At 38.1% G+C, this 72089-nt stretch overlaps 1 protein-coding gene across 2 annotated transcripts; it reads left to right on the top strand.

Annotated features, from left to right (window-relative positions):
- The first annotated feature begins 17933 nt into the window (after positions 1–17933).
- Positions 17934–57188, top strand: GRXCR1 (glutaredoxin and cysteine rich domain containing 1). Of its 2 annotated transcripts, XM_058024617.1 has the most exons (5): positions 17934–18537; positions 35591–35611; positions 46959–47180; positions 54566–54631; positions 56954–57188. In XM_058024617.1, exons 1-5 carry the CDS (start codon positions 18091–18093, stop codon positions 57131–57133), a joined length of 936 nt encoding a protein of 311 aa, XP_057880600.1. In that variant the 5' UTR covers positions 17934–18090; the 3' UTR covers positions 57134–57188. The 2 variants fall into 2 exon arrangements, with proteins under 2 accessions (XP_057880600.1, XP_057880599.1); XM_058024616.1 differs by lacking the exon at positions 35591–35611 and having other exon boundaries at positions 46941–47180.
- The last annotated feature ends 14901 nt before the right edge of the window (positions 57189–72089 follow it).

Raw genomic sequence — 72089 nt, 5'->3', positions numbered from 1 at the left:
CTATTTTCTGGATTAAGCCCAGTAATTTGGGTGTTCTTGAAAAGTATCCAACCTGTTTTTAGGACATTAATATGTGTTTGGCTTTGGTTTCCCATATTTCATGGTGTCTGACTGGAGCTGAGCACAAAATTGTTGTGTCTAAGTAACATGACAATGGACCTGGTTAGAGATCCGTGTGCTAGATTTGAGAAAGCTGGCCCATGCTCACTCTGTAGGGTGGCCTTATGCTGGAGTACAAGCACAGATTCTGGAAGCAATTGAGGAAGAGATGACACATGGAAATAACCCTTGTCTTTCATCTGGGCACGTTTGCACTGTGCTGCTGTAGTTGTATGACTTCCCACTGCTAGCCTGACAAGCAAACACTGGCTAAGGCCATGGCCAGGGTTGCACCATGGCCACATTTTTCTGCCTGAGTATTTCCTCCAATCATGAATAATTTCTTTCACTTGTCTGTATTGGAAACAAGCACACAATGCATACAAGCATGCGCCAGAATGTTGTTAACTATATTCTAATGCCAGGTTTATTGCTACTGGATCCACTAGCCTTCTCTTCCCAAAAATCTAGATGAATTTCTGAATCTAGTGTTACTCAGAGATATTTTTCAGAGTCACTACTTTTCTGATCCATATGTTTTGGCTGAATAGGTTGTATTTGTTGTTTCTAAATGTAAAATACTACTTTTGCAAAGCTGAACTGTGATTTTGAAGTTTGGCTTCCACACAAACCCTGTCATACCCCCTTGCCCATTTGTTAGCGCTTTCTTGATCTTTTTAATATGCACCTTATTGATACTCTGTTATACTAATTTCTAGTCATATTTTCTCATGTTGCAGTACGTCAAATGCCTTATAGAGCAGTGTGGATTATATCTGCTTATTTATTTTTAATCATCATAGCTTAGGCTCTTAAGAAATGCAATTAGATTTGTTTGACAAAGCTGATGTATTTCCCATATACTATGTTGACTGACTGACTGATTCCTGCAATTCTTAATCAATTAAGTCATGTACCATTTCCTCCTTGAATTTATCTAGGAGTGAGGTCATGCAAAATTATGCTCTTTTTGAATCCTTTTTCTGTTTTGCAAACACTTTTTACCAAGAAAGCCATGATGTTCAGGACATTTGTATACAGCAGCTGGGCAGTTGAAAATGCATTAATTAGTATATTATAGCAGTAACACTTATTATTTATTATGCTATCATCAGAGAACACAATTAAGTTATTGTAGAGTTGCTATGGTTTCCAGAGGAGATACAGTGCAGACTAATTACCTCAAGATGCCAGATGGTGCTGAATAATTCCTGAGCAAATGCCTCATCACCTCTGCCTCTCCATGTTTGTATAGTAAACAAAACATGAATAAAATGGAGGCTGAGAATGTAGTGATTTCCCTTTATAGGTCTCCACAGGTTTGTGTTTGCCCTGAGCATATTTACATTCTTCAGACTTTATTGGTTAAATTTCTCCCATCTGTGCATATATCCTAATGAATGAACTGCAAAAAAAACATGTAAGAAAACTCTGCTGCTGGACATCTTGACTCAAAATGTTCCATCTGTACTATACCTGCACTTTCAGTATAATAGGTCACATCTATCCCAAGAATAGGTCAGGTAGAAAGATACTTTGTCCTGTCCACAGGGCAAGTAAGCTCTAAGAGACACTTTAAGCACAGTCTATACCCAGGGTTTCCATTTAGCCTAAAAACTTTGCAGACCATGAGGACATCCTGCACTGCAGCAATGCAGATGAGCATCATTTGGACTGCAAGCCTGTAGGGTGCTCCACATAGCAGTGTACATGCAGTCATTGGGAATCAAAAACATTACAAAGCTTAAGGGTATTGGTGTTTAGGGCCACTCTATCTTACAGACAAGATTTTTTGTAGGCCTGTGCCTGATCTCATGATGGCTTTCTTTTGTCTTTCAGTGGTCACAGTTTAATTTGGTATCTGCAAAACCTCCCATTATACAACCTGAGAAGCAGATAACTAGTTTAGCTCCAGGCCTGCGCATGTAGTTAGTATCAAACTATAACTTTGCCATGAGGGGATGCAACAGAATATAAGGCCACAAAGAAAAGTCTTTGGGATAGTGTGTCAGAGAGACACATGCCATAGTCCAAAATTTCTGGCTGTCCATAGTGTCAGTGTGTATAACCTGAAGCATCAGGTCAATACAATGAATAGCTCAGGCTCTGGGCAAAGGCTTTTGTGCCCTACTTCTGCTACCAGTATCATAGGATTGCCAACACATGGCCAAAAGAAACAGCCTTTTAGTTTAGTATATTTAGTATATATTCAGAGTTTAAATTCAGATTTACATTGTGGTTGCTCTAGGAAAACAGCCAAAGAAGAACATAACAGCATGTTTGCCCTCCAAATTCAGAGCTTACCTACACAGAGATTGCTTTGGCTTTTCCAGATACTTTCAGTTATCTAACTGATATTTCACTTCTACAAAGCTTCATGGGGCTTGGTTTTCTCTGAGTTGGTCCAAGTTGTTGGGTCTCTGTGTTCCTTTAGCTACTCTGCAGGGTTTCAGTGATTCCTGCTGTGGGGACTCTCATGAGCACAGCTGACAGGGGCAGCTGCAGATGTGGCAGTTCTGCTCAGGGAGCTTCTGGGAACAAGATCCAGGATCAGTGATAATGGCTGTGAAACTGCTCACCTGTGAAACTTAAGGGTGCCTGCTGCTCTCAGGTGAGGATGAGGTAAAAGGAGATAAAAGGGTGCACAGTGTCCACACCTAGTCCTAAAGTAAATGCAACCACTGGAGAAGTAAAAGGATGGAAGGTGGTGACTTCTAGCACCAAGAGGAAGGATTCTACACTGTCTGGGAAATTACAAGTACCAGATAGGTCCACTACACTCAAAGGTGAAGAAGAGCCAGTTACGCCTTCAAGCAAAATTCTGGTCCACATCTGGCTCTTAAGGAAGAGTTTGGTCAAAGGAAAGGAGATGCAAGAATGGCAAAAAAGTGGTTCTGGAAATGGAATAAATTGGAATAAGGAGTGATATCAGGTAAGGAACACAGGAGGGGGTCAACCTTCTGATGCCAGGAGCAAAGATATCTACAAGCAGTGGGGCTGACTTGTAGACTGAGATCTTGGTCCATCTTTTGGGGTGCTGGAGGGAACTCTCCTAGAAAACCCACAGAGTTTCCATCATGTCTATGTCTGAAAGCCTTGGTATGGGGTATGCTAAAGATAGATGGACTTGCAGCCATACTTGAGTGATGATAGCTTTACAATAGTCTGCAATAATTATTCAAAATTATGCAGCTAAATCAGTACTAGTGATATGCCTATTATTTAATTATATTATTAGACAATTATTTACTTAGCAATGTGTTGCTAAGTAGAAGATTCTTAATCATTATTTCAATATTATATATTTCAATCCTGCAATTTAGAGAGTGTGAGTTAGACTCATAAAGCAACAGTGTCCAAAGGAAAACATATGTAAACAAGCAAAGATGTAATTGTCAACTCTTACTTTGTAGTGTTGGACTTCAAGTACAAAATTACTCTCTGCCTTGTCAGATTGTTTGAATATTTAAACAAGAAATTAGTTTAATCAATGGCATTGCAATCATTGCCTCAGCTCAATCTACTTTTGTAAATGTAATTTAATTTCTTATTCCTGCATAAATTTTGTTTTGTTCTTGATTTCAGCAAAGGAAACAATAATTGAAATACTCAGATCAAATGAAATATTACACTTTCCCCCTTAAAATACTAGGTTTCTAGGAACACTGAAGACAGATAACTTTCTCAGGTCAAACTCTAAAAAAAAGCACAGTTAAAGTATCAGCCAATTCAATAGGAATTTGTATGTTTCCCAAGATAGCACATGAAGCTCTACAGTTAGTTTGAGGATAATACATATAATTCTGGTGTAATAAAACTATTTTATTACAGGACCCAGAGAGGTATGAAATCACTTTTTGCATTACACCATCTATTGATCATGAAATAGCAAATTGCATAGTTTGAAAATTTGGTGGGAAATGACTTGGCTGTGATCTATCTTGTTCCAGTTAGAGGAACTATGCATTTCTTTTTTATAGCTTATAAATCAGGATTTCTGAAAATTAATACGTATATTGCTGGAAGTTTACAAGCTAGACATTCTAAATAATAATTTTATTTTACTGCAAAGAGTAGAGATTCCAAGGAAAGATCAACAAAAGAGATCAGAAAGAAGCAGGCAAAGAAGCAGGCCTTGAGTGGTGGGGAGGCAGATGAGCAGGGGATCAGAGCAGTGGAGAAAAAGAAGGACTGTGAAAACTTTGCTTAATATGCAAATGTTTCTGCTTTGACCACTCAATTTGCCAGGATTTTTGCATTTGATTAAAAGGCTTTCAGAGAATTTGCCATAATAAAATATTTGCTTCTAATGAAATCATTGTTTATGAAACAAATGGAAATGATTATACCAATTAATATCTTTCTCACTCTGCTTTATTTTTTTGTTAACAGTGCCTGCAAGTCAGAGAAAAATATTTCAAGATGAGGGAAGTTTAGACAGAGGAAGGAAGATAGAAGTATCAAATTCAAATTTGACACTGAAACACAGATGCAAATAGTTTGTTGTATTGAACAATACATGGCAAAGAGGTTGTGATACACATGTGAAATCCATCAATATGTGTTTGTTAAAAATGAAAGGACATCAGCATTATTAATTTACTGTAAGGTGAAGTGAGACTCTTGGCTCTAGCTGATGGCACCAAATTCAATTACTGTGCACCAAGGAAACCTATTAGCTCTTGAAACCCATCATATGTGCTGGCTAGTGTAGTCTTATGAATTGAGGGCATCAACAGAGAGGAAACAATCTTAGAAGGAAAATAGAAATAGAAAAAAACAATCTTAGGAAAATAACAAGGCACATTAATCCATTTCATTCCAGTAAGTGTGCATGTGTGTACATCTACTCCAGCCAGTCACATAAAACCAAAACTGGGATTTAAACTTCATTTTTATTCAAATCAATTATTTATCAGTATAAATGAGCATTTTACAGGACATATGTCTTTTCAGTAATACAATAACGGTATTATTGTAAGTAATATTATCACACTATATGCTGACTTTTATCCCAGAATGAACATTTTTTCAGGCCTATGAATGATATCAAATGATAGAGTAATAAACCCTAAGAAACATAAATCTGTGTAGCCAAAAGTGTACAAATTTCTAAGGTGTTCAGATACAGTGTTTGATTAAAACATTCCTTGTATAATTGGGGGCATAATGTGTATAAAAATTGACATCCTTGTCTATCAGGAAAGAAGTCCATATTACATGAACAAATAATGGTGATACAGAGCTCGTAAAAGCATGAAAGGCATTCTGTGAGAAATTTTTTTTCCCTTCCAGATTTGACAAATAGTATTTTTTTAAAAGCAGTATTAAAAAAAACCAAAAACCTTTAGGCAAATACATTGTTTAAACTGTAGCTGAGATTCTAAAAATGAAGAACCATGCCCTTAGTTCCCATCAGTGTTTCTGACAGGAACTGTATCCCATTTGCTCATGCAAATTATAACTTGCTTCCCTGCTGTACTCTGTGCTGCCCTCCAGTGTCACGCTGCTGAAGGGAGAGGCACAAAAAGCCCCCTCTTCAGCCTCTTGACCCTCTCTTGACTCAGTGAGGCTTTAACCCTGTGCCTTACTGAGTGCCTGTGACATTTTTAAAGGGAAGAGAGACTGAAACAACAACAATAAAATTTGACAGGTGGTCTAGAGTTCAACTTTTTCATCAAGAAAGACTGGTCCAGCCATCTGAACACTAATAGTGGGCTGGTGCAGGTAAATGCCATACAGTACCACAGATACTGTGTATTCTTTGAGCTGCTCAGAAACTCCATCTCCTATTATGAGATTTAGGTCTGTCCAGGAGGACTGAAGTGCCTGAGTATCACTGAGGGCCTGGGAAATGGCACAGAGTCTATATTTACTTCAAAGATCAGAGTGCTTCTTCCATTAGCTGCTGGCATGCCTGCTGTGTTCACACAACCTTCACAAGTCTCCCTCACCCTTGTAGGAGGCAGTCAGAGCATCCCTCTGAGAAAGGTCTATGTTAATATTAAAATATTAAAACACTGGCACTAAAATAGGACAATAAAAGACATGTGAACTATAGATAGTTCTGTATCCAGCTTCTGTAAAGAACTTCACCCCTGAGGTCCCTCCACACATGGAGTCCTCCCGTAGCAAGGGCTGGCAACTTGCTATCCAGCTGTTCCCTGATTTAACAATGTGGATAGCTGATGAATGCTTCTGCATGTTGTGAAGATATTCTAAAATAAGGTTAGGTGCTTATCCACTGTGATAATGTGAACCTGGCAAGAACTGACTGTAGAAATCCATGTCAGCAAGTGGCTGATGGATTGGATGTCAGGTGTTGAGATCTCACAGGACAGAATAACTTTTGCTGTGTGAGTTACTGGCTGTATCTTCTGCTGGCCTATCCTTACACAATTCACTATACAAAAGAGGTTCAAGAGAGATGCAAGGTGCTGTATGCACCCTTTTGCAACTCACTGTAAGATACCAACGTCGGCAATTCTTGCAATTTTGTTATATCACAATGACTGGTGACCTTCAGCACAAGATTGAAAAATGTGATTACTCAAAACCTGACTGGAGATGGTCATGGGCAACTGTATAACTGCTGAAGTAAAAGGACTGCATGGAGATCTTAGCTTGTCTGAAAAAATGTGATGGTTCTCTGTATGTTTGCAAGGAAAGGTCTGAAAATAACAAAAGAGTTCAAGATCAAAGAGAACAGAAATATGCGCATTTTAAAATTGCATATCTACCCAGTCTTCAGGTTTTAGGGGACATGACTCAGTAGTTTTGAACATTTAGAAAGTGCCATTGATAACTAAGATTAATTTGTGTCAGTCACTGGGTTATCCTTAAATCTGATCTCTGCACTAGAGATCAACCACCAAAATGTTTCACTATTTGAAAAGGAGTGTTCGCCTGCCCAGATTTAGCTTTCATCTGGGTTGTTTTTGTTGAAAATAAACAAAGCCTGCTGCAGGAAAATGAGAAACTCTCCCTCAAAGAGTAAGATACAGAAAGATTTGTGAGGGTAAATCTCACAAATTACTTGGCCTGGAATTGAAGTCCCAGTGAAAGGAGATTTTTGGATGCAATAAATGCCTTTGGAGATCACAGTAAAGGCATTTTAGTGACAGAGCATGTCCATGAAAATTCACTGCAGTATCAGACATCTCAGGTGCCTATTTTATCAGGAATCATTATGCTGCTCAGTGTTCCAGGGACAGTTCTGGACAATGAAATAGCTTTTGCATTCAGAGAGGTGACATTTAGTCACCAGGCATTTAACTGCCAGGCATAAAGGCCACTGCCTGTGAACAGGGTTTGTTTGAGGCATGTGTGGTTAACTGGGGACTAAGGGTAAACTTTAAAATTAAATGTGCTGCAGCTCAGTCAATATCTTGAGCTCAACACCATTGATGGAGGGGTGAGGAGGCAGTTAGAGTTCCTGCTAAGCTTACTTAGAATTAGGACTGCCACAAATCCTCCCCAAAATTTGGTTTGAAATTGTGTACCTTTGAGAATACTTCAAATGTAAAAACCCAAGAAAATTATAGTGTGCATTTGAAATTGTCTCTGATGAATACACATGACAAAAGAAATAGTCATTTTTATATGTGTGTTCTGCTGAAGGCTGCATACTTTGGGAACTGATATAATTCAGCTCCATGGAGCAAAGAAATTGGAAATAGCAAGTTAACAGTTAAACTAATAAAACCAAAACAATTCAATACAAAACAAAAAGCCCCTCCAAAAAGGTATTCTAATCAGAAAGCCACTGATAAATGAAGGAATCTCACACTCACTGAAAGAACCTCATAACTAAATGGTGGAATAGCATTGTGATCAGAATAATGCTGTGGGGGGCTGGCTACATTGAAAAAGCTGTACAGGCTCAGGATACAGCCCTCAGACAGGCTTCAGGAAACAGTGTTGAATGCTGTCACTGTCTCTCAGCAGTGACAAATCAAGAAAGAGCTAGAAATACAAAGATTCAGAGAGAAAAAAATAATTCTTTAGTTTTGAAACTGCTTTAAGATAAATCAGAAAAAAAAAAAAAAAAGAGATTCAGCGTACAAACCTTTCGGCAAGTCAGTCATTATTTGTAAAGATTTGACCAGGAAGCATATAAAGAAAATGACATGCAACTTAGTATTTAGTGGAGGAAAAAGAATTACAATTTTCTTTCCATTTCTTTGCCACTTTTTTTTCCTGTTAGATCCTGTTTTGGGTTGCAAGTATAAGAAATCAGACTGATGCTGCACCTGAAGCTCCTGAGATTTTAAGACCCAGAGACCATTCTGATATTGAGAATTCATGTGGAGATACACTGACTTCCCCTTCCATTTGCAGTCTGGTTAATGAGCCTGTAAATTGAATTAACTCAGCTGGAGTATCCAAAATCCTAGTTGCAATGAAAAGAAAGGATAAGAATGGAGTATGGTGGCTATTCTTGGTAAGTAAGACCGAAATGATAATACTCTTAGTAACAATAATAATAACAGCAACAAAAGAATATATGACTGAAGAGATATGATTAATTCTATTGTACAAAGCAACCCATTAAACAGTGTTCAAACATCAGAGTGCTGGGTACTCAGTCAGTGCATCAGTGTTTCCCACTTCCAAAGAACAGTCTCTAAAGGGATTAGGAGTAGCTAAGGGGGAAGGCATCATATTGTAATTTTTTCCCTGGTGCTATGGTATGTGTATATACTTTGGGACAATGTTTGTCATCTCCTTTTTTAAATAGCAGATGAATGGCCCAGGGAAATGACTGCAAATTGGAGTCATAAATAACTAGATTTGTGATAGCAAGAGTGCGCTCAAGTGTGGTGGAAAAGCTGCCTCTCATTGCATCATTTGTTCCCAATGGTTTTGAAACAATCAGTGCCAGAAGAAAAAAAAACCCATAATCTGTCCTTCCAAGCTTTTCCTTCCTCTGGATCAAAAAGTACCTGTTTCTCCATTGGCAGACAGAGAAGGAAGCCTCCCTCCTGTGCTGCTGGTGCCTCTGCAGCCTCCTGCACCTGCCTGGGCTGCAGCGTGCCAGCGTCACCCAGAGCCTGGCTCTGACAGAGCCTGACATCCTGCGCCAGTGGGTGAATCACTGCCCGGGCTGCTCATCTGCACTGACTGTGCTCTCAGTTTCCCTTGGTATAAGGCAGAGATTTCACCCAGCTTCAGAGTGGTTTCATCAGTCAGTCCAGACAAGCATTTGCTGACATTGTTTCCCTGCTCACAGTAAGCGTTTCTCTGATTCACATGAGTGAGGTGATTCCCCATTTGTTTGCTGAGAAAACACAGCTAAGTGACCTAATGATTCATCCCTCTTGCAATTACCTCAGCCATTAAACAGGCCAATACCCTCTATCTGGTCTTCCTCTGTTTGCCTCTAGGCTCTGTTATGGTTCACTTTCAGGGGGAAAAGTCAAACCAGTCTCACCTTTCCTGTGTCCATGAATGGTTCTCCTGCCTCCAGACGACATAATGATTTACCTTTGGGAATTCATGGCTATTAAACTCTCCCCAGAGGAACATAAGAGAAGGCTGATATGTTTCTGATATCCTGAAGGCTGTATGAAACACCATCTAGGATTGAACATATTTGTATATAGAGAAATATTTCTGTCACAAAAATTCATATCCACCTTAAATTAAAAACAGCATAGCAATTCAGGGATTGGATGACATTTCTTATCAGCTGATGGCTCTATGGGGAATCACGCTGTATGCAAATCATCTTCTTTATATAGGAGGCATTGTGATGTCATGTTCAACAGCATTTGGAAAAAACCCAACTTCACAAAATTTTTCTTGTCTTAGCTGAAAAATCTGAAGACATGGAGAACAAACATACAGAGATTCATCAAGTTTTGAATGAAAGAAACCTGCAGCAAGAATAATAGAGATGACATCAGCTAGTAACAATAAAACTAAATGAAAGTCCTTTATCTTATTTTCATCACTTATATTTCTGGGTGTGAAATGAGACCTAAACTACACTGTTATATATTATTATTGCTAGAGTATCTACTGTCTATTATCACAATAATGATTTGGTCTTCCGGGGAGAAGAAAATGATAAGAAGAAAGCACTGAATATATTTTTTTCTCCCATGAAAGCCATAAATGACTAGTAGTCATGTTTTTGGCTCAAAAATAAATGTCAGAAGTGGTACATAGTGGAATGCTTGAGGGAGGCATGCAAGATATGTGCTTCAAGTCAGATCGAGGGTTATGGTAGATATTTGCATGCTCAGCAGCAGAATTTTCCACCTTGTTAAGAGCCAGTTATTAAAATTATTAGAGATGTCTCTACTCAAATTAAGGTGCAAATGAGACCATGTACCAAAGTCAATAGCATGGATTTTAATTTAACAGTAAATGTGAGGTAAAGAGGGAGAAGGAGAAAGAAATAGGAAAAGAAAGACACTGTGAATCCTGTGAATCCTATTTATCCCCTTCTTCTGGTCTTAGTGGGAGCGTCCCAGTATTGCCAAAACACTGGTCTCTGTCTTGAGGGAGTGGGGCAAGCTGAATTCAATGATCTACTTGGAGTTTGTCCAAAATGCTAAAAGCAACATGCAGGCCTAACATACCTACTTTATAAAAAGAGCTACAAGGATTTTGTGCCTGAAATGTGCACATATTTATGAGTCAAAAGAGGACAGAAGTTTGACAGAATTTGAAATTTTATTTAGATGATACTACTTGGACAAGCTATCCATAAACATGGACAACCTGAAAAGCGTACTTGTGGTACTTTAAATGGGTATGAATCACATGAGAAAGAGCAGCACTAAACTGAATTTCACTAGTGTTAGTTCTTTTCAATGTAACAGAATGCCAGGTCCTTTTATTCCTGATACTTATCTTATTTATATTTTTCAACCAGCCAAACACAGAAAGATGGCCTCTATCTCTAGTGGGAGCTAGGAGAAATAGATGTATGAGGAATTTCAGGACAGGGTTCAGGAATCTCTGCTGCTGCTGAAACTGTTTCATGTGGAGCTCTGAGAATGGAAATGTCTCTCTGAAGCTTTCATGCTGACTTTTTCATCTTTGTTTGCAATGAAGGACTGATTACAATACTTGAAAACAAACCTTGAAAACTGTCATTAGTAATTTTTCTTTACAAGGAAAGAGTGTATCTCTTTTTAAAGTTCCTGGCTCTTCCTTAGTCACTAAAACAATGATAAATGCATTATGGATACAGGAGGAGATATTCTTCCTAGTGAATCAGAGCTTTCTGTAGTAGGTTCTTCTTCCAAAGCTTTGGTATTTGGATTGGGACATGTGATGGAGAAGTGGTATCAGATTTTAGGTCAGATTTCAAACAAAAAAAATATGGGAAGACATTTTCACATTTGGGAAATTTAAGGAGAACTTAAAAGGACTGTTTACAAATATTTTGCTCTGCTATTATCTTCTAATCTCAATTTTTTTCTTTCTCAACACAGGCCTACCTATAGTTTCCAGCGTAAATGAAAGCGAATCCAAGCTCAGTAGAGCTTGGGCAGAGCCATTGGAATCATCAGACAGAAAACAACATTTTTCTGGGTTTTTTTTTCTTTTTTTTTAGTGGTTGCTCCAAAGCCTAGCAAACCTTTAGCTGACCCTCAGATGTGTTCTGTGCTGGATTCTGGCACCCAGATCTCCTTCCCTGGGACTTGCCTGTCAGTAATGAGGTGGGTTGGTGGGGAGGTACACTCTCTGTACTTAATCCTACCCCAAGTAGGAAGTCTTGACTGTGTATGTGGCCCCAGAAACTCGTGGTGTTACTTGGGTGGGTGGAACTAAATGTCTGTTTTAATATCTGGCCCATGCATCACATGAAGGAACATTCTAGCTGAGTCCATCTTATTACATGCTTTTTTTTATTCTCTGCTGAATTGAAGATTTTTTTCCCCCTGATGCTTCTTATTTACACAACATTTTTTTCACAACAAAGTTTTTCTTTCCTCTACAAATTGCTGCTCTAATGGAAATATTTTTCTGTCACTATTTTTTCCTGTTCAAATAGAACTCAGGAGAAGATATAGTAGAGGTCTTAATGGAGCTTAATGGAACATAGGAATTCAGTTCTAATCTAAACTGTAAAATTTGTGCCCACCAAAAACTTTGGGATGTAGCTACAGGCTAGAACTTCTGGAGAAACAGCTAACATTTACACATCTGGTATGGTGACCACTTACATGACTAGAAAAAGAAAGAGCTACAAACAATGAATTTTTATACCAGTTTGGTAAGAGAAGTAACAAAAAATAGTGCTGGTTATCAGCTATCTGGCATGGATCAAAATTTCTAGCCACTGTTCTTACTACTGCAGTCAGTAGGCTATAAGTGTTTTCCAGGCCTTCCTGCAGGAAAACTGGTCTTTGCTTTGCATGACTCAGATAAAATGTAACATATTTAATAGCTGACCTTTTACTTTGTCCAGAGTAAATAAACAAATTAAGTCTGGAAGTGCCATGTAATGACAGAAGCTTTTCATGTACTGCTGCTTCTGTGTTTAGTTCAGCAGCTTGACTTTTATGAAAACCTACTGTGGGAAAAATAGAAATGAATGAACTCTTGAAATGGCTGTGAATTTCAAGTTCAGGATACTAATTGGTTGCATTTCCAAATGCAATGTAGAGCAATCCTCTCTAAAAATTTTGGAAATGGATGCTTTCTGCTCACCCTAGCAAAAAGGATAGCAGAAAGTTTCCCTGTGTCTCTGTCGGTCCTTGTGCACTTGGGTGCTTGGCCTAGACACAGGTCTTGATTTCCACATTCATTTAATTCCTTCATTATATAAATGGAACAAAAATTGCACCCAATTCACTACTGTAAACAGAAATAAAGGCACAAAACCCTTGACATTCTGTCTAACAATTGTTTAACAGAACTTAAATGAAATCTACAAATAAAATGACAGTGTAAAGCACTTACCATATGAATAAATAGGCATTACAATAGCAACAGTATGCTTGGTTTGTTCTTGTCTGTATTATTTCCATTTAGCAGCTGCTAAACCTGACAAACAATTGCCAGATGCAAGAGTTCTCTGATGGGGACATGAACATGCTCTGAGTGTCCTCGTGAACTTTACTACAGTCAAAAAGTGATTCTTGACCTGCAGAAAAGTAGACAGATGTTTTGCTGACTTAGCAAATGGAATATTCCTTCTCTGAACATGTGGGAAATGCACTAAATCTGTCTCAGATAGAAACAGTTTGGTTAGCATTCACTATTCAGTTTATTTGATTTTGTAATCTCTATAGTGTAGAGCATATTGTTCACAAACTTATTTGTAGCAAAATGAACAAATTCAGCTTACCACACATGCTTTTATAAACCTGCTCCCCAACAACAAGAGGGAAATCCAGGTCTTTTGAATATCTGTGTCCCGATTACTACTCTGCTAATTTTGTATTAAGAATTAGAGATTACAGAATGTGCTTTTCATAACTGCCAGCGTAATAGAGTTGGAGACAGTTGCAAACAGTCCTTTGTAGAGTGAAAAAAAAAGTTAGTATCATAAGACATGTCACTGTGAATTCATACCATCTGTCTAATGATGCATGACACCAGTGTGGTTGGTATCAAGTCAGCTACAGGCTGGTTATATATACTTAGTAACCTGCAAATACATCACACAAAATGGCCCTGCACACGCTGTGCATCAAAGCAGAGCGTATAATGCTTTGTCACAGGGTAAACTGGTCTATTAAAATGGACACATGTTCAGAAATGAAGAAGGTAGTTGCTGATTTCAGCCCATTTTGTTCTTTGTTTTTTACATATTCTCTCCTGAAGTCTCATTTCATGATTCAGGTTCCATTTTGCTGCTATTTGAATGCCAGAAATTTTATTCTTTTTTTATACCTTTTTTTCTCTGATCCATGGGAATGTCATGAGGTACATTTTTAACAATAATTTCAAACAGCATACTCTACACTTCTTCAGCAAAGTGCAAACAATCTTTGCTTCTTAATACATGTCTAGATTACTGTACCCTTTCAAACATTTTGCTACAATTTAATGTTATTGATTTGTGGTTCTTTCCAGAGTCGAAGCAGGTAGTGCTCCAAACTTAGTGAAATGGAACACCTAGGGGAGATTTGCTACCTGTGTAAGGTGTAGAAATTGAAGTATGTATATGTATGATGAACTCTGACAGCAAGATTTACCTATATATTAAAGAAAATACATCAGAATTATAAATGAGATCAGAGTTTCCTTCTATTCTCTTCTGGGTTTTTTTTTCCTTCCTGTTACAGCTATAAGGGTCTCACTTGGCATAATGTTATTGCTACTTTAGCTTCATTTTTCATTATAAAAGTATTAAAGGCTTTGCCTCACTTGACCTAATATGAGCGATTTAAAAGGTAAATATTGAGACTAAGTTTATTATCTAGACTTCTCTACTTTGTCATGGATGAAAGATGTAATGAATTGCCTCTGCAGGTACCTTCTTTCACGGAGCCTGAATTCTCAGATGTCAGTCTCAGAGTAATGTTTGTCTTTCAGTTTTCCACGGGCAGCATCTGTCTCCTCGTCTTCATCTAGTACTGGAATCTTAGTTCTATGTCAAGCAGAAGCAGCAGAAGTCAACAATTAGCAGAAGCATCATCTTCTTTGTTTCTTTCAACTTAGTGATATATTAAACATGATATATCTGTGGATTTTATTGGCAGCCATATTATTTATCACAGCATCAGGATAATGTGTTGCTCCAGTTCCTAGTGAAATGAAACAGCCACATAAAAAGGAATGGATTAAATAGCTTATTTACAAGTGTTTGCTCTTTTTTTTACAGAATGTTTCTCTATCCAAGCGAGATCTCTCTAGAGACACTTTATTTCCTGTGTGCTTTGACTTTATGGTTGCTGGAACCCCTGTCCTTGAATTAATCAGTGGCAGAGCATTAGAACCAAACTAAGCAGAAACAAGAACTTACAATTGCCAAATGATTCAGGAAGAGTTAAAATTATGGACAAGAAATATCTCACTACTGTAAAACTCCTGAGTTTTTAACAGATACTGCTCATTAAATGAGATAAGCCTTTGAATGAGCAGAAGTGTGTGTAGGAAAGCTGAAAATGATAAACAGAAATAAAAGAGTTGGCAGGGTACAGCATCAAACTGTACAAATGGAGTGAGTTTAGACATTTAATACAGTTTTAGTCTACAGGAGGAACAGAGATGCTCAGTCAAATTTTATCTTTTCTGTTGTGCTGGGATGCGACAGGCAGATGGTACAAATATATGCATCTCAGGTTTTTGAACTCTCAAATGTCTTATGTCACATATACAACCTGTTTAGAGTCTTAATCTGTTTACTACTGGATATGTGCACTTAGACCCAAAATCACTAATTTGCTCACAGAAGGTCCACAGCTGGAACACCAGGATGGAATCTTATGCATGTAAATGCTTCTGTCAAGACGCACTCTCCACTTTGCTTAATTATTTTCTTTTGCAGAGAAAACTATGCATACAGTTTCTTATTTGTCATAAGCAGAACATAAAAATATTTCCCAGTGAATAATGGAATTGCCATGAAACTAAACAATGAGCTAATTTCCAACTAACAGAGTACAAGATGTGAACAGTATTTGGAGTGTTTTTAAAATGTGGTACTGATTAATTCTGCATTTATTCAATGCTAAATTAACTTTCTAAGTCACTCAGGTATCATCAAGTTATTTGTGCTCCAGACAATACAAGCTTACTCATTGCCTGCAACAGCAGTAAAATGGTTTCTGTTAAAGGACATATAGTGCCAATTGGAGTCAAAATTTTTGTGCAAAATATGTATGTTTTAGAGGATCTGATGTTTTAAATGTGTGGCAATTAATTGAAAGACAGTTGGTTTGTATTGTTTAAATAAAAATCAATATGAACAAAGTAAGTTACTTCAGGTTTCCAAGCCACTCAGATAGTCATGGAAATACTATGATATAATTAACTTCAGCATAGGTAGCAGGCTGAGTAATTTCTCCAGGTGTCTTGCAGCCCTGTTTGGATGACTCCATGAAAGATACTTTGAACTATTCATTCTTCTACAGAATGTTCTTTGTTCTGAGTCACATTTTAGTACTAATGAAATATATTTCTTGTCAAAACTCCTGTGGGCAAGTGGCTATGACAATCAGTGTGATTCAGCATCCTCCTCCTCAAATGAATTTCACAAATATTCTTATAACTGTATTCAATATTAGTACAGACTTGGATACTAGATGTTTCTCTTTGAAAGATAAGTAACAATGTATTTTAACTCTTGTAACTTATTATTTTTACCTATTTTTTCTTCATTAGTTATAGTTGTTAATAATACAGTGAATCATCTTATGTAGAAAGAAGTGTGGCAAACACGAGTGCTATGAAATGCCACTAATCATTGTGTTTCCATTTTGTGGATGGGAGAGAAGTAATTTTAGATTTCAGCCTTGAAAAATCATGATTTTATTTGGGCTGAAGAACAATATTTTCATGCCTCTTGTTCTAAATAAAGTCAAAGTAACCCCCACATAATTATTGAAAGATTTGAGCCTGCATTTTTAACATCTTGACCAGAAAGTCTCAGATGCTTGAAGCTCTGCAGCTGCTTGTGCGTGCAGGTGTTACCATTTGGGCTGGCTGAGCATCTAGGGACTCATTTCATGCCTACACCTGTTGTGGGGTCACAGCCTTCAGGAAGAAATTCAGTATTCATGAGTCTAGAGGGAAAATTAAGCTGTGGAGAGTGTCTAGGGAATGTTTGTCAGGAAAGTGAGAAGGGGATTAAGGTCTTTATGCTGCATTTTTCTTTAAATGAAGAAAACAGAGAAATAGCACTGTAAGTAGGAATCATCATGCAAACTCAGAAGCAGCTTGGAGGTTTAAGGTGCTACTACATGATATTGAGTAGACAGCTAGAAACCTCAAGTGTGGTTTGGTTATTTTTACATCTAGAGCTGGGTGCTGAACACTGTGGCACCCCTTACTTGTGATTTGCTAGGATAGGACAATGTGATTTCCTGTGGATGAATCTATGTTACCCCGCTTCTTATTGTTGATCCTTGTTGCCTCAATTAATTAGCTTTCTCCTACTCCTTGTTCAGATTCCTCTGCCCAGTCCCTGACAAAGCAGAACATACGCTGTGGTTGCTGTGTGGTGCTAGCTACAACTCAGTTTTATTTACTAACATTGTGTTATTAAATAAATGTGCAACAAATTCTGACTCATTGTTTCTCCACTGCTCTGCCAGTCTGTGAAAAGGTCAGCACTGAAAACCATCAAGTAGCAGCTCCTTGCTGAATCTCCAAAAGGTTGTGTAAAAAGCAGACTTTGGTGAATGAAGTTGGACTGGTAGGGGAGTTAAATGTTTTGATGAAAGAAATGCACTTATCATTGATTCAGGTGCTGAAGTTTTTCATGATTCCCCCAGATGCAATGAATATAAACACTTTTGACTTTGTAGGTCTCATGAAAAACTCTTCCTCTTTGCCATTTTTAGCAAATCAAACTGCCTTCATATACACTTGTGTAATTGCTATTATTTTGTTTATTACAGAATCACAGAATCAGAGAATATAATGAGTTCAAAGGGACCTATAAGGGTCACCAAAGTACAGCTCCTGCCCCTATGCAGAACACCCCAAAGGTCACATTGTGGGCCTGGGAGCATTGTCCAAATGCTTTTTGAACCCTTGCCTTGCCTTGCCTTGCCTTGCCTTGCCTTGCCTTGCCTTCCCTTCCTTTCCCTTCCCCTTATTTTAATCAATGAATATAATTTCTCCCTTTCTTGCTTTCTTCCTTAGTGCTAAAAAGTACACAATGTCCTTTTAATATTTAATTAACGAGATCACTTTACAGGTTTTAGTTTAAAGGTAACCATAGCACAAATGCATCCATTATTAACTGCAGAAGGCAGCGGCTTCTTGGGAACCCTCTTTAGTTTAATATGAGAACCCCTGTCAGCAGAAAACAGCGCTGATATTGTTGTTAAGTGTGACAGACTGGCGAGTGCAATGGGCACCACGCTGGAACAATGCAAGCTGCTGATTTCCATGGAGGAGGCGATGTTCAAGGGCGAGGCCAAGGCGGACGGCGAGCGGCTGCTGAGGAAGGTTCGGTTCCGCGTGGCGTCCTCGCACAGCGGGCGGGTGCTGAAGGAGGTGTACGCCGACGGCGAGGCCGCCGACTCGCTGGACTCCGAGTACGCCAGCAGCTCCGAGACCGACCAGACCAGCCGGCTGAGCGAGGTGGACGGGCAGCACAACGGGCACGCGGGGTCGGAGTGCGATGAGAATGACAACGAGCAGGACGACTTGCTCATTCTGGTCAGAGCCACTAAAGAGAAGGGGTTTGGTACAAAGCGAGTCAACATCCTCAGCAAAAATGGCACAGTCAGGGGAGTCAAGCATAAAGTCAGCGCTGGTCAAGCCCTTTTTGACAATTTGGCAAAAGTATTTCAGGTAGGTGGTGCAGATCTGCTGGCTGTCTCTCTGTCCCTTTTAACTCCACACATTATTATTCCCATTGTTCAGACTGCTGTCATTTAAGATTTCTCAATATTCTGTCTCGTTCCCATTGCTATCTACTTGCACAAGAGGGGCTCATTGGTCCTTCTAGTATCAAACAGCTCCACACTCCATATTGGCTGTGAACTTTGCTTTTCAAAATTGATCTTATATTTGCTGAGTATAAATATGTATGTTGTAATTCCCATGTCTGGATGAGGAAAGAAATGTGCCAAAGGATTCAACTGGGGCTCTGCTGGAGATCTGTACAGGTCTCCCGTACAGGGACGTGTCATGTTTCCTCTCCTATTATATTAATTCTAATGAGGTTACGATGTTATCTGCTGTCCCCTACATGTAAATATGTATACTTGTAAATTCCATTCTGTTTAATCTGCAGAGTAGATCAAAGTAGGTGCAGGGTGGCAGCAATGACAGTTTTCCCACATGAAAATTTCAGGGGAATGAAATCTTAGTAAGAGGTCTCTTTTATTAATGTCTGTTTTCTATCTATTTTGTAGAAGGAGCGGAATATCTGCATTTGAAACAGTATATGCCACACTAATGCCTTAGTCAGAGAAACACAGGCCTTCAGAAAAATCAAGTAAAAGTTCTAAAATATTTATCTCATATATATAATTTATCTGTATATGCTATTCAAGCCTTTCAATCATTAATATTCACACAGACAGCAACAAATGTGCAACCAGACTCTTTCTGAAGTTCTTAAAACCCAGAATGATGCTTTTCAATTAAATTATCCTGTGATGGTTTCAGGGCATTACTTTGAAACTTTTTATGCAGTTTTAAATCATGGGGAATTTGATTTTAATAATTATTCTTTTTGCATTTTGAAATTACTTTGAAATGAGGTAATTTCATATTACATACATAAATGACAATAGATTAACATTCTCTTGCTTCTGGATAGGAATTTATCCTCTATGTCGTAGCTAAATGAACAGTCTTTCTGTCAATATGAATGTTCCTGAAGAAGTTGATGTTTCAGAGAAGAATTTCCTGTTCATTTTCATTCTTTACATCACATGACATAGCACTCAAGTAGTTTGCCTTCTTTCAAGCTACTCTTGGAAGAGTTTGTCTTTAATTCCTTATTCTGATAAAATTTGTAACAAACTGACTTTTTTAAAGTAGATTTGAATTAGTAAGTATTAACTGAGGCATGTTTGGGTTCTTCTCCAACTTCAATTCCATTGTTCCGTGCTATTTCACTACACAGAGTACCCAATTTCACCCCACTAGTCTCATTTCCTTCTAAAAGCTCTCTTCTACTACATCAGTAGCACTAAGCTAAGAAATTTGAATAAGCAAAATAAAGAGACCCATTTGAAGACATATGTACCTTAATTAGTGTCCCTGCCTTATTGCTTTTTCTATCCCCAGTTTTAGGTTGGAAGTTCTTCAGGAAAGGCCCATGGACTGAGATCAATGTACTTTGATTGTAAGGCTTCTTGTATTCCTAGCAGAGTTAATGGTAGGGCCACTGCTATTTCCATGAAGTGTTTTGCCAGAAGAAAGCATTTTCTTGAAAGGAGGCATATGCATCTTATATATAACTTCAGAAAAGTAGATGTTTCCAAGTCTGCCACAGAATTCCTTAAGTAAAACCTGTAAAATAATGACTGGTTTAAAAGGTGGTAAAGATTTTTTAATTGACAATATCATACTGTGGAAGAAAGGGGAAAAATTAAATAATCAGATGAGAACAGTTTTTCATACGGCATGTAACTCCAATGAAGAACTCTGCTACAGGCATTGCAAAGTCCAAAAGAAGAGGCAGGTTTTCAAAGTGGATGAGGAAAATATATGTGGAACTGAGAAACTTCTTCCTAGGCAAATCTAGATGAGTGATGTTCAGAAAAAACTGTATATACTTACATTAAGACATATATTCAGCAATACAGAGAATAGAATGATTTGAGGTTTCTACACAAATTCAGATTTCCCCAGAGGTAAAGCCCTAAGTTAAGTGAAAAATAATGATGGTTTGCAAATCTTTTATGTCATACTCTGAGCCAATTTTGTATGCCACATGCTGAGCACAGAGGAGAGCAAAACACAAAGGTTAGCTTTGAGATGGATTTGAAACTGCTTGATCATAATGAGAAGTATGATTGAAATCCATTCAATTACAAATGAAATAATGGCCTTTAGAATGAGATTAGAGGATGATTTCTAGCTTTCTGTAAGCACGTTCCAGACAATTAATTGAGCTGTAATACCAGTTAGAGAACAACAAGAGTTCTTCTTTCGAAGGCTAAGTAAGATAGAAAGATGTCTTTGTTAGCAGGTACAGCACAAAATCTCTCGATCTGGGCATTTTTCCAAGTTACCCTCTTGATTATGTAAGGTCATCTCCAGTTACATGTTTCTCTTAGATAAGCAGCAGCAAATGAATAACAACAGTTAAGAGAGTGCTCCTCCCTGAGGAGAGTCCATCTCTGCCCCTTGGATGATTCAACAGGAGGAACTCTATGACATGAATACATTGTACATTTCTCAGTGTTAGTGTCAAGTCAGTATTTTTAATCTCAGAGTATGCACATGAACTCTTGACCATCCTGTATTCTAAGTACTGATGTATTCTTGTATGCAAAGGCTTCTTATTTAGTATTTATTATATCACTGTCTTACTAAAATGTGCATTTAAGAAGCCAAATATTGAGTGTGTGTGAGTGTCCTGAGATCCTGAAACTAGGGGGTGGCTTTTTTCTGCAATATCAGCATTCTGATTCTTCAGATTATCTGCAAACTCCTTTAATATACAATTTCCCCAAATCTCCTAGAGGCTCCCTCTGATAGAGGAGAGATCCTTTAAAGGAAATCACTTTGTTCAGATGTTCTAGGGATAAGCAGGGATTCATTAACTGGGCTTCATTATGTTGTGCAGTCAAGACCTTTCATTTTCTCTGTTCAAATACCTGTGCTAAAAGCGCTTGTGTATTTTAATGTTCTATGGAAATATTTGGATTTGTGAATATTTTTTTCACACTTTCTTACTACAGCCTTTCTACAGAATTGGTTCAGACACTTTCTTCCCACAACAAACTTATCGGAAAGAAATCACACCTTCTGGAGCTTTTTTAAATTTTAAGAGAGTGATGTAAGGCAGGAAGTATTTTTAGATTAAAAGGTCTTTTTGGTCGTTGTTGCTGTATGATTCGAGCCTGGTCTGAGAATGTATATCTAGATGTGTGTCCCCTGCTACATCTTCCCACAGTCAGTCACCCAGCACTTCCCTCACCCGTTCAATCTGTGACCTCTCATTTCCACTGTTCTCTGAGAAGCTGAGTCCTTCACATTACTCTGTCTGAGGACTGTGACCCCAGATGAGAGCTGCTCCAGTGCTGTGACAGTGAAAGGTCTCCCTCTAGGCCACCCTTGCACACCACCTCATCCCCAGGTGAAGCTGCTGCCAGGTGAGTGGGGGCCAGCACAGCCATGGGGAAGGAATGTGGGATGGAGCAGGACACATCCAGGGGTTTCCTCAGCTTCAAGGCAGAACATTCCGGGGAGGAAAGGTGGGGAAGAGACCAGCTCTATTGATGCTTCAGGACAGCATGGTTTCCATGGCAACACCTCCAGCCTTTTCTTCCCTGGGGTGGATGCCACAAACAGGCTGTTGACATGGCAACCACATCCTGGCAGGGTGAGGGAGCGGTGGCTGGGTGGTGATGGCTGTTAACATAACAACCACTCGGGTCGGGAAGGGGGGAGGGAGGTCACTGTGGTCATCTGTGGCAGGCAGGGACAGTCACATGTGTCACCCAGCCTCCACCAGCACCTAACCTGGGCCTGGGGATAGCCTCCCACAGGGCTGGAAATGCAGGCGGCAGACAGCTGGGAACGGTTTATTTGTGAGAAACACACACTGCTGAGAATCCTGAAAAGCAGGAGGGAGCTGGAGCTCCCACTCTCTCTGTTCATGCACCTCCTTGGTATAAATTTTCTCCTGCTGAGACTCTAAAGCTGACAGCATCGGCAGCTGTGAAGCTGGGGACATGACTTGCCAATTGTGTCAGAAGCATAAGCCCCTTCTCTGCATATCTAAAGTAATTGTGGTTTTATGTCAGTATACTACCAAAAATTCCGTATTCTAATATTTTAATATTGTTTAAATGCAAATGGTTATGAATAGTTCCTGTAACTTTCTGTAAAAAGCAGTAGAGAAAGTTATTTTTTCCTTGAAATAAATATAATTCTCTTCATAACTAATATTTATGACTAAGCCATTCCTATGGCTATGGCCAAGTCTCATAGAGCAAAAATCCTTGGGTTATCTCATATATTACTATATGTTATATAATCATATATTTTTAGGTAGTGCAATGATCATTTTATGCCAAACTGGCATCCCAATGTGCAATGGAGCTTAGCCAAAGGTTTTACACAGGTCTCTCCTCATTTTCCGTGTTTCAGCATGGGTATTTTTCCTCCAATCCCATACTTACACACTCCAGTGGCCTTCCAGCCTCCTCTGAAAGGTCAGGTTCTGCTAAATTAGCCACAGAACTCATTCTCAGGCAGAGCTTCCTGATGTCTCTTGCAAAAGGGCAGGTCTGGTTAACAAACCTGATGAATGCCTTGGTGAGCATTGCATCAGAGAGGACATGGGTGAGGAGTCACACATAACACACACAGTCTTTGCAAAATTCCCAAGCACAGCTCCTCAGGTAGAGCTCACATGTAAGGTTGTCACATGCAAGTCACTATTCAGCCTGATGAAGAATGAGCTTATTAATGTTTAGAGAGAAAGGTGGGAAAGAATAAAGAATCACGTGGAATTTTGTTAAGAGGAGAGCTTTTGGGGTGGTTAAGAGCACTTTCATCTTTCTTTACTTGCAGGTGACCTGGAAAAGTGAATATACAGCAGGACATGCAGAGCTTACAAACTGATAAGGCTAGCTAATGTCACAGACAAAATAAAGTGAAGTACAGCAAAAAAACCAACCATCTTCCAAAGAAGTCAGAGGCTGCAAAGTGATGTTAAGGAAAGGTTCTTGTGTAGTAGTACAAACAAAGGTTTTTAGGGTCGGTGGCATGTTGTATACCACTGTTGTATATCTCTGGAGCATATATCACTTCAATCCCCAAAAGTCTGGGGAGACAAGAAAGAGAGATCTGCACTTTCATTGGAGAAGTCTTGATAAGACTTGAAGAGTCTTCTCTTGATAAAGAGTATTCACTTTCTTGCTGATCAGCTGATGATCAGTGCTGAGACTCCAGAAATCACTGAATTACTTGAATTCAAAATCCTCTTCTAGGACTGGGCAAAGATTGTAAAAACTCTCCTGATCTTTGCCTTCATATTCTCCTCCATACACACTGCTCTGACTCCCAAAAGGATATAGCTTACAAAAGAAAGGAATGGATTGCTTGTAAAGAGCATTTGATGTAGTAATATCCCTTATATGGATAGAGATAAATACCAGTGAGAAGCAGTATCTGAGCTACAAACTTCCATTGTATTTTCCTAGTGTTATTAAGTCTGGAAAACTAATTATTGATCAGTGTTGCACTGAAATCCACTGGAGAACAGGAAAAATTGTAATAACATGGAGGATCAAGTGACTATGAAAAGCAGGTTTTTGCATTTTACAGAAAATTCAGAGTTAGAAGGAAAACTAGATCACTACTGGAATGGGCATAGAGTTGCTTCACCACTTGCTTTGTAGCCTCAGAAGGGCTTTGATCTGTGCCCACACTGCATTGGACAGTGACTCTGCTGATGCTGTTAATCATGTTCTAGTGGTTTCCAGAGTGGATGTCTGAACAGACACACTGAATCAAAAACAGAGATGGTCAGGTCTGTGAGCTTTTAACTGGAACCTGGATTTGGTCAGTACTTAAGATATTGATTTTATTATTCACATGTTGGAGAAATCAGTTGTAAAGCACTGAGGTCAGACAGGTCTATTACTAGACTAATCAGGACATTTTAGGATTTGGTCCTGTTGGACTTGAAATACATATTTGACATATACTTGATAGGATCTGTAAATAGATTTTTAACTATCTAAACCTCTGAAAGTGATATATAAGTTTTGAATTAAAAAAGACTCGGCAGTCTCATTTTCAGAAAGCGTAGATATGGGATGTCTTAGCTTCTCAATACACTGAACATTGGGTGGCTTACTAACAAAACTGTGGTTATAGATATCACTTTTTAAAGACTGAATCAATAATTGAATAAAAAAAAATTATAGGCTTTACTGCTGGCAGTCTGACCAGCATGTACTGGACATATGTCTAACGCTCCAGTGCACTGCATGGCCTCAAAATTACTCTTACCCTGATTAGTCTTGATCCTTGTAAAGGATCCATAAATGCTGGCCTTGTCCCTCGCATGGGAAAGAGCATAGCAAAGAAGGAGTGGTGTTACTGCAGTAAATATGTATATGCAGAATATGTAGTACTAGAATTAATCACGACTTTAGGTATAGATTCAAAAAACTCACAGGCCTCTGAGGAAGGACTTAGACATCAAGCTCAAAAATTAAGATTCTCCAAATCTCATTTGGTGCCACCAAGCCTCAGGGGCACCAAGAGCCTTCCTTCCTTCCTTCCTTCCTTCCTTCCTTCCTTCCTTCCTTCCTTCCTTCCTTCCTTCCTTCCTTCCTTCCTTCCTTCCTTCCTTCCTTCCTTCCTTCCTTCCTTCCTTCCTTCCTTCCTTCCTTCCTTCCTTCCTTCCTTCCTTCCTTCCTTCCTTCCTTCCTTCCTTCCTTCCTTCCTTCCTTCCTTCCTTCCTTCCTTCCTTCCTTCCTTCCTTCCTTCCTTCCTTCCTTCCTTCCTTCCTTCCTTCCTTCCTTCCTTCCTTCCTTCCTTCCTTCCTTCCTTCCTTCCTTCCTTCCTTCCTTCCTTCCTTCCTTCCTTCCTTCCTTCCTTCCTTCCTTCCTTCCTTCCTTCCTTCCTTCCTTCCTTCCTTCCTTCCTTCCTTCCTTCCTTCCTTCCTTCCTTCCTTCCTTCCTTCCTTCCTTCCTTCCTTCCTTCCTTCCTTCCTTCCTTCCTTCCTTCCTTCCTTCCTTCCTTCCTTCCTTCCTTCCTTCCTTCCTTCCTTCCTTCCTTCCTTCCTTCCTTCCTTCCTTCCTTCCTTCCTTCCTTCCTCCCTCCCTCCCTCCCTCCCTCCCTCCCTCCCTCCCTCCCTCCCTCCCTCCCTCCCTCCCTCCCTCCCTCCCTCTCTTAAGCACAATAGTGCTCACAGTGTTCCAGAAATGACATATCCTAGAAAAACTTGTAGCTTGTGACTTGCTTGTTAGGAAAAAGAGATAGAGAGGAGATAGAGGACAGCATCACTATTCAAGCCATGACAGATTGCAAATAATCATGTTCTGCTGGCTTGTTTCATGCTGTCTCTTTAAATCTAAAAATAGATTTGCTTTCTTTTTGAAAGAATGAATGCAACTGCCAAATGGAAGAAAAGGCTTCCTGGTTGTACTAAATGGGATTCCTAAGTCATATTGGCCTCAGGAAATTTTCTGAGCTGAAAATAGTCATAAAAGGAAACAGTATTAGTAGGAAATGCCATATATGATTTCCAGACTCCTACTTTTAATTATCAGTCTGGTAGATGACCTGGAGTACCAGACGAGCACTGGGTCTGATCTTATGTACTGCTCTGGGACTCTTGCATAATGTCCCTTTGTGGGACGGCTCAATAAGGTGCTCAGCCTTTGAATTAACATGGAAAATACTTCATCTTACTTCAAACTAACTTGAAAAAGGGTCATGTTACACAAGCAGCCTATCAAAAATATCTTAGGTTCTAGCACAGAAATTTTTTCTACTTATTCTAAGAGTAGGTTTTTTTTTTTCCTGAATTGGCCTCTTACAACAGAGATGAAAAAGATTAACTGATTAGTCTTAATCATTAATTAGTAGCAATAACTCTTGTCTTTTGCTATCTGTGAAGCTCAGCTTTATAGCTCAGCAGGAAAATAAGGAGAAAATGTGTTTTGAAGTATTCCTATAACTAAGACTGTTAAGAAAATTTGGGGTTATTCGCTTTTCTTTGACATGGTACAACAGGCTGCCTGCTAGTTCATTGACCCTGAACCTTTGCATGCCTTCAACACAGCAAATACATTTTGTAGAACACATAAAGATTAAATAAATTACCTATGTGCTTATTTCCTAGCCTCATACTTGGTCATTAACCCTTAATTTGGTGTACAAATAAATTAATCTGCAACCAAATATTTTGGAGTTCTCACACTTAAGTGTCTTAGGTTAAGGTAATCTTTTACTTATAACTTTACAAACATGGAAGCAAATATTTGGCTACATTGGGCCAATTTGTAATCAAAGTGCACTGCTGTGCAATTGCAAATATATGGTAATAATGAAAATAAAAACCAATAATGAAGATAAAATCCCTTTATTAAAACTTTAAAAAAATTCTAGCAAGTTAAGTGCATTAAAATCCCATTATTTAGTTTACAGATCTCAAAACTATTTCAGTTGTGAACTAGGATTTGCAAATACACTAAGCTAGAAAATATAAATGTATATGTGCCACAGGTAATTTGTTGCTAGACTATTCCAGTCTGTCTACAGCTTGCTGTGATATTCATCTGCTCAGGTTGGATATTTATCTACAGTTTATTACATACTGCACCAAAACAAGGTACATGATTAACAGCTTGACAGAAAGAAATGGTCAAAAAGACAATTTTTTTTCTTGGCTGGAACTTTAGCCTGTAACTAATGTTTTGTGGCATCATAATTTTGTAGCTGAAATATAATAAAACATTCTTTAGAATGGAATTTGCAACCAGAGGGAAAAGGGTATGGCTTTCATGCATGAAAATCTTTCTGATTGCTGCAACATCCATTGCAAGGTAGTACAGAACATTTAAATGAAACCTCAATAAATTTTTCCAAAGCTTGTAAGAGGAATAATAGATAGGACAGCATCCCCAGCCTGTTGATTTTGAAAAGAAGGTGTAAAGTTGCATATCCCCATCCAAACAGGCAATCTTGTGGTTTTGCTTGATGCAGTGGTTGTATTGTGGAAAAGCTGCCACAGCATGACTCTTTATAGCCTCCATCAGAGAAAGCAACAGAAATGGTCACAGATGAGCACCGGAGTCACTGAGGTAGAGACTCATTTCACGCATGGCAAGAAAGAAGACAGAAAAACCATCATTCATTGCTAGTACAGATTGTGGAAAGCATTTTAACAACCTTAGTTCCATTTTGCTTTGGAACTTTGTCTAGGGACATCATCCATCAATGTCAGACGAGCATGTCTTCTGTACTGTAGTAAAACCACAAGGACTCATTCTACCTCCATTTCTCAAAAAGAAATATAAAAAGTCCTTCTGGCCAATATTTGCACACATTTATAACACCATGCAGTGTTATGAACAGCACTGACAAATCAGCCAATGCTGCTACAAAGGCAAAGAACAATTGCTTTGGAATTCACCCTTGTTCTGAATACTACTGATTGCTAATTGCCTAACAAGCTTTAAAACTATTAGAAATTTTAAGGGGACATACATTGTTATTTAAGATAATTTCTCCTTGAAAATTCTGTAACACAGAAGGAACATTGTCTCTAAAGAACTTACTGCTTTTTAAAGAAAATGCAATATTTTCCTGCCCAGCTGCTCATGTCTTGCTGTTTGTTTAGTAGCTCCAAATGCAAAGCACTTTCGCTCTGATCCCTGCAGGCAACTCTGAAACATTGTTGTTCAAGTGGAGAATGTCCTAAGAGGCAGACTGATAGACACAGTGAAAAATGAGAGCAGAATTTTTGTTAAGCATTATTCCTTAAATTCTTTAAGCATTATTGCTTCCTTCCACCTGTCACATTATACCTTGAGAGCTTTTCTTTCCAGGTGTTGGCTGATGAGGTCTCTGGCGAGAGCCCTCCTGCAGTGCTGCATGCAGCTTGGGGATCCTCAGCTCAGGAGGGAAATTGACCTGTTAGAGCAAGTCCAGAGGAGGGCAACCAAGTTGATCAGACTCTCTTATGAGGAAAGGTCGAGAGAATTGACTATGTTCAGCCCAGAAAAGAGATGGCTTTGGAGTAATCTAATTGTGGACTTCCTGTACCTGAAGGGAGCTTAGAGAAAAGATGGGGAAGACTCGTAACAGGAGCACGTAGTGACAGACAAGGGGGAATGGAATTCTTCAAATTCAAAGACAGTAGGTTTAGATATGTTAGGAAAAGATTATTTACTATAGGAGTAGTGAGGCATTAGAGCAGCTTGCCCAGGGAAGTTGTGGATGCCTGTCCCCTGGAAGTGTTCAAGGCCAGGTTGGATGAGTCTCTGAGTTACCTGGTCTAATTGAAAGTATCCTGCCAATGGACTCCATGATTCTATGATGCTTTCAATCAGATTCACTCATGCAGTCGGTAAATCTGGTTGTTCTTTCAAATCCCACAATGATTCAAAAATATAAGCACTTACTCAGACCCTTCAAGTTCAAACTGTCATAAAGATTTCAAAAGCTCCATTTCTAAAAGGCTTGTTCAGGAAATAGATTATTTTAATCTAACTGGAAGATATTGCCATGACAGCTGTTGTTCTATCTGCTGGGTGGTCAAGCCTTTTGCAAACCTGTCTGCTTGGTGGGTGATATAATTTTGCATCCTCTTGTGGAAGATTGTGGGGTGGAAGGACACTTCCACTGGCCAATATTTACAGCTGAATGCAGATAATTTATGCTACAGTTTGGTTGTTTTTTTTTTTTTTGGCTGCTCCTGACTGAGTCAGGTGGTTTCATCATCAGCTACTCCAGCAGCTCTTGGGAACACACAAAAAGTGAGGGCTAGAGGTTTCAAAACAGGAGAGCAGTCTAGTGAAATTTCTGACCTGTTGTTTTGTGCAGTCTCAACTGTCATTTTGGAAGAAGGTTATTCAGCTGGCAGAAATGCAATCAAGTATGGAGTTTCATGTTTGAAGACATGATATGAAATTAGAATAAATGTTATTGATTTTTCTTGCTGCACGGTATTAAATGATTACCTGTGCAAAGAAGCTATTGTAATGTTATTCCAAAAGAAAAGCAGACAGATGATTCAATAATCTCAGCTTCTTCATTTGTAGTCTTATTCCTGGAACAGAGCACATTTAACTCTATGACATGATACAGATTCTAGCCCCACTGTAAGAACATTATTATATGAAAAGTATTATTCTATGAATATTTTATTTAAAAAATAAACACCTCTGAGCAAAATCCTGAATCAGACTAGAACATAAAGCTGCTTACATTGGCCTTGGTAAAAGATTAGTCCAGCTGCAGATGTGATATATACAGAATAACTAACTTGGTAGTTCTTTACCCAACAGGTTTAGGAGCTGGTATAAAGCATGCAACCTAGTGCACTCTGATTTTCAGACATTATACCTATATGGTTAAAAACCAAAAGAAAACAAAAGATTACACCTTAGAGTCTTTCCAGCAATGAATTCTATAATTCTGCTTCATGAAGTTGTCTTGTATTTTGCTTATTAAGAACTGGTGGATGAGTCATCTGTCCCCTTTCATACATCAGGCCAGCAGCCACAGTACAGGCTATTCTAGGGCAGAGCTGGTTTATGTACGCTGTCGAGGAGTTGTATCTGCATAAAAATCTTGAGCATTCTACCTTTTTTGAAAATCTATTGCTTAAAAAAGGAAATGAAGCACTTAAAGTGTGCAATGTAGACAGATCTTTAATTTTAAAAATGGATATTGAGTATATAAGTAATAATTAACTACTCAGGGTTTGAAGATGAAGGTACCACATTTCTAGGTATTATTAAGTAATGAGATAGCTGAGAGCATAGTTCCAATTAGTTAAGTAATATAGTGGGGAAACAAGGTCGTTCATCACTCAGTGCTGGTGCAGGACAAAGGAGTGCTATAACTGCAATACACCCCAATCTCAGTGATTGGGCTCTCTGAGAGCTAAGGATTGAATCAGCACTTTGGTGCACTAATCACACCATAACTTTGATCTCTGCCTCCTTCAAAGACCTGTGCAGAATTCATTACCAGTTGCAGAGGGCTTTGTGACCCCAGGTGAGACAATGCTCCATGTCCAACTGAGAAATGGGTGTTCTTTTCCTTAACATTAGTGCAGTGCAAATGACAGCTCCAACCTTTATACAACAGCCTTTTTTAATCTCCACCCACACGGGTAATATTTTCAGCTAGATTTCAAGTTGTATAAAGTGTCAGGAAAGAAAAAGTACATAATATGTCAGGTGTTTGGAACTGAAAACTGAGAGGGAGAGTGGTTTCCCTGATTTGCTCACCATTCCCTGGGAGTTTCAGGATTTTAGTGCATCTCATTTCACCTTCTGTTTATAGGAATACAGCAAAAGGTATAATAAATTTTGACAGAAACTTTGTTGTCTGCTGAACATGAAAACTCCAGGGTGTATCCCAAATCAAAACCAGGATTTGTTTAACCCTTTCCACTTATTTTATTCCTTAGGAAAGTGAATTGTGATGAATGATAGCAATTTCTGAATTTTCTCTGCTGATGATTGCAATTGAGAATTGCAATCACTTTATTTCATTTATGCTATTACCTTCTTCAGTTGTTTTTGAGTGAACAGTTCTGTTATATATGACAGATTGAATCCAGGCTGTAATTAATCCATGAAAATCTGAAACATTTTTCAATTAAAATGCAGTATATTTTTGACTGAGCTAAGTGTGACTGATTAGGGCTTTCCTGAATACCAGTTTTTACTTGCTGATTCTCTCTAGGACTAGGAAAATCACCAATTGCAACAGTGCTGCAAATGTAAAGAAGTAATGGACTATTGTCTTGTTTCCTAAGATAGTCTGATATACTGAAAATAAATATTGGGGAAACAGACCCACTTACCACACAAAGCATAGCTGATCCAAAAAGGCAGAGCCATGTAATATCATGAGCAGGATCTTACCAGCTAACTGTTTCATTCTCTACTCAGAAATATGATGAATGGCATTGGTAAGAAGCTCAACAGACTAGAATACAGTTTTCATAGATCTCCAATGCCTGTTAATTAACCAAACGAACTGAAATTTGGGAATTATAAAGGAGATCACCACATGCATTAACTGCACCTGGCAATGTTTGAATGTAGAATGAGTCAGAGATCCCTGTGTGCATGTGCTACTATTATGTTATTATTAGCATTTATCAGTTTCTACAGCAGTCTAAGTCTGTTTTAGAAAGAATGAGTAAGGAATTAGTGAAAGAGAGGAGCAAAGAGAAAGAGGGAAGGGATAGAAATCATCTTGTTTTTAAACTTCATCTGCCTGCCAGAAAACACTGTACAGGGTATTCCAAAGCTACTTCCAAGTTAAAAATAAATGGGCCAGAGCAGACATTGCATTTTTCCTGACAGCTATTTGCTGCTGATGACACAAGTCTGTTTCTCTGCAGTATGAAATGTTCTACTGAGCGAAGCAGCAGTGCTTACAGCCAGATGGGTCAGGGCTCACAAACCAGGAGTCACTCAGAGCCATGCTGTTTGCTGACTTTTCCACGTGATCTGAGATACCAAACACTTTCATTTTTATCTGTCTATCCTCAACAAGTCCTGTTCTAGTTCACTTCTGACTAAAGCTATCCTTACTTACAGAATGTTCTCAAAGAGGACATGACGTGGCCAGTGATTGTCCCCAAATACACAACATTGGTTCAAACACCTAGAACAATGTGATAAATAACAGGAAAATGAAAAGCTGCTCATGACAGGAGAAAATAGGATTTGAGCTCTACAACTGCTGTTTCAGGCAAATGTATTGTGTTTCTTTTTTTAACAATTCAGGATGTCATCTTGGGAAAAGGTACATAAGTAAACAGCAGAATTACCACCAAAGTCTGACTATGTAGTAGGATTAAACATTCCCTCCCAAGAGAAATAAACATATTTGAAAGACTTACTCATATTGTTAGAGAGAAATCCCCAGAGTAACTTAAAATGTCAACTGACAGAATGGAAAATAACTATGCCACAAAAATAACTAGCCATTTATTCAAATATTTCATACATACATCCAAATATAAGAAAGTCTATAGGCATTAAAAGGTCCTTTTTGGTCAAGCGACCAAATTCTAAGTACCAAACAGAGCAATTTCAAGTGGACCTACATGTTCCCTCCTGTTTCCAACACCTCTTGTTTTGAGTAGAACCAGAAAACAGAAAGGCTCAGAAGAAAAAAAAGGCAAAAATTGAACAATGTTTTTTAAACTGGAGAAAAAGTTCCATTTTATCAAAGTTCAATTTTCATTTCACTCTGTATTTATTCCTGTTGCTAGTGATAAAAGATAGAAGTTAAATAAACACTGATCAGCTGCTGAATAATAATTATTTTCATACTCCTACACATAACTGTTATCACCAGGTGGTAACTCATAACTGTTAAGTAGTAGGAAATTAAATTATGTAATCTAGGACAAATCTTCAAAGAGCAGGGACTTATTCTCAGATTTCTGGGACTGTGGTTTTTTCAGGATTGTGTAATTAATACTAACATTCTTCTCATGACCCATCTGGGATGCATTGTTTCAGTTCTCTTGTCCTCCCCACTATTTACAGGCACAGCTTCAGGTAGGCAGATGTGATGCAGCTCAAGGCATACATTTTTAATTTACTGATAGCAGCATTTCCTTAGGTGACATGCTGTAGACTTTTTTCCCCCTCTTTTACATTAATTAGTTTCTGTTTGCAAGGTACAGTGAAATAACAATGACCTTCCCGTTTGCCTGTTCTCTAACTATGTGTTGTCTGTTAGTAGACACAGAAAACATATAGGAATGATAAATTGTGAATGATTTTCGCTTTCACATTTAGTTTGACATCCCAATTTTCAGCCATTTTAAAATGCCTGTATCTTACTCATGTCTGAGGCACATTGCATAAACTGTTATGCTGCTGTTCTGTGAGCAAAGTCTTCAGTAAACTGTCTCCAGATAAACAGCTGAAAATAGTCAAAGTGGAAATTCAGCTCTTTCCTTGTCCTTTCTCATTGATGTAAAAAGTCATAAACCCTCCCTGGGATAATTTAAAAGCTGGATTCCCTTAGTTTTTCATGGATCAGACAGGTTACTATAGCCAAAATGAGTCCAATATGTAATGCAAATTCAAGCCAAAATTTAATCCTAAATTAACATATCTCCAAATGCTCTTAGGATTCATGCAACAACATAATGTTTGTGTAGACATCAAAACTGTGTGCAATCCTCTCACAACATTAGCCTTATCTACCAGAAATAATGTTCTTCTTGCAGAAGAGGGAATTTTCAGTTTGACCACTGATATGCAATGTTTCACAGCAGGTTTCTTTGGACTGGGCTTGAATCTTATTGCAAATTATTTACACATAATCATGTACTTCACAACTTTTGTGAATTTTGATGATTTTTAAAGGAATTAACTTACATCAAGCAGTACAGGAGATGAGATAGAAAATGATGATGAGTGGATATTGGGATTTAATGGGTAAAACACCATAGGTTATTGCTGGTGGAAGCAAAGATCATCCCCGCCCCTCCCCTTGTTATTCTGTAGATATACTGAAAAGATAAAGCTAACCAAGAGCCAGAACTAGTAGAAACCAAGGTCAGGGCAAATGATGCTGGCTGGGTTGTAGCTACTGAGTTAAAGTAATTAATTTTCAGAAAATCTCAAGTGGTAATTACACAAGGTCTGTGACTGTGAATACAGGGAATTGGCTGGAGGGAAATAAAATGGGAACACTGATATTGTAGAGGGAATTCAGGAGATAAATGCTTGTGGAGAAAACTGCATTGCCTGTGAGATGCAGGAGAAAGCTCTCTGGTGTCCGCATTCATAGACATATCTTGGAGGGAAATGGAAGAGCTGTGATTCCAGGTTTAGAAATATTGTTTTGGAGCCTGAAAATCTGATGTATTGGCTGTGGAGAGACTAAAATAATTTTAAGTGCTTTGTATTCTCATTTTTATGATGATTAGGTACATGTGTTCAATTGGATTCAGAGAATTCCTCAACAAACCTACCAGAGAGGGAAGCCATACTTTGAATTCAACACATTTCAGAGATAAACTGCAACTAACTCAATGTGCCAGAAGGGCAGAGTTCATCTGAAAAGTTGGCATTGTACATGCTCCATGGCAATGCACAGTGATGATCTTCATACAAAAGGGCAAGGTATTTGTGACACTTTCAGTGAGTATAGCTGTCCAGAAACCAGGAAAGTGTGCTCACCATAAATGCCCCAGGTTCCATCTGGGGACATCTTTCTGCTCAGTGGTGTGAGACCTCTGCTGGGCTTCTGTCCCATTTTGGTTGACTCATTACATGCTCAGCCCTACTGAAACATTGCAAGGAGGTACCATCGGCTTCTGAGCTGGCACCTTGGAAAGCAGCTCCCAGCCACCCCTGCAGCCCACCTGAGCACAGGTTTGTAATTTTGACCTCATGTAAATCTCATTAAAAGGTAAAGGCCTCGCTTAAATCAGTTCTTTAATAGCTGTCTGAAACCTCAATTGTGGCAGTGAAGTATTCTGTGTTGAGAGAATGAAGACAAAAGTGAGAGGCAGCAGAAAAAGGGGTTTCGCATGCTGGCAGTGTAAGAGGAAATAAAATCACTCCTGGAGTCCTGGCAAAATTGAGTGTTCATTTAAAAACTTATTTTAAAATTAAGCACTTTGACATGGAAGAGAGATGAAGAGCAATCAGGCTTTCTGGGGGAAAGGAAGCTTACTCTGCAACCTGGTCAGATCTTTCAAGTAAAGAAAGAAAAAGGGATGAGGGAAACATGAGTTTTCAATTACAACTTGAATTCAGAAGTTTTGGCAAAGACAGATGAATGGGAGTACATAAGAGGTTATTTTAACGCTGTACTTCAACCACACTTGCTGGTGACCCACACTGAGTTTAAGTCTTTTGTTCATTCTTTTGATTACAGCTTCAAAATACCTATATTTTAACTGCATCTTATGGTGAATTATCTTTGTAACATTTTTTAGCTAAAAGAACAAACCTTAGTGTAATTTCACCAGAAATTCAGTTCTGATCTCAAGGTAATTTGAATTTTTGCCAAATTTGTGCTGTTTTTACCATTTAATATTACTGAATTTCACTTTTTATCTGTACCTGACTGGCACAGTCTAGTTCTTAAGAGGTGGTAATAACATTTAATACGCACTTCCAATCAGCATTTATTTTATGCAGTCAAAGACCCAAGAAGCAAATCAGAAAGGTGATATATCCTATAACACTGTTACACAATTGTGCAGAAGTATGGGTTTCAATTTCCTGATCCAATGATTACATCAAACAAAGAAAAAATGTTTATATTGCCACACAGATTGCTCAGCTGAAAGCCATTTATCAAACATAGCAGATAATCAAACATCAGGAACACTAGCATATAAATCTCCTACTAGCACTGCACCTGGGGAAAACAAATGTTCCCGTGGTTGGATGCCAGGTTACAGAACACTACAATCAGCATTGTAGTATAGAGTAGGCACAGAGGTGAAATGTGGCATAAGCCAACGCCAAAGAAAGTTCATTTTTAGGGCAGGTGTTGACTGGAGTTTACAAAATGTGGAATCACAGAATCATAGAATGGTTTGCATTGGCAGTGACCTTAAAGATTATCTAGTTCCAACTCCCTTGCCATGGGCAGGGATGCCACTTGCTGGACAAGGTTGCCCTGAGTCCCATATTGACCACTCCTCTGGGCAATGTCATGTTTTATATAGGTCAAGGTAGATATTAAGCACATTATATATACAACCATGACAAGCAAAAAGTACTTATCAGAAACAGCAGCATTTTCCCACTGAAAAACTGAGCTTGTTTTGCTGGAAATAAAAAGTTTTAGAGTCTAGTGTTGTTTCCTGTCTCAAAGGAGCCATTTTGAAAATATTGTATTTATAAGTAAAGTAATCCCAGCACCTTGTCTCTTGTATAGCAAATCATGTTGCTCCTAAATAAACTGATGAGGAAAGCAGAAGGCAATATAAGAACAGGTTGTTTGATTAACAGCATCAGAGCAACAAGTAACTTTACTCTCTCCTTTCCTGATGAGTTTGTTTCAGAGATGACAAAATTTCAGTTACTAAACTAACAGGTGAAAAAATAAGGCCAGAATGTGTCTTGGCCCTCTCACTGAAGGCTGAGAAACACTCAAGCTCTCAGTGAAAATGAAGATCAATGTCAGAAAAAGCAAGTGTACTTCTCATGTGGCCTGAGCCCATTTTGCTCACCTGACAAGAAACCACTGTATTTGGTAAAATGCATCCACTAACCCCCATGGAACTTTATCCAGGTGAATAGTCACTAATGTGTACTCAAAGAATTGTGCTTCAAGAGATAGAAACTAATTTTATGAAGTATGCCTCCAGTCAACCCTCTTAATGACAAATACATTCTTTTTGCCTAGTGCATTCCAGGAAATGCTGCTGTTTCACTCACTTTATTTAGTGAATGCCTTGTGAAAGACAGAGCATTCTCTCTGTCACATTTACAAGGCTGAATCTTGTTTATCAATTACAACTGGTTAAAGGCCTTGAAATGTATTGTTGTGTATTGTTAGCCAAACAAATAGATATAAAATAATCATCCCAGAGTAATTCTTTCCATAGCTTGCAATGATTGATAAACTCAAAGGAACCAAAGAAATGGGACAACACCCAATTCTTGATTTGAAGTGCAACTTATTCGAGGAAATATTTGGCTACAGAGACGTATTTTGTAGGAGAAATCATAATGAGGCTGAAAGGTTGTGTATGAGGTTTCAGTTGTCTATTTTGGTGTGAGATCCCACAGCACACTTTGAAAATTAAATGAAACGTTATCATATGCCTTGCTGAAACTTGGCTTAGATATTTTCTGACTGCTGCCTTAATGTTGCACTGGGAGGTTCCTGCTGTAAATGGCAAGGAATTCAACCTGTCTGTCCTCAGAAAATGATTGTACATTATTTTAGCATGGCGATTGTGATGGTTGATGGAAATTTTCTGAAATAACTTTCTTGTGTTAAAGCTGTTAAGAAAATTGTACTATGCTGGATTTTGTGTTGAATTTTTATGATGTGAAAGTCATAAAGATGTAGTGGTAGGATTATGGGGAATAACTTCCAACAGAAGGAGAGCAGATCTGGATTAGATATTAGGAAGAAATTCTTACTTTTGGCGGTGGTGAAAAGATTGCCCACAAAAGTTGTGGCTGCCCCATCCCTGGAAATGTTCAAGGCCAGGCTGGGTGCAGCCTTGAGGGACCTGGTTCAGTGGAAGGTGTCCCTGCCCATAATATGGGGGTAGACTTTGAGGTCTACTTCCAACCCAAACCATTTTATGATTCTGTGATTTTCTTTGGTAGTGGAAATTTCAAGGTTATTGGCAGTCCATCTTTTTACAGGCAAAAAGACTACGTGTTGGACCATGTGGCTGGCACTGATATTGTATGAATACTTGTTTGGCGCTCATAGTGTTGTGTTTTGCTTGGTGCCTTTATAAGGCTAATGTGAGGGGAAGAGGACCCTAGTAAATTGAATCAAGCATCTCTCTGCAACAATTAAGGGATATTCAAATAATGGTACCAGCTCAGCTATTACTTCTCTTAGCCTGTTCCCTACGCAGGAGGCTCTACCTGAAGGGGCTTCATACAAATGTCACAGGACAGTCTGGGTGCACCTTGTCTGGCTTCTGCTGAGTACAGGAATGCTTCAAAGAACTGCACAATGGGAAAGGAGATTGTTGGACCCTCCTTGTTTTGGTTTCTAATGTCTCATGTAAACTGCTGAGAACTAAACTATTTTCAGTTCCTGCCTCTTCCCCTTCAGTCTCCATAAGGAGTGTCCTTGCAGAGCAAAGAAATGCTTCTTCTCTCTTACCAGCCAGAGGAACATTCCAAGGGTCTTCCCAGAGGCTCTCTCTTTTTATTACTTGCAAAGAATTTCTTGTAGATGTCAAATTGGCAAATATGAGGTGAGAGAGAAATAAGGACTGAGCAAGCAAAAGGGAAACATGCATTGTATTACAGCATTTCTTCCCAGGAGAAGTGCAGACTAGTTTAGAGTTAATCACAGATTTGCTTCTGCTTTTCAAATATTTCATTTTGTCCTATCATATGCTGAATGGCATAAGTACATTAACAAGAAAATACTGATAGAACTTTCAGCACTTGATAAATAAAATATGATTAGACATGGACAGATAGTGATCTTCTTTCAACTAACTTGAACATATTTTTCATTTATTTGAAATAATTTTTGCCCTGGCTGACTTCACAGCATTGCTGCACCCTGCTGAGCAGGAGCTGCTCTAACCCCAGAGTCAGAGCTAGATGTGCATCACACAGAGTGACTCTGGAGGCTGCAGGGCAGAGGCAGCAGGGTCTAGCAGAGCCCATGAGCCCTGGGGAGGTAACCTGCTCCCTTATCAGAGCTCAGGTCACCTGGGAGCAGGCTGTAACCTGGCTGTGAGGGTGTGCTGGCTGAGCAGCAGGAAGGACACTGAGGGTGAGCTCAGCTGTGGTTTCTGCACCTTCTGAGCCTGCCCACAGCTGGAGCACTACAAAGAGCAGGGAGGGGCCAGGTCATGCCCTGTACTCCTTTGCTGTGGTATTGCAAGTATTTTTTCTGCTTTGAAATGAAAACACTTTGTTATCCCTTGAAAAGAAGCCTGTACTGAAGATGTGTGGCAAAGCCTGCAGCAGCAGGAAAAGGGAAATTATGTCATATTGTACTATTTGAGGAATAGGAAAGGTAACAGCACACATCCACATGATGTCAGAGGATGGAAAGACTTGGTTTTTCATATTTTAGTATACTACCAAGTGATTTTAGGATAAAAGGAACAGTATAAATACCTTCCTCTGACATCCCTAACATTGATGTACAGTCTGAAAAGTACAAATGAATTACAAACATATATATGCTATACCAATATCTGAGGTATAATTGCATTCTGAATCTATTTTACACTACAGTTGAACAATTTTGAGGATGTCAACCTTCAGGAGGTAAAACTGTGCTATTTTACAATCAGCAGAATATGTTGGGTTTGTAGATAAGAGAGACAAGAATAGCCCAGGCGTCAGAAGATCAAAGAATTAAAGTTGTTGCTGTATCACAGCTCTTCCCTGTAACTATGCCCAGCTCCTCAGAGTCATCTAGCCCTATGAAATGCAAGCAGGAACAAAAGAGATGTTTCTAGTCCTGTTTTACAACAGGCAGAGGAGCCTGGGCTCCTGCACAGCTTTTGGAAACTGATATATTTCTGGGGCTGGTGTTTGTGTGTGAGGCGAGTTACAGCACACAGCCCAGCAAAAGCTACACAAGTATTTGTGTTATTTTAAAAGCTGAGAAAAGCAGTGACCTGGGCCCCTTTTTTTGAGAAAGCAAAGCTAGGATCTGTTTGGGAATGTCCCAGACACTTTAGCTACCTTGTTTCGGAGTGCAGACCTTGATGGCCTCACCTGTAAATTGGTCTCCATGGACCTTCCCATGAGTCATGAGGATGGATACTGGTGATATCATTCCACTGCCCTGAGGGGTGAGAGGTGGCAAGTCCTACAGTTTATAGTCCCCTTAACTGCCAAAACTGCATAAGGAAAAGTACAGTGTTACTTTAAGAAAAGGCCAGTACATGCTTTCACTTGAGTGCTTGAGTGCTGTGTTGCAGAAATCAGACTTCATTCTATCACACTTTTGTAATATGATGAATGTAATAAAGTTCTGAATTTTACCAAATACGGATGCAGTGCTGGGTCCTTGAAGGCAATGTAAACAAGACTGCAGTCTTAAAGCATTAAAGTACTTAAGAGATAGTGTAGATTCAAATTTACATGTGCACTCTGCTTTGCTGTGTGAGAGCCCATAAAGGGTTGGACTGCAAACCGTGAAGTGGAAGGGAGTGTGGTTTCATATGAAGAATTCACACCTTGGCTGGGGACTGCTTGCAACAGCTTCAGGATGTGCAAACAGATCTTGCCAAAGAAAAACATTTTACTTTGGCAGATGAAGTCTGTGTGTTGGAAGAGGTCGTCTGACCAGCAAATCAATTTTTCCAGAAAAAATGGCATTAAAACTTTAATTTGAACTAGGAAACCAACAAACAGAATGGGCAGATTCACAACGCCATTAGCATTGTTCTGTGTGGTTATGATGGCAAATATTGTGGTTTTTGCTTGAACGTAGACCTTCAATCTTCAGCTATCTCATTCAAATATTGCATGTTTTCATATAAGCAATGACTTGATGAAAAGTATGTTTTTCATAAAATGCTGTACATTTTTGAAAACATGTATGTTCTCACAGATTATCATGTAGAAAAAAACTGAAACATTTTGCTCATAGCTTTTGACTTTCAAATTATCTTTCAGAATAACTACTAACTACTTTTAGTATATATTTTAGAAGTCTTTTAAACTGCAAAAGCTAGTAAAAGCTTTTAAATATTGCAGAAATTAAATGCTTAAATTTTGGTGCTTTTTTCCTGCAGAACTTCTTCAACAAGAAACTCATAGCTCATTTTCTTCCCTTCTTTTTCTGAGTGTAAAATAAAACCAGAAAGTTCAAACCAGATTGTGATCAGTTTATTGTTGAATCACAATTCTTCTTGACACTCTGTTATTGATACAAATTCAAGCTATAAATGATGTAATGCCAATTATGAAGTAAGCAGCTTAATTCAAAGTTTTTAGATATGCAACCATACATACAAAATATGCATGTGTGTATATTTATGTATAACTAGTTTTCTTCTGCTCAACATTTTTGTTGGCTCATGAGTGTTGCATTTACTCACTGAAGCATCTCTGGCACAGGGTTTGTAATGTGCTCTAGATTCCTGCCTCAGCCTACTTAGTGAAGCAGATCCTTCTGCCAGTCTGATAGTATCTAATTACAGAGCCAAGGGGTGCATAATTCAGCAGAACTCTCTGAGATGTTGAAAGATGATATTGTGAGACAGAGAAGGGTATATCAGCCCTTGATTTAGGTCACACAAGCAATTCAGTACTGCATAAATAACATGTTGAGTTATACCTGAACATAGTAAAAACCTTTAAAAATGTCATATATGATAAAGCATTTCAACTTGTATTGAGTACAAAGTACTATAATTTTTTTTTCATTTATTATTTTGTTTTTTAAAAGAATCAAATGTAAATTTGTGGGTGATGCTTCTATTGAAATTAATGATCTATGTATGTAGCTATTCTTTTCAACCGATGGGGTTAAAACACATTTATATTTTCTTTGTAGAGAGAGGATTAAAAAAAATGGAATGATTACTTGGGTAGTGTTGTTCTCATGGCTTTCATTTGCAACCAAATAAAAATGAGGCTAACATCACGAGTACAGTATTCTTCTCACTGATGGACTTGCCTCTTTAGTTGTTTACAGACATGGTCATATACAAAGGTTTTCAAAAAGCAAATTTCACCACTGTTCTAGGAGCAATCACTTTATGCCCCTAGGGATACAGTGGTTCTTACACTGCAAGCAGAAAAGCCTTGGCTTGGACCACTAATAGCTATTAGTCATGCTGCAAAAATATCCATGTTAAGGGTTTTGGTCCAAAGATAAAAAGCCACCCAAAGTCACCAAACAGACAAAAATGCTGTAAAATATATTAAACAAAATCTGCAGTATTTAGAGAGTGAGTCATTGCAAATATGCTGAAGAATTAATTTGGTATTGTTATTCAATTGTTAGTTTAATAAATTCCACTCATAAAGAGAAGAGAAATATCTGCTCAGACTGGCAGGACTGGCCAAGGTAACTGTGAGACCAACAGAAAAACATGGACACATCTCCTGCTGCTTCAGTTGCAGCTGAACCCCCAAATCAGGGATCAGATATAATGGGGAAAGTCTGAACCCCAAAATATTAATGAGATTAATGGTATTTATTTGGCTTTCAGAAGCACCATGGAAACACCTGACTATTGTACTGTTTTTTCAAAGCTACTGAGAAGTCTGTTATTATTGCTGAGGCAACTTTATAGGAAAAAGGTAAATTCTCAAAGACAAGTTTTAGGAGTATGATTCTGAAATATTTCATATTTCTGAAGCCCTATTAACACAAACCATTTTTATAAGGAGCACTCCAAAATTTTCAAACAACTTGAAGATTCACATATTCTGTAATGTATTTGTTGTCCAGTTACATTGACTACTGGGATTTCTTTTAAAAAAGGTTCAGGATTTCAGTGACCTTTAAAAAAGGTTCAGGATCTCAGTTTTATCATTTACTTTGTTTTGCAACTTTGTTATCATTTACTTTGTTTGTTTTATTGCCTTTTTTTTGGGTCATATTTTTAATATTTTTATTTCTACATTTAGTGTCTACTACTCTTGCTCTCTCAGTGTCCTGACATTTTAGGTTTTGGTTTATCATGTGGTTTCCGTTCTGTATTTTCAGCCCTTTTCCAGTCCTCAAAATCCGTTCATTTTGTTCCTCATCTGCTTGCTCTATTAAGCCTTCTCTTTTTCATAATGAATTTCTTCCTTTCTTTCGTGGTGCCATTTGATAATGAGCTCACAGATTTAGCCTCATGGATGACATACCTCAAGATTTTCCCAGTTAGGATTATATTGAGTCAACCATGTCAGATGGGTGCCAGAGGGATGGCAGAGGGATAGGTTTCCCCCAGTTATACATCCGGACAGGGCTTTGAACAAACTGCTCTAGTGGGAGGTGTGCCTGCTCCTGGCAGAGCTGTTGGAAGCAGGGGATCCTTAAAGTCCCTTACAACCCAAACCATTCAATGATGCTATGGTTCTATGATTTGCAAAAGCCCTGACTGACCTGGTAAAGAAGTCTGGGAAAAGACTGAGTCAGGAACAAAGTAAGTGACATTGTGGATTTTTCATGTTCAATCATGAACAGGATTGAACTGTTGAAGCAATTACTTCTTCTCTCTAGACAGAAGAAAAGGGCAGCTGTTTCTTAGGCTGGAAGTGGCAGCTCTGCTGTGAAGTGATGCAGGAAATGCTGCTGCTGTCTCTGGCTGCTTGATTCTCCCAAGGAAACTGCAAGCTCTTCGGGCTGAGGCAGTAAAGCAGAATGTGCCCTTAGACTATTGAGGAGATGGTAACATTGGGCTGCTAAACTAAGAGTTGTAAATGATGTAGAGGACTACTACTAAAGCAACTTTATTTCCTCCTGAAAACTTAAATTTCTTCCTTGGCAATCTTTCCATGCAGGCACTTTCTCTGAAGCATAACCCTGGCCCATGTGCACAGGGTTTCCCTGAATATGACACAGTGTTTGCCACCTTAGGTCAAATGGTATCCATAAGTGTTGCTTATAATCAAAAGAGAAAAAAGCCTTGCAACAATATTAGCATATTAGTAAAGTAAAAAGCAGACCTTTATTTGGAAGCCTCCAGGTGTCCCAGTGGTGATGGGCACACCTGGCTGGATTTCTACAATTTTTACAAGGTTGATTAATTAGGATATCTAATGGATATGCCGATTATTCAGTTGCCCCAGTAACCCAACCCTGGGTCAACCCCTTGGAGTTGGTCCAAGGACTTCTTTGCCCCACTTCTTGTTATGATGTCTCAGATTCTGCTTGGAAAGCAAAATGTTCTTCTTGTAGGCCATCTTCCTGACAATAAGACTAAACAGTATTTCAGGAATGTATTACAACGTTAGCTTATTGTTCTAATATCTAGGGGGAAAAGGGTAGGAAAAGTACTGGAGCTACAGCCATGCATTAGCTATTTGAAAAGCTACAAATACATGAAAAATATATAGAAAGCTTAAGGATCATAAGCTTCTTGCTTCAATGAGAATTCCACCTACAAGAAGTGCAAATAAGAGGTTAATATAAATTCCTCCAAATCTTTTGATATATTAATCTGTTCAACTTCCACAGCTATATTAAAGTTTTGTCATACCCATTAACCAGAGAATAGCCTTCTGTTTAATTTCACCTAGAGTTTTATGTGCATTTGTGAGTTACATGAGGTGATTTGAATTTCAAATTTGCAAAGCAATATTGTAAAACTTCATTTTCAAAAGTGTCTTTCTTTTCATTTGTTTACATTGCTTGTTATTTATGGTTTTGCCACAGCTCCAACCTAGGAAGGAAAAGCACAGGGTTTACTGGTTTACTTCAAGAGTGTATTCTGGTAATTAAATATGACAGTTTTCAGCCTCTATATTGATTAGAAAAACAAGAATTAATATAGATTATAACCCCCCTGTTGTTCATTACCAATGTGGTTTTCAGACAGCTGGCAAGAAGGATATCTTTCCATGGCAAAAGTCCTTGCAAGGACAAGTTGTGTACATTTGTAGCACAGAAAACAAGAGTTCTATGAAAATTTCCCTGAACAATTGTTTGATCAATGTTCTTGATACTTCTTTGCAGGGCAAACAATGGTATTTCTTCACTGTCACATTAGGAAAAAAGAAAGGAATAAACATAAAAGTGACTCATTGTACACCCCTTCCACTTGATATCTTTCCGGATCACTTTACAACTTTCCATTTTTCCATCTCTTCAGCTGCTTATTTGTATGCTGTAGGGACACCACAGTCCTGATGCTTCACCAGATAATGACTGTCTGTAGCCATGCTGCCAGCCTCTGGTGTCTGGGAACAAGCAGCATTAGAGATTAGAGCGATGGAGGAACAAGAGCTTCTCTCCTGTTGAATGGTTTCGCACTTCAAAATGTATTGTCACTCCAAAGAGGAAGAAAGGAGGAATATGTGAAAGTTTCTATTTAAGAACTTCTTTTGGTTGCTTATGAAAACAAGAAACTCCTCTTCCTTCAAGCAACCCATGTGTGGTTACTAAAATATTTTGCAGTATTTATGTAGAGTAGTTGTCTTTTATGGAGACAACGAGCTAATTCTCTCGCTTGGAATCTGTGAACGATGCTGGAGGAGAGTCATACTGCATTAGCAGTGCAACAGATTTTCAACCTAAAAATGGGCTGCAGAAAAGTAGCCCATTTTTATAAAACTTATTCTTAAAACTGAATTTCTGACATCCATTCTAAGAGAAAAAATATTGACCTATCACAACATTGTTCCTTTCCTGAATGGGAGATGAAAGCCATGGCCACATATGTGGGCAATAACACCTCCAGTGTTCTGTAAGAGATCTGTGAAATGCAAATATTTTTCCTGAGAACTCTTTACTATATGAAGAACCTTGTAAACACCTCTCTAAGCAGAATATACTTTTTCAAGGATTTTTTTTTTTTGGTACTTAAGTAGCAAGTTAAATCATAACTGGTTATATGGCAAAATCTGCAATAACATCTGCCCAATGTAACAGCTATGTTTTTATAGTTAATTAATGAGATAGGTTAGAAATTATCTAGTCACACATCAAGGTTCATTTTCCATACAGTGCTACAGTGTAGTAGAGGTATCCTTGCTTTCTGTTTTCTAACTTGTGTTTTGGCTCCTAGAATACTGATTAAATAATTAAATATAATTTGCTGAATACAATGGATAATTTGGAAAGCTTGGGAATGCATTAGCACCCTTTTAAAAAACTGGAATATTTGTTACATATTTGAACATAATATCTTTATTTAGAAGAAGGATTTTCAGGCTCCTTGAAAATCTATCACACTCTCTTGGGGAAATTAATCCCTGTAGTATTTACACTATCTAATTGTTTTCATCCTAGAAAGGAAAGAAACAGCATAAACTGTTACATATTGAAAAGTAGGGTAAAAAGTAAAATATGAATTGTGGTGTGAAACTTTTTCCCAGCTAGCTGCAGTGGGTTTTTGATTGGACATTTAATACACAAAAAATATAGTGTTTTACTGTTGTTTGGATGTTAGAGTAATTTGTTGAGGAACTACATTAAAAATTAGAGATTCATCTGTACCTTCTGCAGTCATAATCTAGTTCAGCATGGAGACCTAAAGTACTCTAAGGTAATCTTTGGTCATGGACTTTCTAAAGCTTAGGTTAGGCTCTTGTCTTGAAGCAGACTGCCAAAAACATCTAAACTAGCAAGTTTAGTGTTAGCCTGGGTACTATCAAACTCTGTGCAAACACAAGTGACTGTATTAACAGAATCAGATGTCAGCAGAACAGGGTCAATTTATTCCCATTTGGAAGTCCATCAGGATCTGAAATATATCTGTTTCTTGAAAATATATGTTGACTTAACATCCCTAAGACTTCCCAAAAAAGTCAAGTTGCACTTTACTTTAAGAACTTAAATTGCCTTATATTGCTATTTTCAAGAACTTCCTTCTTCCTTTTCCATCCTCATGTTTGAATAAAAGTTGAAAGTTGGATTGTGTTTTTAATATGCTGGCCTTTTTAAAATAATATTTTAAATAAAATTACTCAATACTTGGAAGATATTAACCCTTTGCTTAATGTAATGGGAACTATTTTTTTTTCCAGGTCTCAGCAGTCCCAGAGTTTGGCCGCATAGTAATTTATACTACCAGTCTTCGTGTGGTGAGAACCACTTTTGAAAGATGCGAACTGGTTAGAAAGATATTTCAAAATCACAGAGTTAAGTTTGAAGAAAAAAACATTGCTCTGAACAGTGATTATGGAAAAGAGCTAGATGAAAGATGCAGAAGTGTCTGTGTGGTTCCCTCACTCCCTGTTGTGTTTATTGATGGCCATTATCTTGGGGTAAGTAAAGCATGAACCTGTATTTTATTCTACAGTTGGGAGGAGCAGATGAAAATCTTGATGAATGAGAAGGAGGATTTTTAGAAAATTGCCTACGATGCTGCAGTGATGGTAGCAAGTTAAGACAGAAATCCACTTGTAATAGCATTGCACAGATCCTCACTGATAAGTTTGATCTGAAGATGCAAAAGATAACCAGGGAGTAAAAGGCAATAACACATCTAAGATATCATCTGCTTCTTAAAAAATATATTATTTTGTAGTTGAAACCATGAAAATCTAGAGAAATTGATTTTTTTTCCTTATGAGAAACTGTATGTATGATTGACTCAGGAAGATGGGTACACATAGCATAAACCTGTCATTTATTAATACCTGTGTTGAATAAGAGACTAACACTTTGGAGTGTCAGACTTTAAATATACATTGAATTTTAGATTATGTAGTCTGTATTAGGATCTGTAATCAACTGAACATATTTTAGATACAAAATTGATTAATAATTTTTTAAAAGTCTAGCTGTAGAAGAGAGAGGAGTCCAACACTGTCCTACTGTAAGACATAAACTCCAAATGGAAAATCCCAATTTGTACAGTAGTGTTCTAGGTCTAGAAGCCTGCTGACATTTGAAATCACCTTTTCATTGAACCTGTATATTTGAAATGCATTTCTCATAAACAGAAAAAAAATCAAAATAGAAAGATTCTGGAAAGTGGCACAAAGAAAACAGTTTTTAAACTCAGAGAAGGTATTTCTCTTGAGTGGTGAAAAGCTAGCAATTAGCACCAACTGTGAGGCTGTGATTTGTGAAGGCAAACTATATTTAAGCACAGTGAGGTTACTGTGTTTGCATCACTTAGAGCTGTCATTTTCACAAAATATTTAAGTAACAAAATGCGGTGTAACCAACAATCAGGGATAATAAATATTGGGGCTGTATGAACACTTTCTCCTCTTTTCCCCCATCCCTTCCAAGATTTCCATGTGTTCTGCACGGATTAGGCTTCCCTGAGCATTATAACAAGTGCATTTGCAGTCAAAGGCCTTGCCAGACCACTAGAGCAGCTGTAAAACCACCTGTGTGCAGAATATTAGCACACAGTGATATTTACTTCATTGTAGAATATACTTTTATCAAAACTCTGATTTGGAGATTTGGAGAGTTCTCCAGCCAGTCATGAGTGAATGTGCTACATTCAAGAGCAGTTTAAAATTCAACAGGATTCACATGGAGATTTGTTCATCTAATTATTATGTTAAAGTGTAAGTACTGAGTTCTGATTGACTCCAAGAAAATCTCAGTCCACATATGACCAATTTGTCAAAAGAATTCAGATAAGATACTGAAACTGATTAAATAAATTATTTGCTTAACTGGAGGAAATGCCTGGATACAGTCATTTTGGTGTGATGGATGGCCCAATAAGTCACTACCAGTTGGGGGATGTTTTGTTTGTTTATTTTCAAAGATTGTGAAAAACTTGTTTTCTAAAAGAGGAGCGGCAGTGTAAAACCCAATAAAATCTCATTAAAACTCTCTAAGTACTGTATGAGATTATTTAGAGAGGTGTAGAAAAGAAGGCAAGTGAATTAAGAAGATAGCTTACTATGGAACAGACAAATCTACCTTCTATAGGTAAAGAAAAATGAAATAATTTAGTGCTCTGATCTAGACACATTTATTGCAGCAAGGAAACTACATTTACATTGTTTAGCACAAGAAAGCTAAAAGCATTGGGCTGCTAAAAACCAGGAAAACCCCCAGATATGGGGTGTGTTTTCCTGCTTATTTTCCTTTTTTTTTTTTTTTTTCCCCTTAACCTGATGTGCACTGAAGTTAGCTGGAAAAAAATCTTTAATGGGTTAATTAGAGTTATTCCATGTAAGAGTGACATTATTTGTGGGCAAGCAGCTTTGCAGGCAGGGAGCAATGCATGAGACAGCCCCTCTGCTCTCAGGGAGCTCATGGCAGTGTGTGCCTCCCCACTCCTCCTGCACAAGGCCCGTGCCCCCCATGCTCCCCACTGATTATCATCGTGGGGGGCACTGCTGCTTGCTGCAGCCCCACTCCGGGTGCTTTAGCTGGGGGGAGATGCGCTTTGGCGCCATGAGGAGGCCAAGTTCAGTGTGAGCAGGGCACTGACTCGGGCAGTCAAATATTAATATGTTCAATATTAATATTGAACATATTATATATATGTTCAATATGCTATTGAACATATAACTGCGGCTGCTGTGCTGGGGAAGGAGAGCCCCAGGACAAGCCTGTCACTTGGACAGCCTGGAGGGACCTGGGTGCCCTCATTCTGTTTGGTAAATGTGGCAAGACCCGCTATTTTATGGCAGTCTTATATGTCTTCACAGGAGAATCTGAAATTCCTCCATTTAGAGAAATAAGGAGGAATGTGTGTTGAGAAGGTCTGGCAATGAACTATTCCCCCCCAGCTCTGTCAATTCACCTTCAGCAGACAGTGCACCCTGACCCCAGGGGCTGTGTGTTGGCTGGAACCTGTGCCAGGCTTGGGTTTCATTCAAATGCAATCGAGAACTAATTACAGAATTTGGTCTCATTGGTAACAGCGATATTTCTATAATGCTTTTTATAACAATTAACTTCTGATATGCAAATGAAACACAGAAATCCCAAAACCTGGTGTGTCAGTAAATAAATCATGCACTATTTTCCTTTTTTTCTCTCTCTCTTCTTTCTTTCTTTTTTCATTTTGAATATTTGTTTTCTGAGAAATCCCTCCCTGAAGGGGTTTGCATGGAGCAGTACAAAGGAGAATCTATATTGAGCTATGCAGCTTTCAATGAGTCATAAAAAGAAAAAAACCCCAACCCTGAAATAAAATATGAACAGTTTTGAAAGGTGAAAGATTATTCTTAATGAGATAAAAGTAACAAAAGCACCAAAACCCAGCATATGTACATCTGATAGAGAATATTGTACCCAAGCTATTCAGAAGCACGGACAAAGTTGTTTGAGCATTGCAGGTTGTGGGGATAAATATTCACAGTGCTGTGGAATTTATCATTGCCTGCACAGGGACAATGAAACAAATCCATGACTTGGGCAGAAGCAATAAAAAAAAAATCATATTTAGCCCCTGTCAAAGAGAGTACTGCATGCTGCAGTACAGCAGGGCTTTTAATCTTCTCTTTTTTTTCAGGATTGAACCATTGTATTTCTTGACACACACAGTCTAAATATCAGTCTGTCAGGAAATTGCTGTTTCTTTCTGCTGCATGCTCTTTACTGGCTGATCTAATCCCTTCTTTTCACCTGAAGTTGTCTCCATCTGAAATGGAATTATGCCATCTGCTGGGATACCAATGCAGAATAAAAAATTGCTTCCAAAAAAGAGAAAGCCACAGAGAAAAAAAAATGGAGCATTTATTTGCTCTTATAAACTCATATACTCTTGGTAAAGGGATGCAAATAAAACAGACAAATAAGTAATTTTTGTAAATATCTTAACTCAGCATATAATATTTTAAAAATACATGTCTTTTTTTTCACTTGAAATATATGATTTAATTCCAGCTATACAAGGGAACCTTGATTTTTTTTCAGATATGTGAATTTATGACTGTTTTTTCTGAAGAAAATATCTCTTGTTTAGTTTTCCCAGCTAGAATGAATCCAAAACAGCATTAGATTTATAGTAAAATTATTTTATTTGACACACTGGTTATAATCCTTTCCAAAGAACAATGAGACTGTTTTTGTAACTGACTTTTAGAAAATATGTGTGTAAAATGTTTTTTTGTGAAACAGGAATTTACAGTTTCCTTTTAGCTGGTTTCCACTGGCCATATATATTTAGTTGTTCTTTGGGTTTTTTGAATACATTGTTGTGGTATTCACTTCATGAGAGGCTATAAGTGGCTCTGTGACAGTAAAACTCTAATTTAATTATTACATTCAGTCACCTAGCATTATCTGACTTGTTCCCTCCATTTTGCAGTTTGACATGTCAGGAAATGCAGGGTTCCATCGCATTTTTACACCTCAACCTTTCCCATTCTTTGCATACCAAATCTGGGCTTTCTGGTGCTGGTACTGTATTGCAGTGTCAATTTTCTAAGATTGTGGGCAGATTTCCAGTCAGTTATTTGTAGCCCTGTGTCCCTGCTGCCAGGGGCCCTGGCTGTGAGAGGTGTGAGCAGAAGGGAGCATGAGCTGTGGCAAAGATGGGGCACTCAGAGCCCAGCTCCTCCTTCACTGGAACATCCCAGTGAACAATGTGGGCCAGAGATGGTGAAGTGTGTGAGGGCATTTTTGCTGCCTTAACAAGAGGCTTAAGTGCTTAGCAAAATAGGAAACTGGGCATGCAATTTATCTGCACTGCAAATGTGTCCACAAGAGGGATGGTGCGGGGCCTCGCTAATTTTTCTCAGTATGTAAGGAATGATGTGGAAGAGAGGCTGCTTCCCAAAAGCTGCAGGTATTCTAGTAAAGCCAAATGCAGAGCCATAAATCTGTGTTTGTTCCTTGATGAGGAATTACATCGTGGAGATGGTAATGGTTTATATCCAAGATAGGTGGCAACAGACAGGTTTATTGACCAGACAGAGTTGGGGCAGTAGAAAACTTAGTGGACCTTGTCCTAGTTCTACAGTTAATGGAAATTTAATATTTGAAATATGATGTTAATTTCTGGATGTTCTCAAGGAAAAATTAGGAAAATAATTTTAATAATTAAAAGGATCTGGAAAATATGCTGAGTGATTTAGCCAAGATTGTGGCGTTTCCTTGCCAATGGAATATCTGGCTATGACCCCTGGACTGCTCCAGCAAAATTCAGCAAAGAGAGATTCAGCAATATTAGTAGATAAAGGATTCATGGGCTTCTGCTTTGAAATTTAAAAATTTGGGTAAAAAAACCTGAAATTCACTTTTCACTGAAGATTATGCCCATTGTCCCTCATACTCCTTATGTTACTCTCTGGTGAGACAGACTATTTAAGACTTCACATGCCTTTCTGAGTAATTGTGGACTGAACACAACCTAGGAAGAAAAAGAGAGGCATCACTTTCTGGTCAAAAAGCACCTATTGGTCTTAAGAGCTGTGTTAATTACTCTATTAATTATGGATCTATATTAATTATGGATTCTGTGTGTTAAGACTCAAGATCCAGAGGGAAGGTTAATCTCTACAGACTTTTACTTATATTTCACTTGGGGCAGCCATTAATCAGAGAAGACAGAGTGGCACTTAAAAACATTGACAGTCATTCTGATGTTTGGGTTTTAGTTTAAAAACCATAGCTTTCTACTTTGTAAGGAACACAGCTGACTGACTGAATGTCATCAGAAATATAAATACTTTAAAATATAAATCTATAATGGGAAACCTGTCAAACTTTTAATTACTGTGTTGTAAAAGCCAATTAGCATTGTACAACATCACAGAAACCTAGGGCAGAAGTCACAGAAATGCTTTTCCCTGTGGCAACAGAGAGGAGAGCCTTGCCTAAAGGGGGCAAATTGAGGCTTGTCCAGCTTAAGGAATTTGAGGTGCTGCAATGCCATCATCAATAAAGTTACAAATCCTTAATGACTCTACTTCAGAAGAGCAGCACAAGCTTCGTCTTAAGCTGCTGCAGTGCATTCAAACCTCAAGCTAATACTGCATGGGCTGCCTTGGCCACGTTGTGCCAAATGCTCCCGTTGCCTGCTCCTCTGTGTGAAAGCAGAGATGAGAGGACAAGCATGAAAGGGGCCAGCAGACTGCTAAACCTGCCCTGCTGGGGACACAGACAGCCCCATAGGCGCGTGTTGGAGCTGGTGCACTCACTGCCCATGATCTGTAATGGATTTCATTAGAAGAGTCAACACAATAAGGCTGGCTCATCAGTCCCCTGTCATCTTCTGTGACTAATCAACTACAACTAATTACCTTGTCTGATACTTTTAAAAAAATATCTCTCTTTGAAAAAATATCTCTCTTACTACACTTTAAAAGTAGTGTCCACTGAAAATGTGGCTTTCCACATCCACTAAAATATTAACATTTTCCTTTTTAACTAAAATCATCAAACACAGAGTCAAAAGGGCTGCTGTTTTTTTCACAAACCTAAGCAAAAAGACTTTCTATAGGGAAAATAACCTTAGTAGGGTGTCATAAAAAGAGCTTTGAAAAGTTTGATTGCCTTTAGTTGGCTTTTGGGCCACACACTTGTAGGCTCAGTAGTCCCCAGCGAGTTTCTGTGAATGGCTGGACACTTGGAGGTGCATAGAGTCACACAAATATTCCCTGTGCTCATGAGCAGCTTCCTGTACCTCCCAGAAGTTGGAGAGGTGCTGGTGAGGAGCTGAGGCTAACCACAGGCAGCTCAAACTAATGGCACATCTGAGATGTGTGCCAGCATCCCACTGCACCTCAGCCCTGTGTCAGTGTCCCAACACACCTTCTAGTTAAGGCTGGAAGCAAACTCAAAGACCAAATTTAACAATTTGGAAATGCAGGGACCAGCAAACTGGGGCAGCACAATGGCACGAACTTGCCATGGGTGAAGATGTGGCCAATTGCCCTGGCAGCAAGTAAGGCCTGAAACTGTTCCTCAGTTTCCTCAACTTTCGTTGGTTTCTGGTTAAAAGTGTCTGCAAGTATTTCACAATATTTAATATTCAATGAAATTCGTTCCCTAAGTGAAGTATAGACATTCAAATGTGGTGATCTAATTAGAAGAGAAGGGAACAAGATTTCCATATTTTGCATTTTATTCATCCATTTTGTCTGCAGATTTCTTGGCATTTACTTTCAAGAGGAAAAAATCCCCAACACTACAATAGAGCTTTGGCTCAGGACGCAGAAACCCTAAGAGGCCTAATGCAGTCAGACTAAATTATTATTACATACTGTTGTGTCTGACTTTAATTTTGTTAGAGTTTTTTCATTAGTCCTTTTTTCCTTTTGTTATACATTAGGCACATTATGTCTTCATTCAATGCTCAGCTGCTAGAATATTTGAAATACAATCTCCTCTTCTCATTTTGCTGCATTCTCTGATGTGTTGTATATTTACAAAATTGTAAATTTTTGACATAATAACTAGAAATATTTTTTATTCTGTCAGGAAACATAGCCTGTAAAATAAGGGGAAGACAGTCAGAATTTGCAAGCTGTGTCACCTTTTACAGAAAAGGCAATGTGATATGTCACATTGCTAATGAACTTTAGGCATTATTACTATCAGACCTGTGATTAAATTCTCCTCTCCTTCTAGCTTTACTAAGGTTGACCTAATTGCAATATAATTAATGTGAGTCAAATTTGTCCTCAGCCTGTTTAAAGTTGCAAGTCCAAATCTTCTAATCATCTCTGGTTTTTGCATGGTAAAATGCCTGACATTTTTCGTCTTCTTTTCCTAACAGGGTGCTGAGAAAATTTTACTAATGAATGAATCTGGGGAACTGCAGGATCTCTTAACCAAAATTGAGGTAATTGTATTTCTGCAAAAAAAATATAGGCAATATATATTTACTATTTGTAATCACTTGATTACAAATAGTAAATGTATATTGCCTATATCTTTTGCTTTTCTTTTTTACTGTTTCCTTTTCTTCTACAATAAACTGATGAACCAAAATGCTTTTTTTGTTTTACTCTTTTTTACACCCTGTTTTGGGGTGGAGGCCCTAAAATGTTATTCTCAAGCTAAATGTGTGTCCTAATCTTGGGTCAAAAAAGAACATATATAGGACAAACAATGTCAGACTACGGGAAACTGATAACTTTTCACTGAATACAACCACTGTGGTTTTTTTGGGTGTGTTTGGTTGGTTTGGGGTTTTTTCCCTCTCATTTATTTTTTTCCTCAAAAATGGGTTTACTTCAATTGCAAGGGGCAGCTTGTTTTCTTCATTGCTGGAGATGCCAAAAGTGGTTCCACAAAGTTCCTCCATCTGTTCAAGGAGGAAGTGGCCATTGCTCAGAAACTGAGCTAAAGCAATTTTGCTTTGTTTTTTAACTTTTGTTAGTTCTCTTAACTACATCTAAAGGTTTCTGTATATTTACAAGCCCAACAAGCAATATTGAATGTAAAGATTAAAAATATTATTCTCTTAAAATGTTGAGATTATTTGCAATAATGTTCTATAAAGTAAGCATTCACCAAAAATTACATAAGATGGGAGCACACCTAAGATAAAAAGAATGTTAATTTTACATTAAATATTTCCAATTGTTGTCCCTGGAAGAGCTGATAGTAATAGGAGCTGTTTGCCTTGTGAAGAAGAACAGCAAGTTTATGAGCTACAGAACAAAAAGAAAAAAGTGCCTTGTTTGCATGTTCATCTGAGTTTTCAATAGGTGAATGCTATTATCAATGGATTTGCAGAAATATTTTAATTTTTCTTGATGGTCCTCCAGGTACTACATTTTCTGTGAGTATTTTACTGTACTCTGGTAATAATTTGTCACTAATTTGTAGTGGTACATAATTCCTCAGACTGACAGTAGCAGGAATTGTATGGAATTTTGTTCTTTATTTGTGAACAAACCTGCAAAGTCCTTACTCAGCAGTGCAATGCTAAAAGATGTGGTGGTAAGTACCCAAAGTGGCATACCTTTCCTTTCTCTGATTTGAACTTTAAAAAAATTGTTAAATGAACTAGCCAAATTTTCAGCAAGTGGAACACAAAAGAGTCTTTGAAATCTTTCTTCTATGCACCGCTGTGTTCAATCCAATAAAAAAATAGAGTAAATTTATTGTTTTGCTTGGGAATTGGGACAATTGAGAGGCCTCAAGTCTTCCTTGAAGCAATTTTCTCTGGGTATAACTGTTGGACATTGATGATCTTTCTTCTTTACTCTTATTGATGATCTTTCTTCTTTACTCTTAAAGCTTCAGCATTCTACACCCATAAATTTGAGTACCCCACTTATTTCCTTGGGTACCACTTGTCAGAAGCTATGAATGGCTTTTTGATATCATCACCTTTAACTGTAATAGGTATAATATGTTCAGCACGAGCATGCAAATGCTGAAAGTCATAATATATATCTTAATGTAGAGCACAGAAAACATAACATCAGCATAAACTGCCTGGAGTTTGGATTCAATCATCTCAATACTTCCTAGATTTAATCTAGACCTAAACACCATCCAAGTAATGCATGCAAGGTATCCTTTAGCTTGCTGATTTGGCAAGTGTAAATGGCTAGGGAGGTATTAAGTAACAAATGAACCTGCAACGAGCCTCTCTGACATTGCATGTGGATTTGGCAAAAGGAAAAGGCAGACTAACTGCTCTTCCATGGTGGTTTGCCATGGGATGGGGGAGTGGGCCTTGCCCAAAATGGAAACCAGGATGTGAATTTTCAGCTGGCCTGGAGTCCTCATTGTCCTAGACCTATGGTGGTTTGCTGCAGAATGGTCTGTTTGTCGGGGATGAGCCATTTGTCTGGTGCAGGGAAAACTTGGGGCTCAATTTAAGTCATCAGCAAGTTCCGTTTACTGAAGAGAGCATCACACACTTATACAGCAAGTAAAAAGCTCATGAATATTCTGTAATTTACACCGTCCATTGGCTACACCACAACACTAGCTCTTCTCTATTCTTCAGGGGTTACATTTTTCTTTTCTCATGTCTCTTTCACTATTTGTTATCATACTCTAGCTAGGCCTAAGGACACACTATCTTGCAAGTGCAGGACTCTGAATTAGGCACGGCCTTGTACTTTTCTAATCTCTAGTCAGCTAAAATCCCAACAGTGGTTGATGAGGTAACATGTTTGTCTTTCTTTCCTTCTTTGAGCAGAGAGTGCAGCTTCCTCAGGAGTGCTTCTCTTGCGGGGGCTTTGGTTTCCTGCCGTGCTCAGCGTGCCATGGGAGCAAGATGTCCGTGCTCCGGAACTGCTTTACGGACTCCTTCAAGGCCCTCAAGTGCACGGCCTGCAACGAGAACGGGCTCCAGCGCTGCAGGAGCTGTGCAGGCTGAAAATGGCGCCTCCACATGCAAAAACTAATTTTATGGTACTGCACCAGTTTGTAATATGTGGTTTTTTTAAATTAATCCATTTATCCAAAACAGTCAATAAAAATCCATTTGTTGTATACTTCTGGTTTGAGCATTTGAGCTTTTTAATCTTTGATCGCCAACCATATAATGAACTCTAAAACACATCTTTCTAGTTTCCTTATAGAGAGATTTGTAGTCTGTAAAACTGATCACATGTTCAAATTCTATCTTCTTCTATATGGGATCATCAGCAGTCATATGCGTTTTTGAGTAATGCCCTCAAAGTTACAGCAAAATGAAGCTTAAACTTCAGATCATTGAGCAGTGCTGTTTTCAAATTCAGTGAGAATAAAGATTTTGTAGTGTGGACTTGCCCAAGACTGTTCTACACAGCACTTTCCTGAAAAGTAACTAGGGCTGAATTTGATCCTGAATTCTATGTGGCAACAGAAGAATAGAAACATTTCTTGAAAGCCCCATGAACCAACTTTCTCTTTTAATACTGCTTTCTCTTTGTTACAAAATTATTGTTGTTAGACAAAGTTACGAAAACATTTAATATGGTAGATGTTCATCACTGTAGTAATATCTCAGAGCTTTATGATCCTGTATGTCACAGTAGATCTTACAATGATTCAGTCAGAACACCTGACAGCTTTATAAATTGCATGTAAAGTAATTGAGGATGAGATTTCAGTTTTTTCAGCTTAGCAATTGTTGAGGTTTGATGAGTAGCCTGGCATGATTGTTTCAGGGCATCTGTTCCCCAGGAAGGCCCAGCTCTATGGCCAGACAACTCCATAACTGTAAATTCCTTTGCCAATTTTAATGGGTTTCCCCAACACAAGCACAAGAGGATTAGTCAGCGATTAGTCTCAATGGACTGTGGGCTCTCCACACTGAATACATTCCAGTTTGGAAGTGCATTACCATTCATGCACTTCCACAGAATACTTTTTAACAGGGTAACTTTAGCAGCCATCACCAACTGCTCATTCTGACATTGCACATCTGTCTCATGTTCCTGCTGCCGGTATGCACTGGCACAAGGAGTAGAAAGGTAGTAAAAAGCCCCTTGCTGAGATTGGTGTTGGCTAGAAAAGGCTTCCCTGGTAGTCATTTCACCCTGCCCAAGGTGCATTACCAAGTGTTGAGCCATGTGATTTATGTGTCTTTCCTCATTCTTTGTAAAGTTGTGCTGACTGGGGCTTAGGTAGGTGCAGTTTGCTTTTCTAGATGTTGTTTACTCTGGTGGGGTGCCCCATTTCCCTTCCCTCTTTCTCATATAACCTTCCTTAATTTGTCTGTGATGAAAAACTCAGGTATTTCAGTGTTTTGGGCACAGCACAGCTGTGGTATAAACCAGGATAGCCACAGCTGCACAAAACATGGCTTGCAGAAACAAAACCCTCTGAAAACCTTTGTTTTTCTGATGCCTTATTTTCTTCACTGAATCATTACACAAACATCATTCCTCCACCTCCCTCCCACTTGCTGTGTCTAGAGGTGGTAGCTGGTGCTGTAGAGCTGGAAAAGTTGAGCTTACATACCTCTTTCAACATTTGAATCTAAGGGACTTATACATATTCTATTGCATGTTGAATGTGCAGGCTTGAAAGTGCTTGTACGATCCTACTGCTCTACAGATTCTACCTTAAGGCTCAGAAGGAGCATCTGGATCTTCAGCATAACATGAGGGAGATTAAATTTTATGCAAAGGCCATCCATAATTCTTAGCAGCACCCCATATAAAACTCTGAATTGCAGATGTGCTTACTTTTTTACAGTATGGGTAGAAAGAGAAGGAAGAAAATACATTACCCTTCTTTTATTTAATAGTCATACACCTTCTATTTCTGGCTAATATTGCAGTCCAGACAGGTATGATACAGAATGAAAGGCAGCAAAAAGCAGAATACTGATGATTAGAAAGTCATCATTTCTGATGCATGAAAACAAACTTTTTTAGTTTTTAACTTGCTATGGATCTAGAGAGTGAGAACACTCAGTGAATACCAAACTCAAGATGGCATACTCAAAATCATCCTTGAGTGAAATTACTAGTAAAGAAAATGCCAGTGCATTTGTGATACTGTAATCCCACAGCCTTCACCCTTGAGAGGACATACTGCCTGATGAGATGGTTCATATCACCATTCACCCACCATATGACCAAATTACTATGACTTGACAAAGTATGCTAAGCATTTTCAGTTTCATTGAAACTGAAATTTCCTCATTGACCTGGAAGAAGGGTTTGAAGCTGGTTTTCTTGCCATTCAGGCAATCAGAAATTATTTCCCCTCAGAATGAAACATGCCAAATCCCACTTCTTTCCTGATTCATCTCCAGGGGCTGTGACAGAAATCTACAGGTCTGTCCTAGCCAAGGGTCTAACCCTTCAGAGGCACTTAATGCCAGTGAGAAAAGATTAGGCAAAACCTCCTTAGTTTTCTTTTTAGAAGAAAAAATTATGAAAGTAAAAGGTCAAGTTTTGGAGAACCTTTTTTTCCCCCCCATGGATCTTTATGGGAGACACAGGACACCTAATGCTAACAAACATAGTATTCTTCAGGCACTGAGTATTTGTCAGTGTACTAGAAAAGGATTTTATCTCTCCTCTCTCATCAACTGAATTGCTAGTTTTTTTTTCTCCAGCTAGATTTTCCTTCTAAGAGCCCATGTGAAAAACAAAACTTTTTTTTTTTTTGCTCTCCCCAGCCATCCTAGAAACACTAAGTGTGGAAGAATGACAGTATTACAAAGGCAAGCCCAGGAGCCAGTTGAGACATATGATGGTTTCTAACATGAGAGATGCATCAGGCAGCTAGCAATATAGCTTTTAAGTCAGTCTGAAATAAAAAAACAAGGTATGCAGGTCTGTTCTGATTTACATCAGTAGTACATCTTTACTTCCAAGGAGTTAGCAGCCATCTCCTCCACTCTAACAAATAAGACTCATCCAACTGCATCTTTGTATAGCAAATTTTCTATTTCCAAATGCATCAAGCTGTGCTTCTCTTGTTTCTGGCCCTCATGACAAGGCTGAAGTAAGGATCCAAGTATATGTTCTCTGCCTGACAGCTCGGCATATTGGCCGATATGAGAGCTGCTATCAGAGAGCAAGGTAATCCTTGGGCTGCTTCTTTATGAGCTTAAGAAAGAGAATGGTTTGGAGTCTTCCGCTTGCAGCACTCTTTCCAGTGGACAGCATAACTGAGCATAAGACTGTTTTTTAACTCCCTAGAGAAATTTGCTGTCACAGGAGCACTGTAGGCACACAGTTTGTGGTAACTGGGAGTGGGGCTGTGGCTGAGCCTCATCCCCAGTGGGTGCAGCTGTGAGCAGCAGGTGAGCATCATTGACAGCAATGAGCCATGGAGTGCCCAGGGGCACTGACCCATCACCAAAGGGAACAGAGGGCACACAGTGCAATGTGTGAGCATGAGGGGGATAAAAGGCTGGGCTGAAGAAGGACAGACACTTGAAGCCTTCTGCTGTGGTGTGGTGTTGCTCTGACTGGGTTGGAGCTTTCTGACATTGTATGGTGAGACTCTGTGTGTTGTGGCTGTCTCAGCTGTGACGTATGCTGTGACAGAGCAGAGCGTAAATTAGTTTCCTACTCTAAATAGTGAGGACCACATAAAGCAGGGTGTTCATCCTCCTCCTGTTTGTTCTTTATTTGTAATGGGGTATTTCAGGGCCATTTTCTTCTCACTTGCATTAAATGAGTAGGGACTGTAAATTTTATTATAAACATACTTTTTTTTTTTTCTGTTTGGGAGTATTTTGCTCTTTAAACATACCAATGGACATTAATTTTGTGGGGGAAAAATCTGGGCATTTTCAATATGGGATAGTGCATCTGGGAGTTGCTTTCCATTCAAACTTTGTTTCCATGGTGTATTCTTTCTAAAACTCCATAAAACAGACAGATTGTCTTATGTGTGAACAGCCTACTGTAATAAAATATTTTATATAAATTTGTAATGGTGGGAGTTTCTGCAGGCAGAGCTGCAAAAACAACCTTAGCCTTTTATTTAAAGCTAAAAACTACATCAGGCATGGATCTTACTGACCTCCACACTTAATTCTGAAGTTTTCTGACCTCAGACGTGGTCCTGTCAAATCAATGAGAACCAAGTCCTACTGATTTAAATTCCTGGTCAGCTGGGTCTAGCCTATCTTCCCTTTATAAGTGAAGTGCTGTGAAATATAGACTCATGTAATTATCGCTGCACTGTATTAATTTATTCTATATAGTATAAATTCCTCTTTAAAAATAAGAATATGAAGTCTTGAAGCCCTCCAAGGTGTTCACTCACTCTGTGGTTTATTTCTCCTATACCTGTGAACTCATAATAATGGATGAAAAGGATCTGATAGGTCTTGAAATAAGACAAATTAATTCACCTCTCAGTAAACATGCTTCATAAGAAAGCTTTCTGCTTTTAACTTTAGTGTCCTGTGAAAAAAGCAACAAGAATTCCTTAAGAATTTTGGAGTTCTATTAATGGAAATAAGGAATGACTCTTACTGAAATGAGTTCCACAATTTTCATGAGTGAGTACCTAATGGAAGACACTTCAGGTATTGTTCCAAGCTATTGCTATTGTATAATTGCATTAAAATGAATTTTATTCTCTTAGCTAGACATATATTATTTGACCACCAAAGTATTCAATGGGAAATATTTATGCCCTAAATAATTTAGTAAGGAGAATTAAGATTGCTTAGCTTACTTTAAATAATTTAGACATGATAGTAAAGGACATTGTAATCCAACAATAACTTGAAAAGTAAAAATTATTAGAACTAAATCTTTGCTTAATCCAATTTCTTTCTTCTAGCATTAATTTGCTTAGGGACAGTGAATCAGGAAATAATTGCTTTAGAAGGAAATGACTATGAAAAAGCACTTGCAGTTTAAGCTTCTAGTTTATCAGCTCTACTTTGAAAAATTGGTTTTAAATGAGTTAAAAGGTTTATGAAAATGAACAAGTTTTCCATTCAAGAAAAAACACACAGCAATAAGACACATACTGCTCTTTTCTCTCTGAGGTCTCATATTTTTGCTACTGATGGAAAAAAAAAAGTTGCAAACAAAGGTTTATTTAAAAGACTCCTCTCTGTACCAATAAACAGAAGTTGATTTCAACAAAAATAATTTTTCTTTTAGTGGCCTGAAAGAAATATGCTGCAGGGTAATGCCCTTTGGCAGCTGACGTTTATATTTTGAGCTGGAGAAAAAGCCTGTTGTGACAACACAAAACAAGCAACAGTTGTATGACCAGTGAGAAGGGTTGACTACAAGTTGCTGTTTTCATGACTGTGATCCGTTCCAAGTAGGAAAATACTGGTCAATAAAAATTCATCAAGCATCACCATATAAATGTGAGCACTCATCAACTTACCACTTTAAAGTGGCTATTTTACTTTATAAATATTTAATCTAGTGGATGCTTTTTTGTCTGTCAGATATGGCCAAAATTCTCTCTGATTTCATGTCAGGTAAATTATAAATGAGTGAGGATGACAAATACACAAAACATCATCTAAATGTGAGTCCTCTCTGAGCTAACTCCCAGTACCAATATTATACTATTATTTTGGAACTCTGCCCCTGATTTTAGCCAATATCTGAGACTTTGAAGACATCCAGACACTGTCTTGCCCTCCAGCTTCATTCGCAAAACAGCTTTCCTCGTCATATTGCGTATGAGTAGGACACAGTAGGACAGGAGTGTTGTAATCCAGCAGAAATCCTCCAGACCTGTGGGATGAGATATTTAATCCTTGTGCACCAATAGAGCTGCACAGGCAATGAATGCTTTATACTGCCTCAGGGATCCAGCCAGACAGAGTGAACTTCAGATCAATACTTCAGCCTGCATAATTAAAGGACTTGGTAAAAACTTATCTTTTAAAGCATAAGCACAAAGATAATAAACAGTCATCATCATTACTCTTATATTTGCAATATTGCAATCATTGCTTTTAACATTATAAGAAAATCATGCTGCCTCTCATTACAGCTTGATGGTGAGAGCTGATGCTGGTAAGTTTTCCTTTTCAACATAATCACTGAGTAAAATTTACTAGAATATTATCAAGTATCAGGATCATACTTTCAAACAAAAGTAAAATAGTACTATTGTTATTATTCTCTCCATCACTTAGGCTCTCACTCAGAAAACACCCAAATAACTAAAGCAAGATTAGCAGACAAACCTATCAGCAAGTTTAGTCTGTAGCACTCTTCCTCAGTGCTTTAGAGGGATGCATTAATGTGTTTTCTGTGGCATGCAGAGTTTCCCAGTGAGGCTCCTTGCTACTTGATGTACTCTTGTGATATCCCCAACAGTGCTCACAGTGCTCTGAGACAGGTGGTGCTGTGCTGCCTTTTCCTTTTCCCTCATCCCATGTTCTTTTACCAGTTTGGAACATAATGATCCTAAATTTTCCAGTCTTTTCTCGTGTTCTTACTAAATGTGCACATCCCGTATCAAAGAAAAGTTAACAATTGAACAATCTCCTTTCTTAATAGCCACCAAATCTCATCTTGTAAGACATACTTCATGAGCAATATGGTTTGAAAACCCTGGAATATTTTTCCACATTTTTTCTCCACTCCTATATCAGGTCTGTGATGGCAATAAGTCTTTCCTATTGCAGCTTATACTTCTTGCAGTGCACCTAATGTTCAATAATGCCAAATTTGTCATGCCACACTTTATGCTTGCCTTCAGACAATTTGGTATATCTGCTTACAGTATGATTTATAGCCTCAGGGCCTACTCACAAATCCTCTTGTCCTCTCTTGGACGTTTTCTATCTTCTGTCTTTGCTGTACTGTGAATTATGGCCCACAACACCTTGCTATGCCATAATTTGGTTTTAGAATTTGATCCCAGGTCGCTCACTGCATCCCCTCTCCCTCAAACTGTTAATCTGTCCTGCTTAATAGAGGTCATTTTCCCCACCCTTCTCTCCTAAATCCTTGGCTGGTGTAACCTTTGTCCTTCAGATCTCTGAGTGCCACCTCAGGGGGGCTGTTAACTTACTGTAACCAGCTGTCTTCATCCAATACACCTACAGAGGAACAGCATAAAGCCACAGTAGACAGCATCAGCTTAACCTGAGATTTGTATTTTTCAAGTTATACTAGATCTCCGAAGCATTTTTTTCCTAACATGCCATTTCATATTGACAATGAAAGTAATAATTCTAAACTGATAACAGACTGCTTGGCTGTGAATCTGAAAGTATTCAATAAACAGAGAAGACCAGCACAACAATTCTGAATAAAAAATCAGATTTAACATACCTATTTTAACATCCTAGCTTGCCTCAGAGGCACAGAATCTAAATCTCCAGATAAAAACAATTTTTATTGATGCCCAGATTCATGTAGATGCTATCAGGCAGAAACTGGAACACACTAAGTCTTCTACACTTAAAAAAATTTTCTTTGAAGTATTTATCTTTCTTAAGTATAAAGTTTTTCCAAAAGCTTTATAACTGAGAACCTAAGTCTCTAACTTTCCTTCTTTCCTTCCTCTATTGATGTTATTAGGTACCTAGAAATAATTAAATCTTAAACAGAGATATAAATCTGTTTTAACTTTAAAAAATCTAAGTATGTATAAAATGAAATGTGTTGCAAAGTACATTAAAAGATTACCTTTTTGTCACAAATTTGTTCTTAACATGAAGTAGCAGGTTCTCCATGTCATCATTGCTTATTAGCAATAAATCTCCACAGTGATATGCTAGTAGGATGTTTGGTAATATTTTTTATCTTTATCAGTATTTGATTCTAAGGCATGAAATAATTATTAATATCTTCAGCCATTACATTCTGAGTGGGTTTTTTGTGATAATGCAAAACGATCAGACTATGTCTACAGGAGCAAAAATTTACATTTCATAATAATGAAAGGCTGTCACAGTTTTTTTGGAAAATTTTTCAATTTTGAGCATTGCACTTCTGATAAATATTTTTTTCCTGTAAGTTGCAATTGAAACTGACTGCCAATATTTTGTCATTTCACACAGAAATATGAGAATTCTTCTGTGCTTTTTCTATTGACCAAATACAAGAAAATGCATCTTATCCGTGAAGGAGAACTCTCACCTTGATTACGAGAAAGAACTTAATGATGGCACATACATTAGCTGGATGCTTTATCTAGTTGAAAGAGAAACATTTACCACCCTTCAGGGATGAAATAGTTTATGCATTTTGCTATTAAATGAAATCAACCAAATAAAGAATTATTAACTAACTACATTTTAACTTCCTACTCTGCTGCACTTTTGTACTAGAACCTGTTACATGTGTAATCTGCTCATAATGTTTGCTTGCATTTGAAGGAAGATTATGAATAACTGAAACCATTATATTTACCACAAGTGACATCAGCTATGGACTAAGCCCTCACATAGTTAAAACCAAAACTTATAAAAGTAAAGCCCTATTTTTTATTCCTTTGTTTCTGAAGAAAATAACTTGAACATTTTTGTCGCTGTACTCAGGAATTTGTTTTGCTACTCTCACAATGCCACATGCCCTTCTCATCTTTATTGCCAAATTCTCAGAAGTGGAAGAACTTGTTCCTGGCACAATACTTATGTGTTCTCTAGACTCTACTGGAGCAGACCAGTTCACATTCTCCATTAGCACTTTTAGTCCTGTGTGATACTTGGGGCCAAGTGCAGCACTTGAGCAGAGATTTTGGGCATTGTATCATGCCCTACATGACAATGCTCAGCCATGCCTTGTGCAGCCCACTGCGAGTGGATTTTGGATGCTGTAGCACCAAAATATTGGCACCTCTCCTTATGTCCCTCTGTGAATTGGCCAAAATCTGTGCCATAACTAGGAACACATCACAGGTGTGTTGGTAAGGTTTCTGTGTTTCAGAAAATAAACTCAACTACCTGTGATGTTATCCAATCCATACATGATTACCCTGATTTTCTGTTACAGTTTTGAAGTACCTTACTTTTAGCATTTTACTTTATGCCATCTATTTTAAGTTTAGTAATTCCTGCTAGTAAATGTGTATAGACCTACAGCTCATAAAAGAGCTTCAAATTAGAAACACTTTCACACCTGAAAATAAAATAAAATGAAATGCAGTCTGAAGTATTCTGTTTAGAATCAGAGCATGTATATTTCCAGTTCTCTTTTCTCAGTAACCACTTCATTTCAGAAAGAAATGTGCAGAGGATCATTTTTATCTGTACAAAATATATATTTAATCAGTAGCAGTGTTTATACTTACTAAGTAAAAGATGTCTAGTAGTACTTGATATGCTGCAAGAACAGTCAGAGTGATTTATCCTGGAGCATGTGCATTCATGGAGACTGTAGGACAATCCTTCTCACAAGGTCCCATGTTCAGCCATGTACCTCTAGTGCTCTCCAATAACATTCCACCTAGAAATGCTTAAATTCCAGTTCTTACAGATGAAAGACATTAAACCAACTCAGCTCCTAAATTTCTGAAACTTAGCCTGTTAAGTAAAATGAAAAAAAAAAAGCTTGCCCTGAACAAACATAAGCGATGTATTCAGGTTTTTCTTTCATATATCTTTAAAATAACCACAAATAAAATTCCCCTTACAAATGCATAAATTCATGTCAGTCATTAAATAGTAATCGAAATCATGTCATTACAAATATTTTCCATATATTTATCTGGTAGTTTTCCAGGCTTTTAGTCACTGCACAAGGTTCTTCACAATTTTTTTTTCTCTTGCCTATCTGTACCTCATTTCAATAATAAATTGAGTGCTTTCTCTTCCACCATGTTCTCAGTGGCACACCCTAACAGTGTCTTACACTGACCTCACACCTGCCTCTATAAATTTCTGGAAGGCTCTCTGTTGCATTTTACTGTGTCTGCCAACTTCTTAGGTTTTCTTTCTATTATGGATATTCTTCACTAATTTTCTTACTTTTATGCCAAGAACCTTTAGTTTTTCACAGAGACCTGGATTTGCCCTTTTTGAGAGAAAATACAAAGAAGTGCCGTTCTGGTCCATGCTGGGCAGGATAACCTTCAGACTCATTACTCCTTGGATTGGGAATTATATGAAATTATGAGATCTTGCCTAATTTGTTGTTATTTGTTCTGGAAGGCAACTATGAGACAATCCAAGTCAATCTTACTACTCTGAATAGTGTCCCTTTGAGGTACATGGTGAAAGTTGGCTTCAGCCTTGGCTTCTTGACCAGTTTCCTTTAGGTAACCTTGATTTGTTTCTAATTTCTACAGTGTCAGTAATCCACCTAAGATAATTAAAGAAGCCAAACTTTTGTGTGCTGTATCAAAGTTACATACCAGTTAAATTCCTAATGGTTTGAATAGTGAAAAGGTTCCTTTGGTGCAAAGCACTGCTGGCATCGCAGTCTCCTTGTGTAAATGGGATTTTTTTTTCTTCCCATTAGAATGAATTCATTTTTTTAATAACAGGGAAAATTACCCTGATTAAATTTATCACAACCTTATAACAAATAGAAATTGCTGCCTCAGTTGAGAGTCAGTGAAACTAAGACCATTCTCCAAAATGGCATTTAAGTAGCTTTAATGTGCAACTGCACTAAAAAGTCACATCTTTGGTGACACAGCGGTGTCATCGCCTGTAATAAAAAAACAATTGAGTCGAGTTGCATTCTAATATTAACTGTGAATGTTCCTGCTGTGAAATTATGGTGTTAGGTTAGTTTTGTCATTCTGTCCTATGATATTGGAACAAATCACCATCCAGTACAAAGAAATTCACAATAGCTACACCAGAAGCCATGTCTCTTCTCCTTAATGTAACTTAATTTATGCATAATTTTTTGTTTCTGGGGAGGAAAAGACTGAGTAGAGTACCCTAAACTAGTAGTAGTCTGTTAGGCAAACCAGAAGAGACAGTGAGACTATGAAACTTTTAATGGGAAAAAAATATGATGCATGATACTGTAGTTTCTTTAAGTTATGCCATGCAGCCTTTTATTGAGTTTCTAGCAAGTTTAGATTTTTTAGTACCGTACCTTCTGCTGCAAACTTTGTATTACTGTAGGAGCGCTACAGCAACTAAACTTGGAAATGCAGTTTTAGAATAGATTTTCAGCAGCACTGAGTTCTTTAGGGAGAGAAAGGATTTAAGATTGTACACAGTAATAGCTGTAGAGAAGACAGACTGGGCAGAAATGTTGCCTAGATCCCTTCAAAGTTATTTGATCTCGACGTAGTAATTTGTTGGTCTATTTTTACTTCATGGGGAAAGGTCATGGAATCCTGAAAAATATTGCTGGAAACAGACAGCCTGCACACAGTAATCATGCAAAGATCACATGTCTCCTGGATTAAATGCAACAGAAATTCTGGCACAGCACAACAATTTACAATATGTTGAAAGACTTATAAAACAATCCTAAAGTAATTGGCATTACAACCAAAGGGACAGCAGTGTTATTTAATTCTAGGGAAAGTAGAGATATCTTTGAGGAAGAATGATTAGCCAAAAGTTGTCACTGCATGTCTCTAATCATGCCACATGATGTAACTATATACATAAGCAAGATGGAGATTGCTGCAAATGAGAAGGATGATGAGCAGGACTGAACAGGCAGTGAAACCATTCCTGTTTTGTAGTGATGATGATTTCCTTTGGATTTTAAGTTCCTGATGAGAAGTAGGTGCTGGTTCCACCTCTCTTAATCTAAGGGGTTGCTCTCTCTAATTTCAGCTGCTCTAAGCTCATGATTTAAGTGCATATCATATATCACAAGAGATCACAAGTTGGATGAGCTGGCTGAATTTTAATGATGCAGTAGAATAAATTCCCTTTGAGATGGTTCCAGCTGATCCAGTACCATATCTCAGATGCCAAAGCTATGCAAATAATCATAGCATCACTTGTTCCTAAATATTTGTGTGTATTTTCTTGGAAGAAAATACTTTCTGCTTAAATCTTTCACACCTCTTGTCTCACATGGCCATAGCACCTGAATTTACAGCAGCCCTGGCCTGTTGCATACCCAGTATATCAATCTGAAATATGACACAGGGGAACTATGTAGCCTCTGCAATACGACACACATTGGAGCCATTATGTCAGCAAGCCATGATGTCTGTGTAAGGCAAATAAAATATTGACTGTCAAAAAAACAAAACAAAACAAAACTAACACTGGTCTCAATTTTTAAGGTACCTTGTCAGCTTTGGCACACATTTATTACAGACCTAGAAATCAAAAATAATGCTTCATAATACATGGGGGATTTGGCTAGTTTGCCCTCCTCAGGGATAACATAGAAAGAATCAGGGAATGAAAAGAAATAATTAGTCAATTGCTAAATCCTTGAAACATAGTGAAGTAAGTAGGTATTACAAGCAAAGTCTACTTTTTCTTATCTTGAACTAAAAAAGAAAAACCAAACAAAAAAAAATAGGATTTACTAGTAGGGCAATACATTTGATTGATTGTTCACAGTAAAAAGGAGAGCATATCCTAATTACAAAAGATTTCATTTCAGAATTATAACAATTATTTGGAATATATCACATAAATTTAGAGGCTTGAAGAAAGTGAAAAATAATACCCCCTCCATCTAATAAATTCTAAAAGCTCCAAGTTGCCCTTCCTTTCCTTTCTCACTTCTTTAGTCTTTTGGCAAATCCAGGCTTATTGGCAGAGTTGTTGTGTGTGTTTAGCCTGAGCACCTCTTGAAGGATTTCTTGGAGCACCTTTCAGAGAGGTCCAAAGTGAGGACGTAAGAGAACTGAAGAGCTCCCCTTTGCTTTCTCAACACTGTCCTCAATTATTAAGGTGGAGAAAAGGTAGGAAAGAACCTGTCTTTGGCAAGATGGAGATTAATGACTCTTTTAAATCTGCACCATTTCTCATGAGTGCCTCATGTTTGATTTTCCTCACTTGGAAAGGACAAAGCTGCTTGTACGTGGAAATAGATTCAGAAGTCCTTTGTAGGGTTTGTGCTAGGCACTTTCACTTCAGGACAGCCACTTCTGGAAGAAAGAAATACATAGCTTGTAGTGCTGGCAGTGAACCACAGGGATTAGAAGAAATATTGCCAACAATATACAAGAAAGCAGTGATACCACAAGTTTGATGAAAACAGCACCTGGAGGACAGCAGACGAAAATGTTCTTCCTAATATTGCTGTGAATGAGAACCCAGCAGAGTAGGTAGATGTCCATGTGGGAAATGTTGTATATTATCAGTGAACTTCTTTCCTGAAAGCATTTTATTGTCAGGAGTTTTACAGATACCAGAAGCAATTTAAAATGGTTAGAAAGCTTCTTAATGACTACATTGTTCACACGCTGGGCAAAATTTGTGGTCACACTGAGACATCTAGTGTGGACATGTTCTTACACAGTGTTACAGTACACTTTTGTCATATTTTTGTCTTTTCTGGCAATAAAAAAATGCAAAAAATCTGCAGGAAAGTGGCTGAACTTGCTGATTGCTTAAGAGTGTTTTCTGCAGTCCCAGTTGTTCCTGTCCCAGGCAATTCAGCTCTGTAGGCTTATCTTCAAACTCTCTTTTATTGTGATGGCAAAATTGTCATTGCTTTTCCCAAAGCTGCTCTTGCTTCTTGAGGGCTAAATCTGTGTACCATGATGTAAGAGGGAAAGATCTGTTTACTTGCCTGCTGCTTTCTCTGCTGGCAGCTCAATTCCCTGCCTCCCTATTCTCTTACTCAGAAAGCTTGTGTCCCTTTGCTCAAAAAGGAATCATAAGAAAAAAGGCACAGTAATAATATAGGACAAACAATTCCTGTTTGAATAAGAAAGAGAATATGTTGTCCCCCAAAAGTCTTCAGGATATCATAAGGTTAAAAGTGGAGGACAAAGCCTCCAGCTCTGGAACAGTGGTTTTATGTTGTCCCAAGAATAATTAGCTGCCTGTGGAAAAGGGCTGCTCTTTTTCACAAGAAATATATTACACTGAGACAACCCAAACAGCATTGCCACTGGACAAGGAGAAATCTGGTGAGCATCAGCAGTAGCTGAGGACCTTCATTCACAAGCAGTTACACAGAAAGAGAGGCACCCTTGACTGAGATTAAAGGGATAAATAACAAACAAACTCAAAAGGGAGCTACTTCTTTTGCTCTAGTGTTTTTAAGCCATAGCTTAAAAGAGATTGCTTCAAAGAAATAGTTTTCTTCAGTGAGTCAAGCTTTTCCAAACCAGAGAAACAAACAACTAAATCGTTGTTGCGGTGCTTCTCTTCTGACCCATGAAAATATTACTGCATTTAGGCTAGCAAAAATGCACTAAAATAAATTTTTAAATGCTCATGATTATTTGGATGATGTAAGCAGGTTTGAAAATGTAAGAGTGAATCTACAGTATTTGGACAACTGTAAATATATGCATATATAAGTATGTTAATTACAGATAAATACATAAATATATATATAATAGATATACTATTGGTATAGCATTTATAAGTATGAATACAGATATAAACAAAAAAAAAATTACACCACGAGCAACCATATGGGCCTCTTTAAGCCTTCCCTTTAATGCTTTGCTATGCATCATCATTCTCATATTTAGAGTGCATGCTCTTTAGGGCACTGAATCATCCCTTAAAACTGATGTTAAATACATTTACTGGAGAAAATGCAATAAATAACTAGAATATTTATAAATAATGTTATATTTATATGAGTTTATAATTTTTCTGTGGTCTCTAAGAGTCCAATAAAAAAGACTGATCATGATATGGTAAGACAAAGATTATTCTGCCTTCAGACTTGGTTCTGAAAACAGAACCAAACTAGAACATTATCCTTATGGAGTATTTCTGTATTCTGGGAAGATGTGGTTGCTGATAATGAAGTTGATGAGTTTGTGTAGGAAGTTACCAAGGTAGAACTGTCTCTCTATAAAAAATAATT

Source organism: Melospiza georgiana, chromosome 5, assembly GCF_028018845.1.
Source record: "Melospiza georgiana isolate bMelGeo1 chromosome 5, bMelGeo1.pri, whole genome shotgun sequence".
Lineage (NCBI taxonomy): Eukaryota > Metazoa > Chordata > Aves > Passeriformes > Passerellidae > Melospiza > Melospiza georgiana.
The sequence above is the reverse complement of the archived record's forward strand: the minus strand, read 5'-3'. Positions and strand labels throughout refer to the sequence as shown.

What these genes read in the sequence shown, in the direction of transcription:
- GRXCR1 (XM_058024617.1), top strand. Translation starts at nt 18,091, where the DNA reads ATGGGCACCACGCTGGAACAATGCAAGCTGCTGATTTCCATGGAGGAG. An exon ending in ATTTGGCAAAAGTATTTCAG is followed by an intron (nt 18,538 to 35,590) that starts GTAGGTGGTGCA and finishes TAATTTCACCAG; the next exon opens with AAATTCAGTTCTGATCTCAA. An exon ending in TTGATGGCCATTATCTTGGG is followed by an intron (nt 47,181 to 54,565) that starts GTAAGTAAAGCA and finishes TTTTCCTAACAG; the next exon opens with GGTGCTGAGAAAATTTTACT.